At 43.4% G+C, this 72,089-nt stretch overlaps 1 protein-coding gene across 1 annotated transcript; it reads left to right on the top strand.

Annotated features, from left to right (window-relative positions):
* Positions 1 to 19,470: 19,470 nt before the first annotated feature.
* On the top strand, positions 19,471 to 52,415 carry LOC124654649. Its single transcript, XM_047193644.1, has 5 exons — positions 19,471 to 19,879; positions 19,971 to 20,041; positions 20,124 to 20,188; positions 20,685 to 20,736; positions 52,194 to 52,415. The coding sequence occupies exons 1-5, from the start codon at positions 19,492 to 19,494 to the stop codon at positions 52,413 to 52,415; spliced, it is 798 nt and encodes a 265-aa protein (XP_047049600.1). The 5' UTR covers positions 19,471 to 19,491.
* The last annotated feature ends 19,674 nt before the right edge of the window (positions 52,416 to 72,089 follow it).

The following is a 72,089-nucleotide window of genomic DNA, read 5'->3' as shown; positions in this document are numbered from 1 at the left end:
ATATGCAACGGCGGAGCGTGTCTCTCTCCCACACAAAGAATGCTAGGATCCATTTTATTCAAACAAAAACAAACCGACGCTCCAAGCAAAATGCATAAGATGTGATGGAATAAAAATATAGTTTCACTAGAGGAACCTGATAATGTTGTCGATGAAGAAGGGGATGCCTTGGGCATCCCCAAGCTTAGACGCTTGAGTCTTCTTGAAATATGCGAGGGGTGAACCACCGGGGCATCCCCAAGCTTAGAGCTTTCACTCTCCTTGATCATATTGTATCATCCTCCTCTCTTGATCCTTGAAAACTTCCTCCACACCAAACTCAAAACAACTCATTAGAGGGTTAGTGCACAATCAAAATTTATATGTTCAGAGGTGACATAATCATTCTTAACACTTCTGGACATTGCACAAAGCTACTGAAAGTTAATGGAATCGAAAAATCCATCAAGCATATCAAAACAGGCAATGCGAAATAAAAGGCAGAATCTGTCAAAACAGAACAGTTCGTAAATACGAATTTTATTGAGGAACCAGACTTGCTCAAATTTAATGAAAGTTGCGTACATATCTGAGGATCACTCACGTAAATTGGCATAATTTTCTGAGTTACCTACAGAGAATTAGACCGAAATTCGTGACAGCAAAGAAATCTGTTTCTGCGCAGTAATCCAAATCTAGTATGAACCTTACTATCAACGACTTTACTTGGCACAACTATGCAATAAAACTAAGATAAGGAGAGGTTGATACAGTAGTAACAACTTCCAAGACTCAAATATAAAATAAAAGTGCAGTAGTAAAATCATGGGTTGTCTCCCATAAGCGCTTTTCTTTAACGCCTTTCAGCTAGGCGTAGAAAGTGTGTATCAAGTGTTATCAAGAGATGATGCATTAACAGCGGGGGTTGGAGTTTTCTCAACTATGCATTGTATCTTATCTATGTAAGTTTCAGAGGCTCCCTTTTCATTAGTCTTAGGCTTGTTATTTTCGTCAAACAAATTTACGGGAACAAGCCAAGCATAATTATTTTCTAGTGCCTCGCACATTCCTAAGAGTTTGCACGGTATTGATGTTTTAATATCCCCCTCATAATTAACTTGATTAGTATACTTTTGTCTATCTTTTTCCATTTTTCAAGAGTGCTGGCAAAATTGGTATAAGAGCCTAGCATATTATATTTAGTGAAGACTTTTCTAGCTTCTCTTGCTATTCCCCCAAATTCTTTAAGAAGGGTTTCTAATACAAAATCTTTCTTTTCTCCTTCTTCCATATTACTAAGTGTAAGAAACATATGTTGAATTACGGGATTGAGATTAACAAATCTAGCTTCTAACGCGTGTACTAAAGAAACAACAGCAATTTCATAAGTAGGAGCAAGTTCTACCAAGTGTCTATCTTCAAAATCTTCAACCGTACTAATATGAGTGAAAAATCTTCTATATTATCTTTCCCAAGGATAGACCCTCGGCCTACCGGTACATCTTTAAGAATAAACTTAGGAGGAAACATGTTGAAATAAGTAAAGCAAATGCAAGTAACTAATTTTTTTATGTTTTTAATATAAAGTATGCAAACAAGATGGTAAATAAAGTAAAACTAGCAACTAATTTTTTTGTATTTTGATATAATGCAGCAAACAAGAAAGTAAATAAAATAAAAGCAAGACAAAACAAAGTAAAGAGATTGGATTGTGGAGACTCCCCTTGCAGCGTGTCTTGATCTCCTCGGCAACGGCGCCAGAAATTTACTTGCTGCGCGTAGTTGACGTATGTCTTTCCGTTCAACACGCGTCCGTTGGGAACCCCAAGAGGAAGGTGTGATGCGTACAGCAGTAAGTTTCCCTCAGTAAGAAACCAAGGTTTATCGAACCAGTAGGAGCCAAGAAGCACGTCGAAGGTTGATGGTGGCGGAGTGTAGTGCAGCGCAACACCAGGGATTTCGGCGCCAACGTGGAACCTGCACAACACAACCAAAGTACTTTGCCCCAACGAAACAGTGAGGTTGTCAATCTCACCGGCTTGCTGTAACAAAGGATTAGATGTACGGGAGAAGTAGGAGGAGGGGGCGGCTGGGGTCCGGGAGAGGGTCACCGGCCTGGGAGCCCTTGGGGGGTGTGGCTGGCTTTGGTGTGGCTGGCCCCTCCCTCTCCTCCTCTATATATAGGTGGAATCCCTAGGGTTTGCCCCAAAAGTTCGAATTAGACCCCAATTCAAAACCTTCCATATGGACGAAACCTATGGGGACAAGGACTTCTCCCTTTCCCCCTTTCTTGGCTGGCCAAGATGGTGGAGTCCACCATGGACACCACCTTCCCTCTTGGTTGGCTGGTTAGGGTTGGTGAAGTCCAACCGGGACTCCACCTTCCATGATGATTTCTTCCGGAAGGTTCTAGAACATTCTAGCGCCTTCCATAAATGCACCGGATCATTTCCAAACTTGGAAAGTGACTTCCTATATATTAATCTTATTCTCCGGACCATTCCGGACCTCCTCGTGATGTCATGGATCCCATCCGAGACTCCGAACAATATTCGAACTCCATTCCATATTCCATATCTACTTAAAATGACATCAAACCTTAAGTGTGTCACCCTACGGTTCATGAACTATGCAGACATGGTCGAGACTCCTTGCTGCGCGTAGTTGACGTATGTCTTTCCGTTCAACACGCGTCCGTTGGGAACTCCAAGAGGAAGGTGTGATGCGTACAACAGTAAGTTTCCCTCAGTAAGAAACCAAAGTTTATCGAACCAGTAGGAGCCAAGAAGCACGTCGAAGGTTGATGGCGGCGGAGTGTAGTGCGGCGCAACACCAGGGATTCCGGCGCCAACGTGGAACCTGCACAACACAACCAAAGTACTTTGCCCCAACGAAACGAGTGAGGTTGTCAATCTCACCGGCTTGTCTGTAACAAAGGATTAGATGTATAGTGTGGATGATGATTGTTTGCAAAAAACGAGTAGAACAAGTATTGCGATGGATTGTATTCGATTAAAAGAATGGACCGGGGTCCACAGTTCACTAGAGGTGTCTCTCCCATAAGATAAATAGCATGTTGGGTGAACAAATTACAGTTGGGCAATTGACAAATAGAGAGGTGATGTGGCCTAAGGCCACGTGGGTTGCCCGATCTCACGAATTGACCGAGGGAAAGGCGGGGGAGAGGAAGAACACGAAGAACACGGCGAAGAACACGATGAACACACGCGAACGCACGCAACACAACCCGATACAATTCGGTTTACTCCCGATAGCCCGAACCACTATCCCGGTAGAATCTCTCAAGGGAGAGACACGCGGTAGAATCCCCGAGAGGAAGATCGGTATACGATCGGTGGAATCACACGAGTGAGAGACCGGTGGTAGAATCACAAGTGTGAGAGACTAATCATATAAGGAGTGCCTTGTACAATAGATTTGGATAATCTAAGGAGGGGTTTCCCTAATCCCAAAGGGATGGTGGAGGCATGAGCCTAGGTTCTCTCAAGTTCATTCCTAACCTAATGAAGGGGGAGGTGGGAGCCTATATATAGGGAGCCACTAAGGAGGGGTAGTTTAGGCATACAAATAGCATAGAGGGAGGTTACATGGGCTAGGCCCAAGTGTTGGAAGTGCATGGGGAGGGCGGATTGTCCGGCCTTGATGGGGGTGGACAATCCGGCCCGGAGGTGAGGCTTCATGCGACTTCTTCTTCTTGGCGACCTCGGACGCATCTTCTTCCTTCTTCTCTTCCATGCCTCCGTGACCTCGGCCTTGAGTGTGGTTCTTGACGTTGACGCGCATGATGAAGCGTAGACCGTAGGTCGGGCTACATCATCTCCCCCCACTTGAAAAAGAGTCGTCCTCGACGATGAGTCTTCATGAACGTGTAGAGGAGGTAGATGACACCAACGCTTGAATGTTCCTTCACTTGTCGAGAGCCCTATCAATAGCACAAGAAAAGCAAAGGAGCAATCAAAGCGTAGCCAAAGTTCAATGTGTTTAGCAAGAGGCCGTAAGTAGAAGGAGGTCACCTTAGCAAGATGCCGGTGTGCTCTCATCGAGAGATCTTGGGTCGTTGAAGTATGTGGGCGGAACCACTCATTGACGCTCATCCACAAGTCACATGTACCTTCACACAACAAAGACCAAGCAAAGTATATGTGTGCGTGATAGAGGAGCATATCATCAACGACATGTCCATTCATGTTCACAACACCGTTAGCACAACACAAATATATCAAGAATAATGCATATGCAAGGTCAATGTGTAAGCACTCCGTATGGATATCTTCCAAATGCGGAAACACAAAATCTCCAAATTGTGAGACGACTATGATGTCCATCTCATGTAGAAACTCATGTGCATTATTGCACTCAAGGCATCGGAAAGAGAAATTGTTCAACATCCTTGAAGCAATAAGAGGAGAATTTGGCCAAAACACATAAGGGAGAGTGTCCAAAATATCATCAACATGTGTGCACACAAACCATCGGAAAGAGAAATTGGTCCTCATATTTGTGGCAACACCAACGGTAAGAATCACATCATCATGCTTGCAAATGAACCACAAGAAAGAGAAATTGTTCGGCATGTCCAATGCAAAGCATGAGAAAGGTATTAGAGCCGGGTTCGATCTTTTACTTACTTGTATTATGCTCTCAAGAGCTCTCTTTGTCAACTCGTGCTCAATCGAGGTTGACATTGGCATTCTTGTACCTACACACACAATAGGCAAAGCAAAGAACGTGTGTGCATGGTATAGGAACACATCATCCATCATGATGGTCCATTTCTTTTGCACATCACCATTAGCGTTAAGCAAAACATTATAATAGATATGGTGAATATGCGGGGTAAACACATGAACATGCTCATCATGGATATAGGCAAACTCTCCAAAATTTGAAAGAGCTATGGGGGCAATCTCATTTACAAGCATATGAACATTATGGCAAACCAAGCATTGGAAAGAGAAAGTATTCAACATTTTGGTTGCACTAATGGGAGAATATTGCAAGCATGTAGCACAAAACATGTTCAAGTTTGTATCATAGCATGGCATGGTCAAATTGTCACAAGCAACTATTTCCACATGATCAACAATGGTGGTATCACAAGTATCACAAGGGAAAGTGAAAGAAGCATATGACATAGCAATAGGATCATCCAACTCATGCAATCACTCACAAATCATCATGTCCACTAGTGGGATCATGGCATCATCAACACCCATATAGGTACCTTTGTAGTCCCACTCATTTGAGGTAGGTGTTGTGGAAGAGGTAGGCTCGATGTGGCCTCCATGTTCATCTTCAATCAAGCATGGTGTGATATCATCATCTTCATGCACCATGTACATCTTCTCCATGATCGGCGCCTCGTCATCCATGGGACCTAATAAGACACAAGGAAACACACTAGAGGTAGAGGGTAAGTTGTTAGAATTTGAAATGGCCTCACATGACCTATCAACTACCACTCTCATCTCACTTGGTGTATCGCTCATGCTCTCGAAGTGGAGGCACTCATCAAGCTCACATATAGTGGAGTCGCTCATCTCACATATAGTGGAGTCGCTCATCTCACATATAGTGGAGTCCCTCATCTCCATGGCAATGGCGTCGTCGATGTCCGAGCAACCTAGCAAAGAGGAAGACAACACAAGAGGAGTAGAGGTTAAGTTGTTAGAAATCAAAGTGTCCTCACTCAACTCATGGTATGTGTCACTCTTGCTCTCAAGGTATTTGAAGTATGCGTTGCACTCGGCTTTTTCTTGGGGTGTCATTTTGGCTTCTCGAGCATTTAGCTCGGCGAAGTATGCTCTCATCTCGGCTTGCTCTAGTGGGGTCATCATGTATATCTCACTAGGAAGGTGTATGTGTATGTGGTGGAAGGAAAGCTACACAAATATCTCACCTATCAAGAAAGTATCGGAAAAATGGTTCAAGTCAAGAGCAAAGTCGAAATGTATCGGGGTTACTCACACACACACTCAAAGCACACACAAAAGGCTAAGAACTCTATATGTGGTGGGTAAGGGGTGGATAGCAAACGAAAAAAGATCAACGGAAAAGTCTATTGTCAAATGTGGGTAAGATCCAAAGTCAAATGTCAAGAGTGGTGATCTATGTCAAGGAAACACGGAAACACACACAAAGGAGAACAATGGGGTTAGCGCGACCAAGGAAGTGAGCAAGTGACAAAGATGGTCCTAACGAAGACTATATGCTCGGTGTTACGCCAACACAAGAGAGACCGTAGCTTGGTTGCACAAGAAAGAAGCAACAAGATTTGCACAAATGCCACTCTTCTCTTTTCTCTCTTAGTGCTCACAAGTTTTGCACTCCTTTGTATCGGTGGACACACACTCTTTTTCTATTTTTTTTTCTCTTTTTTTTTTCTATGCTTAGAAGCTTTATTTTTCTCTATGTATATGTCACACTTTTTCTTCTTTTGTGTATCTTTCTCACCGAGCTTGCTTCGGAGCTTCGCTCAACACAACGCACACACACAAACCCTCTCACGGTCGTGACACTTGTGCAATGCTTCGCAACACTCGGAAAGCTACTCTCAATGGGATAGGTACACAAAGAAAGAAACGGGACTACAAGGGGTAAGGGGGCAAGTTATACCTAGTGAAAAGGTTAGGCGGTGTCAAGCACACGAACTTGCGATGGTGTCGACGATGGCGGTGTCGAAGTTGCGCCGGAATCCGGGGTGCCGAAGGTGTCACCGCGGTGTTGATGTAGACGCGGACGCTTGGTAGACAATCCTTGCACTCCAAAACAGAAACCGAGTAAATTAAGTCAATGTCCGAAAAGTTGGGTCGAAACGAGCGGTCAAAAAAATATGTTCCAAAAATCACGGAAAATTAGAAGTGGGCTATGTGGAGTCGTTGAAGGATGTTGTTAAAGTTTGGAGTCAAACGGGCGCCGGAAAGTTGTCAAAATTTGGGGCAAAAAGATGGGTCAGAATTGGGTGAAACTTGAACAGCACGTTTGTACAGGGCCGGCAGTTCCGGGGTGGGCTTGGCGGCACTGCCGTGGTGCGCTTGCCGGCACTGCCGGGGTCTTGTCAGCGGCACTGCCGGCTGAGGCTTTGCGCGCGTGTAGAACTGAAACTGAGCAGATTCGGCGCGTGAGGAGCTGGAGGAAAAGCGAGCGGAGGAGCGATTGGGCCGCTGCAGCTTGGAGTGGAGCGGAACCGTGTGGAGGCGCTGCTGCTTAGGCGTGCCGCGGCTGCAGGTCTCGCGGGAGCGGGCAGCTGCTGCTGGCCGGGCGGGCCGTGTGCGTGCGCGTGGTGGAGCTGCAGGCGGCGCGTGGAGGAAATGGAGGCGCGGGGCCAGGGCGATGGGCGCGCGCAGCGGCTTGGCTTGGGGATCGAGTGGGGTGCGGGGCCTGGCGGCCGGCCTGGAGGCGAAACGCGGAGCGGAGGCAGGCAGGCAGCGCAGCGGGAAGAAGGGGTGGTTGGCGTGCGGCCCGGCGCGAGAGTAGCGAGGCGGGTCCAGCTGGTGGCTAGGGGCGGCCGGTGCAAGGGGATCGCGAGGGCGAGGAGCAGATGCTGGGGCGGCGAGGCGCTGCACAACGCGGAGGGGATCGAGCGCGATGAACAGCCAAGAACACGGGCGGAAACGGAGATCCAAAATCGTCAGATTTGAAGGGAAATTGATGGAATTTGAGCACGAAAATTGCAGGAAGTGTAGATCAACACCAAAGACAATAGATCTGTGAACCAAAACCACAAAAAACGCAACAAATTCGTAGATCAAATTTCGAGCTATTTTTTGGGGCAATTTTTTTGGGAAATTTTTTTGGCGAAAATTGGAGAGATTCGAGGGTCAAATTCGTGGCAACCTTTGCTCTGATACCATATGATGCGGCCTAAGGCCACGTGGGTTGCCCGATCTCACGAATTGACCGAGGGAAAGGCGGGGGAGAGGAAGAACACGAAGAACACGGCGAAGAACACGATGAACACACGCGAACGCACGCAACACAACCCGATACAATTCGGTTTACTCCCGATAGCCCGAACCACTATCCCGGTAGAATCTCTCAAGGGAGAGACACGCGGTAGAATCCCCGAGAGGAAGATCGGTATACGATCGGTGGAATCACACGAGTGAGAGGCCGGTGGTAGAATCACGAAGTGTGAGAGACTAATCATATAAGGAGTGCCTTGTACAATAGATTTGGATAATCTAAGGAGGGGTTTCCTAATCCCAAAGGGATGGTGGAGGCATGAGCCTAGGTTCTCTCAAGTTCATTCCTAACCTAATGAAGGGGGAGGTGGAGCCTATATATAGGGAGCCACTAAGGAGGGGTAGTTTAGGCATACAAATAGCATAGAGGGAGGTTACATGGGCTAGGCCCAAGTGTTGGAAGTGCATGGGGAGGGCGGATTGTCCGGCCTTGATGGGGGTGGACAATCCGGCCCGGAGGTGAGGCTTCATGCGACTTCTTCTTCTTGGCGACCTCGGACGCATCTTCTTCCTTCTTCTCTTCCATGCCTCCGTGACCTCGGCCTTGAGCGTGGTTCTTGACGTTGACGCGCATGATGAAGCGTAGACCGTAGGTCGGGCTACATCAGAGGGCATGACCATGCACATACATGATATGATGAGTATAGTGAGATTTAATTGGGCATTACGACAAAGTACATAGACCGCTATCCAGCATGCATCTATGCCTAAAAAGTCCACTTTCAGGTTATCATCCGAACCCCTTCCGGTATTAAGTTGCAAACAACAGACAATTGCATTAAGTATGGTGCGTAATGTAATCAATAACTACATCCTTGGACATAGCATCGATGTTTTATCCCTAGTGGCAACAGCACATCCACAACCTTAGAACTTTCTGTCACTGTCCTAGATTTAATGGAGGCATGAACCCACTATCGAGCATAAATACTCCCTCTTGGAGTTAAGAGTAAAAACTTGGCCGAGCCTCTACTAATAACGGAGAGCATGCAAGATCATAAACAACACATAGATAATAGATTGATAATCAACATAACATAGTATTCTCTATCCATCGGATCCCAACAAACACAACATGTAGCATTACAGATAGATGATCTTGATCATGTTAGGAAGCTCACAAGACCCGACAATGAAGCACATAAGGAGAAGACGACCATCTAGCTACTGCTATGGACCCATAGTCCAGGGGTGAACTACTCATTCATCACTCCGGAGGTGACCATGGCGGTAAAGAGTCCTCCGGGAGATGATTCCCCTCTCGGCGGAGGTGCCGGAGGCGATCTCCCGAATCCCCGAGATGGGATTGGCGGCGGCGGCGTCTCGGAAGGTTTTCCGTATCGTGGCTCTCGGTGCGGGGGTTTCGCGACGAAGACTATATGTAGGCGGAAGGGCAGGTCGAGGGCCGCACGGGGCCCCACAACAGGCCGGCGCGGGCCCCCCTTGGGCCGCGCCGCCCTACTGTGGCAGCGCCCCGTGGCCCCACTTCGTCTCCTCTTCGGTCTTCTGGAAGCTTCGTGGCAAAATAGGCCCTTGGGCGTTGATTTCATCCAATTCCGAGAATATTTCCTTACTAGGATTTCTGAAACCAAAAATAGCAGAAAACAAGAATCGGCTCTTCGGCATCTCGTTAATAGGTTAGTGCCGGAAAATGCATAAATATGACATAAAGTATGCATAAAACATGTAGGTATCATCAATAATGTGGCATGGAACATAAGAAATTATCGATACGTCGGAGACGTATCACTCCTCTCCGACCAATAACCAATAGCGGGATCTGGAGATCCATAATGGCTCCCACACGTTCAACGATAACTTGTTCAAGGTTTGATCATCGGTATCTCCATACCTTGTTCAACCTCGTCACCGAAGAGTACTCTTTACTCGTACCGTGGTATGTCATCTCTTGTGACTTAGTCACATGATTGCAAGCCAATCAGACGACATTCCACCGAGAGGGCCCAAAGTATATCTATCCGTCATCGGGATGGACAAATCCCACTCTTGATCCATATGCCTCAACTCACACTTTCTGAATACTTAATCCCATCTTTATAACCACCCATTTACGCAGATGGCATTTGATGTAATCAAAGTACCCTTCCAGTATAAGTGATTTACATGATCTCATGGTCGAAGGACTAGGTAACTATGTATCGGAAGCTTATAGCAAATTGAACTTAATGACGTGATCTTATGCTACGCTTATTTGGGTGTGTGTCCATTATATCATTCATCCAATGACATAACCTTGTTATTAATAACATCCAATGTTCATGATCACGAAACCATGACCATCTATTAATCAACAAGCTAGTTATACAAGAGGCTTACTAGGGACTCCTTGTTGTTTACATAACACAAATGTATCAATGTTTCGGTTAATACAATTATAGCATGGTATGCAAACATTTATCATAAACACAAAGATATATTATAATAACCACTTTATTATTGCCTCTTGGGCATACTCCAACAGTCTCCCACTTGCACTAGAGTCAATAATCTAGATTACATTGTAAGGTACCTAACACCCATAGCATTTTGGTGTTGGTCATGCTTTGCCCTAGGGAGAGCTTTAGTCAACGGATCTGCCACATTCAGATCTATGTGTACTTTGGAAATCTTTACTTCACCATCTTCGATGTACTCGTGAATCGAATGAAAACACAGCTTGATATGCTTCAGCTTCTTGTGTGACCTTGGTTCTTGTGCATTGGCGATGGCACCCATGTTGTCGCAATAGATGACTAATGGGTCCAATGCACTAGGAACCACACCAAACTCAACAATGAACCTCTTCATCCATACTGCTTCCGATGAAGCCTCAGAAGCCGCTATGTATTCTGATTCAGTTGAATACTTCGCCACCGTGCACTGATTGGAACTCATCCAGCTTACTACAGCACCATTCAATATAAACACGTACCCAGACTGAGACTTAGAGTCATCAGGATCAGTGTTCCAACTTGCATCGGTGTAAGTGGTTACAACGAGCTCTTGGTCACCGCCATAACAAAGAAACATATCCTTAGTCCTTTTCAAGTACTTCAGGATATTCTTGACCGATGTCCAGTGTTCCATTCCTGGATCACTTTGATATCTACTGGTCAAACTGACAGCATGTGCGATATCCGGTCTAGTACACAACATGGCATACATGATAGAGCCTACTGCTGAGGCATAGGGGATCTTGTTCATCCTCTCTCTTTCTTCCGCCGCAGCCAGACCTTGAGTCTTACTCAAGACCTTACCTGGCAACATAGGCAAGAACCCTTTCTTGCTCTCATCCATTCTAAACTTTTTTAGAATCTTGTCCAGGTATGTACTCTGTGAAAGCCCTATTAGGCGTCTTGATCTATCTCTATAAATCTTTATGCCTAATATCTACGCTGCTTCACCAAGGTCTTTCATTGAAAAACACTTATTCAAATAACCTTTAACACTGCTTAGTAGTTCGATATCATTCCCAATCAATAATATGTCATCTACATATAATATCAGGAATGCTACAGAGCTCCCTGATACGTCTCCAACGTATCGATAATTTCTTATGTTCCATGCTTGTTTTATGATGATACACACATGTTTTATACATACTTTATGTCATATTTATGCCTTTTCCGGCACTAACCTATTAACGAGATGCCGAAGAGCCAGTTGCTATTTTCTGCTGTTTTTGGTTTCAGAAATCCTAGTAAGGAAATATTCTCGGAATTGGACGAAATCAACGCCCAGGATCTTATTTTTCCACGAAGCTTCCAGAAGTCCGAGAGGGAAACGAAGTGGGGCGACTGATGGCGTGTATTTCACACGTTCGTTGGGCAACCCCAAGAGGAAGGTATGATGCGCACAGCAGCAAGTTTTCCCTCAGAAAGAAACCAAGGTTTATCGAACCAGGAGGAGCCAAGAAGCACGTTGAAGGTTGATGGCGGCGGGATGTAGTGCGGCGCAACACCGGGGATTCCGGCGCCAACGTGGAACCTGCACAACACAACCAAAGTACTTTGCCCCAACGAAACGGTGAGGTTGTCAATCTCACCGGCTTGCTGTAACAAAGGATTAACCGTATTGTGTGGAAGATGATTGTTTGCAGAGAAAACGAGTAAAAACAAGTATTGCAGCGAGATTTGTATTTCGAGTATTAAAGAATGGACCGGGGTCCACGAGTTCACTAGAGGTGTCTCTCCCATGAGATAAAAGCATGTTGGGTGAACAAATTACGGTCGGGCAATTGACAAATAGAGAGGGCATAACAATGCACATACATGACATGATAAGTATAGTGAGATTTAATTGGGCATTACGACAAAGTACATAGACCGCCATCCAAGCTGCATCTATGCCTAAAAAGTCCACCTTCGAGGTTATCGTCCGAACCCCTTCCAGTATTAAGTTGCAAAGCAACGAGACAATTGCATTAAGTATGGTGCGTAATGTAATCAACAACTACATCCTCGGACATAGCGCCAATGTTTTATCCCTAGTGGCAACGAGCACAACACAACCTTAGAACTTTCACATCCTCTGTCCCGGTGTCAATGCGGGCATGAACCCACTATCGAGCATAAATACTCCCTCTTGGAGTTAAAAGCAAAAACTTGGCCGAGCCTCTACTAGTAACGGAGAGCATGCAAGATCATAAACAACACATATGTAATAACTTGATAATTAACATAACATGGTATTCTCTATCCATCGGATCCCGACAAACACAACATATAGAATTACAGATAGATGATCTTGATCATGTTAGGCAGCTCACAAGATCCAACAATGAAGCACAATGAGGAGAAGACAACCATCTAGCTACTGTTATGGACCCATAGTCCAGGGGTGAACTACTCACTCATCACTCCGGAGGCGACCATGGCGGTGTAGAGTCCTCCGGGAGATGAATCCCCTCTCCGGCGGGGTGCCGGAGGAGATCTCCAGAATCCCCCGAGATGGGATCGGCGGCGGCGGCGTCTCGGTAAGGTTTTCCGTATCGTGGTTTTTCGCATCGGGGGTTTCGCGACGGAGGCTTTAAGTAGGCGGAAGGGCGAGTCGGGGGCCCGACGAGGGGCCCACACCATAGGGCGGCGCGGGCCCCCTTGGCCGCGCCGCCATGTGGTGTCGCCACCTCGTGGCCCCACTTCGTATGCTCTTCGATCTTCCGGAAGCTCCGTGGAAAAATAGGCCCCGGGTCTTCGTTTCGTCCAATTCCGAGAATATTTCGTTACTAGGATTTCTGAAACCAAAAACAGCAGAAAACGAGAACCGGCACTTCGGCATCTTGTTAATAGGTTAGTTCCAGAAAATGCACGAATATGACATAAAGTGTGCATAAAACATGTAGGTATCATCAATAATATGGCATAGAACATAAGAAATTATCGATACGTCGGAGACGTATCAAGCATCCCCAAGCTTAGTTCTGCTCGTCCCGAGCAGGTAAAACAATAACAAAGATAATTTCTGAAGTGATATGCCATCATAACCTTGATCATACTATTTGTAAACATATGTAGTGGATGCAGCGATCAAAACAATGGTAATGACATGAGTAAACAAGTAAATCATAAAGCAAAGACTTTTCATGAATAGTACTTCAAGACAAGTATTAATAAGTCTTGCATAAGAGTTAACTCATAAAGCAATAAATCAAAGTAAAGGTATTGAAGCAACACAAAGGAAGATTAAGTTTCAGCGGTTGCTTTCAACTTGTAACATGTATATCTCATGGATAATTGTCAACATAGAGTAATATAACAAGTACAATATGCAAGTATGTAGGAATCAATGCACAGTTCACACAAGTGTTTGCTTCTTGAGGTGGAGAGAGATAGGTGAACTGACTCAACATAAAAGTAAAAAGAATGGTCCTTCAAAGTGGAAAGCATCTGTAACGGCCCCGGGTAGTATCCCATATTAGATTTGTTTGTGATTTCCTTTTATGCATCTGCATCGCATATGCATCATATCATCATGCATATTTTAAACCCCAAAATTATTTTTATTAAACTCTAGTATTATTGCAAAATTTATCTACTCTCTTTTATCCCAAAAGTAAACCCTATTTTTGTGCTTATTTTTCTAGTCTAAAAACTATTTTTAAAAGGTTTGGAAACAAACGAGAAAATAATAAAACAAAAAGTTTTAAAAAGAGGGAGAGAGACCCGACCAACCGAAACAGGCTCGGCAGCTGCCCAGCCCGAACCGAGGCCACCCTCCTTCCTTTTTCTTCCACCGACGCCCATCTTCCATCTCCTCCCTTTCTTCCTTGCTGGCCCAGCTCTGGCCCAACCCACCTTCCTCCACCGGCCCGTACCTCTTCGCGAGGAGGAGAGATTTCTCCTGTCGCTTTCTTCTTCACGCACGGTGGCGTGACCACCACCGCACATGGTGCCTCACCCACCTGCTCCTCCCCCCTTTAAATCCCTCTGCAGATCCCCACCAAACCCTAGCCCTAGTCTCCTCCTCTTGCCCCGCCGCCACTCTCTCCTTTTTTCCCCAAGTTTTCTGTGTTCTCTGTAAGTAAACAAAGGGGAAAACCCCACGGCATCCACCGACCTTGCCATGGCGCCGCCGCTGCGGCACCATCCGCCGTCGTTCACGAGGGTGCCGGGAGATGCGCCTCTTCCTCCTCTTCAACCCTGGTTCAAGGAATCGAGCCGGGCGCTCGAATCAAGCGCAAGGTCGCCGTTTCTCCTCCATGGCCGCCATGCTCCGGCGTCGATTCCGGCCGCCCTCGTCCTCCTCCGGCCAAACCGAGCACACCACCGGCTTCCTCATGTTCAGCCCGCACCTCCGACGCCATCTCGCTTCTTCCCGGTTCGCCCCGAGCCATCGAATCCTCCTCCGACCCGAGCTTTCCGCCATGGATGTGTATGTTCCGGATCTTCACTTCGTTTTGATTTAAAACGTGGTGTGCCTCGTCATAATCAACATCAGCTACAAGAGCCCGATGGTTGGTTCCTTGGCCCTTGAACTCGGAGATCCCGAGTTCGAATCCTCAAGATTTACGAGCTAAATCCAACCTTTTTCTTCTTTTGTGCCTCGGATCTCGTGGTCGGATATGCTTCGATTATGCGAGCCGTACCAAAATCAACAAGAGCAGACCCAAGACACAGTCGGTTCGTTCCTTCAATACGCAGCAGGAGGGCAAACCCTATACACCGACCGGGTCGGCGCGTACCGCGCGCGCGCACCTCCGCGCGCGGTACGGGCCGGCCCGATTAGGTGCGGGCTGCCTCCTTTTTCGATTTTTCTTTTCTTTTTTGTTTCTTATTTTCTGTTTCTTTTTTTTCTCGTTTTCTTTTTTTTCGTTTTCTGTTTTCGTTTTTCTTTCGTTTTTTCTGTTTCCTTTTTTTACTTTTATTTTTCGGATTCGAAAAATAGAAATATTTTAAAAAATTAAATTAAAAAATGTTCAAATATAAAAAACCGTTCAAAATCCGAAAACCGTTCAAATTTAAAAATCGTTCAAACATGAAAATTGTTCAAACATGAAAAATGTTCAAATTTAAAAACCGTTCAAATTTAAATATCGTTCAAACTTGAAAATTGTTCAAACATGAAAATGTTCAAATTTAAAAACCGTTCAAATTTAAAAATCGTTCAAACTTGAAAATTGTTCAAACATGAAAAATGTTCAACTTTAAAAACCGTTCAAATTAAAAAACCGTTCAAACGTGAAAAATGTTCAAATTTTGAAAAATATATTTTTTGAAAAATATTCAAAATATAAAATCGTTCAAATTTAAAAACTTTTGAATTTAAAAATATTCATATTTTGAAAAAAATCTTGAAAAATAATTTCATAAAAAATGTTAGATTTTGAAAAAGAAAAATATTAATAACAGAAAGAAAAAACAGAAGAAAGAGAAGAAGAAAAAAACGTACCTGAGCTAATGGGCCGCGGCCCAAACTACCCGACTCAGTCGGCGGGGGTGTGCGGCACCCGCACGCGCCGACCAGGTCGGCGTATAGCGGTTCCCCGACGAGGAGATCCTGTGTTCAAACTTCGACAGAGTCTAAATAATCCGGGCTTTTTGTTTCCCGGATCCGCCAACGGGCTTCGACCCGGATTGATCCGACCCGGCGAGCACCGGCTCGCCGGGCGCCGCAGGTAGCAGCCCAACACCCGTCCAGGACCCCCTCTCTTTTAATTTTGTTCAATTCTTTTTCAAAATGGTTAAAATCATATCTTCTAATCCGTGACTCGAAATTAAAAGTGTTATATATGAAAATTAATCAGAAAAATGTGCTGGACATGAATATGCCATCCACTCATCTGTTTGCATCTCGCATCATGTCGCGTCGTGATAGTTTTGCATATTCACCTCACATAATATGCGGAGTATTTCGGAATTCCACCTAAGGTTTCCCCGCTCCGTTTAATTTTGAAGTAGCGCACCCCTGCCATGTTGTACCATGCTAATCCACCCTTAAATTTGACGATAGAAAATGCAACTCCAACATAATTTGTGTGTTCGGGGTTCCGACTCCGATTAAATTGGATAAGATGCATTGCACCATCTATGCCATGTCATGCATATCATCTTGATCATGCTTGGATCTTCTTTATCCAGTAGTAGTAAGACTTGCATGCGTTGTGTGTTCCAAGCATTTGCTTCTTCCCGGATAGGATCGCGAAGTGGAGTTGTGAGATACAACGAGTTCTCCGGATGTTCCTCGACAAGCTTTAACAGGCAAGCATTTCCCCTATACTTCTGCCCCTGCAGAAGTCGCTCACCTATTTTATTTTGCCTTCTCCCTCATGCTATCCTTAAGTTGCGTTCTTGTCACGTGTCCTTTCCACTTGTTACCTCAAGCGGCCCATATTGCCACCACCACCTCCTACGGCTATTGTTTGGTTATCGAGTCTGCCTTGCGAGTCATAGTGCATGCTAGTGCTGTTTTATCTCGTTACCGTTATTATTATCTTATCGGGTTATATGTTGGGAAGAATCATGGTTACTTTAATTGTTGATAATTGTTTAGCGGATGCATCGGTGGGTCAACTGCTCGTTTTGTGACGGCTCACTTGTGTTTCCTAAATAACTTAGGACCCGAGTTCTTGTTATCTGTTCCGAGACTGAGCGCTCTAACCACACGTGGGTATGCTTACCGGGTCTCCCCTCGACCACTGCCGGAATCTACAGCTTTGTCCAGTGGCCACAACTAGTTTGGATGTTTGTTTTGTTTCTTCCGGGCGTGCAAGCTTGTTTCTTTGTGGTCGGATGATATGATGTTACTTTTGGGGAAGCTATATGCCTTGTAACCCCGTTGTCTCTTGCACGCTCATAGGATGCGGTGCCACTGCGAAGTGGTCATCCCGCTGGGCACTGTCCACCTAGCACGCAGTCGCAATAGCTGAGTCCGCGTCGGAGTTTCGATCGGGCTCCGAAACGGGTTAACTTAGTTAGGTGGCTTCCTAGACATTGTTGTAGTGAAGGAGAGTGCGTGTCGTGATATCCACCTGTCGTAAGTGGGTTGATCGTGCGTGTGGGCACATTTGGGCACCCCTGCAGGGTTAACAATCTTATCGATAAGCCGCGTCCGCGGTTATGGACGACTTGGAGCTGTATGACTCGACCATAGACAACTTACACCTGTTGTTTCAATATTAATAACTTGCATAGTAAGACAGAACAACTTAAATAATAACTGGTTAAAACTTGACAATCGTGTGAGTGCCTTTGCCAGTACCTCTTTGCGAAGGGGGAACACATCGGCTGTGTTATGTTTGCGAGTATAGAACTCGTTAGTTGTACGCTCTCTCCCCTTCTACGATTAGACGAATGTTGTAGAGTGTCTCTATAGGTTTTTAGTGCTTGCGCGTTGCCGCTTAACCCCACCATATTGCCTATGACGTTCCTCTTGCGTCCTCTAAGTCCCCGCGTGCCTCAAGTACAAAGGACGACCGGTTGACGAATGCTTATACGTCTTGAAGTCTTGTTAAGTACGAACCCGTACTTATTGCTGCTTCTACGGGATATAACCGGGCAGGTATGAAGATATGTTCGATGAAGACGACGTTAGCAAGGTTACCCTTCCGGCTTGGCCCGGGCAGGGTTATGGACGCCATCGGTTATCTTCGGGACTCTTAGTCCAATTTGTATCTTGTCCGTACTCGGACGTATTCGATCTTCTCGTATGATTCGGATCTTTGTATTGTATATTTGTATCTTGACTCGTTGGAGTCGTTGTTGTAATATATATGTTTCTTGTGGGCTCTATTGTAATCCTATTGTAATGTTACCGCTCGTGTTATTTCCTCTGGCATCACGTGTGTGATTTGTCGCGCACGTCGTGTCGGAGGGCGTGTCGGAATCGATATCGTGCGGATTTCGGCGGGTTCGCTGCGATCCTCATGGTACCGGTTTCGGGGCGTCACAAGTTGGTATCAGAGCTTCAGGTTGACGGTACCCCACTAGTCCAGCCTTTAGGATAACCTTGCCAATGGTCGTTGAGTTTAGAGAGTCCAAAGTATTTTCTAAAACTCGTTGGATAGATCTGATTAGCTCTATTTTTCTCCTTATCTATAATCCTTCTCCTCTTACCTTCGCGCGTTTTGAGTCTTCTCTCTTATCCGAGTTTTCTGAGTCTTAGGTTTCAACGTGGGTTGGACGATCTATGCCTTTCACCTAATAGGACCAATCTCTGAAGATTTCTGACAGAAGCGCATCATCAACAGCGGAACAACGACTTCTTGTTAGTGGTGTCGACCATTCTACATGGAGCAACAATTCTTGTTAGTGGTGTCGAGGAGATCGACACGCCGCCTGAAGACTCGCTAGTTCACCCCTCTCCCCCGTACCATGGCGTGGGATCTCGGGGCGCGATCCCTTGTTAGTGGTGTCGATTGTAACGGCCCCGGGTAGTATCCCATATTAGATTTGTTTGTGATTTCCTTTTATGCATCTGCATCGCATATGCATCATATCATCATGCATATTTTAAACCCCAAAATTATTTTTATTAAACTCTAGTATTATTGCAAAATTTATCTACTCTCTTTTATCCCAAAAGTAAACCCTATTTTTGTGCTTATTTTTCTAGTCTAAAAACTATTTTTAAAAGGTTTGGAAACAAACAGAAAATAATAAAACAAAAAGTTTTAAAAAGAGGGGAGAGAGACCCAGCCAACCGAAACAGGCCTGGCAGCAGCCCAGCCCGAACCAGGCCACCCTCCTTCCTTTTTCTTCCACCAGCGGCCCATCTTCCATCTCCTCCCTTTCTTCCTTGCTGGCCCAGCTCTGGCCCAACCCACCTTCCTCCACTGGCCCGTACCCCTTCGCGAGGAGGAGAGACTCCTCCTGTCGCTTTCTTCTTCACGCACGGTGGCGTGACCACCACCGCACATGGTTGCCTCACCCACCTGCTCCTCCCCCCTTTAAATCCCTCTGCAGATCCCCACCAAACCCTAGCCCTAGTCTCCTCCTCTTGCCCCGCCGCCACTCTCTCCTTTCTTCCCCAAGTTTCTCTGTCTCTGTAAGTAAACGAAGGGGAAAACCCCACAGCATCCACCGACCTTGCCATGGCGCCGCCGCTACAGACCATCCGCCGTCGTTCTGAGGGTACCGGGAGATGCGCCTCTTCCTCCTCTTCAACCTGGTTCAAGGAATCGAGCCGGGGCGCTCTGAATCAAGCGCAAGGTCGCCGTTTCTCCTCCATGGCCGCCATGCTCCGGCGTCGATTCCGGCCGCCCTCGTCCTCCTCCGGCCAAACCGAGCACACCACCGGCTTCCTCATGTTCAGCCGCACCTCCGACGCCATCTCGCTTCTTCTGGTTCGCCCCGAGCCATCGAATCCTCCTCCGACCAGAGCTTTCCGCCATGGATGTGTATGTTCCAGATCTTCACTTCGTTTTGATTTAAAACGTGGTGTGCCTCGTCATAATCAACATCAGCTACAGCAGCCCAGTGGTTGGTTCCTTGGCCCTTGAACTGGAGATCCTGAGTTCGAATCCTCAAGATTTACAGCTAAATCCAACCTTTTTCTTCTTTTGTGCCTCAGATCTCGTGGCTGGATATGCTTCAGTTATGCAGAGCCGTACCAAAATCAACAAGAGCAGCCCAGCACAGCTGGTTCGTTCCTTCAATACGCAGCAGGAGATCCTGTGTTCAAACTTCAGCAGAGTCTAAATAATCCAGGCTTTTTGTTTCCCAGATCCGCCAACGGGCTTCGACCCAGATTGATCCGGCCCAGCAGCACCAGCTCGCCAGGCGCTGCAGGTAGCAGCCCAACACCCCGTCCGGACCCCCCTCTCTTTTAATTTTGTTCAATTCTTTTTCAAAATGGTTAAAATCATATCTTCTAATCCGTGACTCGAAATTAAAAGTGTTATATATGAAAATTAATCAGAAAAATGTGCTGGACATGAATATGCCATCCACTCATCTGTTTGCATCTCGCATCATGTCGCGTCGTGATAGTTTTGCATATTCACCTCACATAATATGCGGAGTATTTCGGAATTCCACCTAAGGTTTCCCCGCTCCGTTTAATTTTGAAGTAGCGCACCCCTGCCATGTTGTACCATGCTAATCCACCCTTAAATTTGACGATAGAAAATGCAACTCCAACATAATTTGTGTGTTCGGGGTTCCGACTCCGATTAAATTGGATAAGATGCATTGCACCATCTATGCCATGTCATGCATATCATCTTGATCATGCTGGATCTTCTTTATCCGTAGTAGTAAGACTTGCATGCGTTGTGTGTTCCAGCATTTGCTTCTTCCCGGATAGGATCGCGAAGTGGAGTTGTGAGATACAACGAGTTCTCCGGATGTTCCTCGACAAGCTTTAACAGGCAAGCATTTCCCCTATACTTCTGCCCCTGCAGAAGTCGCTCACCTATTTTATTTTGCCTTCTCCCTCATGCTATCCTTAAGTTGCGTTCTTGTCACGTGTCCTTTCCACTTGTTACCTCAAGCAGCCCATATTGCCACCACCACCTCCTACGGCTATTGTTTGGTTATCGAGTCTGCCTTGCGAGTCATAGTGCATGCTAGTGCTGTTTTATCTCGTTACCGTTGTTGTTATCTTATCGGGTTATATGTTGGGAAGAATCATGGTTACTTTAGTTGTTGATAATTGTTTAGCGGAGGCATCGGTGGGTCACTCGCTCGTTTTGTGACGGCTCACTTGTGTTTCCTAAATAACTTAGGACCCGAGTTCCGTTATACGTTCCGAGACCGAGCGCTCTAACCACACGTGGGTATGCTTACACGGTCTCCCTCGACCATCGTCGGAATCTACAGTTTTGTCCAGTGGCCACAACTAGTTTGGATGTTTGTTTTGTTTCTTCCGGGCGTGCAAGCTTGTTTCTTTGTGGTCAGATGATATGATGTTACTTTTGGGGAAGCTATATGCCTTGTAACCCCGTTGTCTCTTGCACGCTCGTAGGATGCGGTGCCACTGCGAAGTGGTCATCCCGCTGGGCACTGTCCACCTAGCACGCAGTCGCAATAGCTGAGTCCGCGTCGGAGTTTCGATCGGGCTCCGAAACGGGTTAACTTAGTTAGGTGGCTTCCTGGACATTGTTGTAGTGAAGGAGAGTGCGTGTCGTGATATCCACTCGTCGTAAGTGGGTTGATCGTGCGTGTGGGCACATTTGGGCACCCCTGCAGGGTTAACAATCTTATCGATAAGCCGCGTCCGCGGTTATGGACGACACGGAGTCGTATGACTCGACCATAGACAACTTACACTCGTTGTTTCAATATTAATAACTTGCATAGTAAGACAGAACAACTTAAATAATAACTGGTTAAAACTTGACAATCGTGTGAGTGCCTTTGCCAGTACCTCTTTGCGAAGGGGGAACACATCGGCTGTGTTATGTTTGCAGAGTATAGAACTGTTAGTTGTACGCTCTCTCCCCTTCTCTGATTAGACGAATGTTGTAGAGTGTCTCTATAGGTTTTTAGTGCTTGCGCGTTGCCGCTTAACCCCACCATATTGCCTATGACGTTCCTCTTGCGTCCTCTAAGTCCCCTGCGTGCCTCAAGTACAAAGGACGACTGGTTGACGAATGCTTATACGTCTTGAAGTCTTGTTAAGTACGAACCCGTACTTATTGTCGCTTTTACGGGATATAACCAAGGCGGTATGAAGATATGTTCGATGAAGACGACGTTAGCAAGGTTACCCTTCCGGCTTGGCTCGGGCGGGGTTATGGACGCCATCGGTTATCTTCGGGACTCTTAGTCCAATTTGTATCTTGTCCGTACTCGGACGTATTCGATCTTCTGTATGATTCGGATCTTTGTATTGTATATTTGTATCTTGACTCGTTGGAGTCGTTGTTGTAATATATATGTTTCTTGTGGGCTCTATTGTAATCCTATTGTAATGTTACCGCTCGTGTTATTTCCTCTGGCATCACGTGTGTGATTTGTCGCGCACATCGTGTCGGAGGGCGTGTCGGAATCGATATCGTGCGGATTTCGGCGGGTTCGCTGCGATCCTCATGGTACCGGTTTCGGGGCGTCACAGCATCGATTGCTATATTTGTGCTAGAGCTTTTATTTTGAAAACATGAAACAATTTTGTCAACGGTAGTAATAAAGCATATGAGTTATGTACATTATATCTTACAAGTTGCAAGTCTCATGCATAGTATACTAATAGTGCCCGCACCTTGTCCTAATTAGCTTGGACTACCGGATCTTTGCAATGCACATGTTTTGACCAAGTGTCACAATGGGGTACCTCCATGCCGCTCGTACAAAGGTCTAAGGAGAAAGCTCGCATTTTGGATTTCTCGCTTTTGATTATTCTCAACTTAGACATCCATACGGGATAACATGGACAACGAGATAATGGACTCCTCTTTAATGCATAAGCATGTGGCAACAATTATTATTCTCATATGAGATTGAGGATATATGTCCAAACCGAAACTTCCACCATGAATCATGGCTTTAGTTAGCGGCCCAATGTTCTTCTCTAACAATATGCATGCTCCAACCATGAAGGTGGTAGATCTCTCTTACTTCAGACAAGACGGACATGCATAGCAACTCACATGATATTCAACAAAAAATAGTTGATGGCGTCCCCAGAAGCATGGTTATCGCACAACAAGCAACTTAATATGAGATAAAGTGCATAAGTACATATTCAATACCACAATAGTTTTTAAGCTATTTGTCAAATGAGCTATATATTGCAAAGGTGAATGATGGAATTTTAAAGGTAGCACTCAAGCAATTTACTTTGGAATGGCGGATAAATACCATGTAGTAGGTAGGTATGGTGGACACAAATGGCATAGTGGTTGGCTCAAGTATTTGGGATGCATGAGAAGTATTCCCTCTCGATACAAGGTTTAGGCTAGCAAGGTTATTTGAAACAAACACAAGGATGAACGGTACAGCAAAACTCACATAAAAGACATATGGTAAACATTATAAGACTCCATACCGTCTTCCTTGTTGTTCAAAACTCAATACTAGATGTTATCTAGACTCTAGAGAAACCAAATATGCAAACCAAATTAGCAAGCTCTAAGTATTTCTTCATTAATGGGTGCAAAGTATATGATGCAAGAGCTTAAACATGAGCACAACAATTGCCAAGTATCAAATTATCCAAGACATTTTAGAGTTACTACATGTATCATTTTCCAATTCCAACCATATAACAATTTAACGAAGAAGAAACTTCGCCATGAATACTATGAGTAGAGCCTAAGGACATATTTGTCCATATGCTACAGCGGAGCGTGTCTCTCTCCCATAAAGTGAATGCTAGGATCCATTTTATTCAAACAAAACAAAAAACAAAAACAAACCGACGCTCCAAGCAAAGTGCATAAGATGTGACGGATTCAGGGGAGGAACCTGATAATGTTGTCGATGAAGAAGGGGATGCCTTGGGCATCCCCACGCTTAGACGCTTGAGTCTTCTTAGAATATGCAGGGGTGAACCACCGGGGCATCCCCAAGCTTAGAGCTTTCACTCTCCTTGATCATATTGCATCATACTCCTCTCTTGATCCTTGAAAACTTCCTCCACACCAAACTCGAAACAACTCATTAGAGGGTTAGTGCATAATAAAAATTCACATGTTCGGAGGTGACACAATCATTCTTAACACTTCCGGACATTGCATAAAGCTACTGGACATTAGTGGATCAAAGAAATTCATCCAACATAGCAAAAGAGGCAATGCGAAATAAAAGACAGAATCTGTCAAAACGAACGATCCGTAAAGATGGATTTTATTAGGCCACCGGACTTGGGTCAAACGAAAATGCTCAAATTGAATGAAAGTTGCGTACATATCCGAGGATCATGCTCGTAAATTTGCTTAATTTTCCGAGCTACCTACAGGGAGATAGACCCAGATTCGTGACAACGAAAGAAATCCGGAACTCGCGCAAGTAATCCAAATCTAGTACTTACTTTTCTATCAAAGACTTTACTTGGCACAACAAAACTTAAAACTAAGATAAGGAGAGGTTGCTACAGTAGTAAACAACTTCCAAGACACAAATATAAAACAAAAATGCTGTAGTAAAAACATGGGTTGTCTCCCATAAGCGCTTTTTTTAACGCCTTTCAGCTAGGCGCGGAAAGTGTATCTCAAGTAACATCGAAGGGTGGTGCACCTACAGCGGGGTTTGGAGTTTTCTCAACCATGCATAGTATATTAGATACATAAGTTTCAGCGTCTCCCTTTTCATTAGTCTTGGGCTTGCTACTCTCATCAAACAAATTTTCGGGAACAAGCCAAGCATAGTTATTTTCTAGTGCATCATTCATAGCTAGGAGTTTACATGGTATTGGTGCTTTGATCTCCCCACCATCATTAGCATTATTAGTGTACCTTATCCTATCCATATCCATTTTTTCAAGGAGACCAACAAAATTAGTATGAGAACCAAGCATATTAAATTTAGCGAAGACCTTTCTAGCCTCTCTTGCTAGACCACCAAATTCTCTAAGAAGGGTTTCTAAAACAAAATCTTTCTTTTCCCCCTCTTACATATCACCAAGTGTAAGAAACATGTGTTGGATTATAGGATTGAGATTAACAAATTTAGTTTCCAACAAGCGAACTAAAGCAGCAGCAGCAATTTCAATAGTAGGAACAAGTTCTACCAAGTGTCTATCTTCAAAATCTTCAACGGTACTAACATGGGTAAAAAATTCTTCTATATTGTTCCTCCCAATTATAGACCCTTGTCCTACCGGTATGTTCTTTGCGGTAAAATTAAAAGGAAACATGATGAATCAAGTAAAGTAAATGCAAGTAACTAATTTTTTTTGTATTTTCGATATAGCAAACAAGATAGCAATTAAAGTAAAGCTAGCAACTAATTTTTTTGTGTTTTGATATAATGCAGCAAACAAAGTAGTAAATAAAATAAAGCAAGACAAAAACAAAGTAAAGAGATTGAGAAGTGGAGACTCCCCTTGCAGCGTGTCTTGATCTCCCCGGCAACGGCGCCGTAAAAAGAGCTTGATGGCGTGTATTTCACACGTTCGTTGGGCAACCCCAAGAGGAAGGTATGATGCGCACGACCGCAAGTTTTCCCTCGAAAAGAAACCAAGGTTTATCGAACCAGGGAGGAGCCAAGAAGCACGTTGAAGGTTGATGGCGGCGGGATGTAGTGCGGCGCAACACCGGGGATTCCGGCGCCAACGTGGAACCTCGCACAACACAACCAAAGTACTTTGCCCCAACGAAACAGATGAGGTTGTCAATCTCACCGGCTTGCCGTAACAAAGGATTAACCGTATTGTGTGGAAGATGATTGTTTGCGAGAGAAAACGAGTAAAAACAAGTATTGCGACAGATTTGTATTTCAGTATTAAAGAATGGACCGGGGTCCACGAGTTCACTAGAGGTGTCTCTCCCATGAGATAAAAGCATGTTGGGTGAACAAATTACGGTCGGGCAATTGACAAATAGAGAGGGCATAACAATGCACATACATGACATGATAAGTATAGTGAGATTTAATTGGGCATTACGACAAAGTACATAGACCGCCATCCAAGCTGCATCTATGCCTAAAAAGTCCACCTTCGGGTTATCGTCCGAACCCCTTCCAGGTATTAAGTTGCAAAGCAACGAGACAATTGCATTAAGTATGGTGCGTAATGTAATCAACAACTACATCCTCGGACATAGCGCCAATGTTTTATCCCTAGTGGCAACAAGCACAACACAACCTTAGAACTTTCGTCACTCGTCCCAGGTGTCAATGCAGGCATGAACCCACTATCGAGCATAAATACTCCCTCTTGGAGTTAAAAGCAAAAACTTGGCCGGAGCCTCTACTAGTAACGGAGAGCATGCAAGATCATAAACAACACATATGTAATAACTTGATAATTAACATAACATGGTATTCTCTATCCATCGGATCCCGACAAACACAACATATAGAATTACGGATAGATGATCTTGATCATGTTAGGCAGCTCACAAGATCCAACAATGAAGCACAATGAGGAGAAGACAACCATCTAGCTACTGTTATGGACCCATAGTCCAGGGGTGAACTACTCACTCATCACTCCGGAGGCGACCATGGCGGTGTAGAGTCCTCCGGGAGATGAATCCCCTCTCCGGCAGGGTGCCGGAGGAGATCTCCGGAATCCCCCGAGATGGGATCGGCGGCGGCGGCGTCTCGGTAAGGTTTTCCGTATCGTGGTTTTTCGCATCGGGGGTTTCGCGACGGAGGCTTTAAGTAGGCGGAAGGGCGAGTCGGGGCCCGACGAGGGGCCCACACCATAGGCGGCGCGGGCCCCCCTTGGCCGCGCCGCCATGTGGTGTCGCCACCTCGTGGCCCCACTTCGTATGCTCTTCGGTCTTCCGGAAGCTCCGTGGAAAAATAGGCCCCCGGGTCTTCGTTTCGTCCAATTCCGAGAATATTTCGTTACTAGGATTTCCGAAACCAAAAACAGCGAGAAAACGAGAACCGGCACTTCGGCATCTTGTTAATAGGTTAGTTCCAGAAAATGCACGAATATGACATAAAGTGTGCATAAAACATGTAGGTATCATCAATAATATGGCATAGAACATAAGAAATTATCGATACGTCGGAGACGTATCAGCGACGAGGCGCCGACACAACAGGGCGGCGCGGCCAAGGCTTGGGCCGCGTGGCCCTGGCGTGTGGGGCCCTCGCGTCGCCCCTAAACCTACACTTCCTCCTATAAGAAGCCTTCGTCGATAATAACTCCAGTACCGAGAGCCACGATACGGAAAACCTTCCAGAGACGCCGCCGCCGCCAATCCCATCTCGGGGATTCGGGAGATCGCCTCCGCGCACCTGCCGGAGAGGGGAATCATCTCCCGGAGGACTCTTCACCGCCATGGTCGCCTCCGGAGTGATGTGTGAGTAGTTCACCCCTGGATTATGGGTCCATAGCAGTAGCTAGATGGTTGTCTTCTCCTCATTGTGCTATCATTGTCGGATCTTGTGAGCTGCCTAACATGATCAAGATCATCTATTTGTAATGCTACATGTTGCGTTTGTTGGGATCCGATGAATATGGAATACTATGTTATGTTGATTATCAATCTATTGTCTATGTGTTGTTTATGATCTTGCATGCTCTCCGTTATTAGTAGAGGCTCGGCCAAGTCGTTACTTGTAACTCCAAGAGGGAGTATTTATGCTCGATAGTGGGTTCATGCCTCCATTAAATCTGGGTCAGTGACAGAAAGTTCTAAGGTTGTGGATGTGATGTTGCCACTAGGGATAAAACATCAATGCCATGTCTAAGGATATTTGTGTTGATTACATTACGCACCATACTTAATGCAATTGTCTGTTGTTTGCAACTTAATATTGGAAGGGGTTCGGATGATAACCTGAAGGTGGACTTTTTAGGCATAGATGCATGCTGGATAGCGGTCTATGTACTTTGTCGTAATGCCCAATTAAATCTCACACTACTCATCATAATATGTATGTGCATTGTCATGCCATCTTTATTTGTCAATTGCCCAACTGTAATTTGTTCACCCAACATGCTATTTCTTATTGGAGAGACACCACTAGTGAACTGTGGACCCCGGTCCATTCTTTTACATCAAATACAATCTACTGCAATACTTGTTCTACTGTTCTCTGCAAACATCATCATCCACACTATACATCTAATCCTTTGTTACAGCAAGCCGGTGAGATTGACAACCTCACTGTCACGTTGGGGCAAAGTATCTTGGTTGTGTTGTGCAGGTTCCACGTTGGTGCCGGAATCCCTGGTGTTGCGCCGCACTACACTCCGCCGCCATCAACCTTCAACGTGCTTCTTGGCTCCTACTGTTCGATAAACATTGGTTTCTTACTGAGGGAAACTTGCCGCTGTACGCATCACACCTTCCTCTTGGGGTTCCCAACGGAAGAGTAAGAATAAGAGTAAGAAGGGTAGGCGCAAATCCCATGGTAAGAATGCCAATGTTTCATCTTTTGATAATACTTGATACACACTTTCTGCGCCTAGCTGAAAGGCGTTAAAGAAAAGCGCTTATGGGAGACAACCCATGATTTTACTACAGTACTTTTGTTTTATATTTGAGTCTTGGAAGTTGTTACTACTGTAGCAACCTCTTCTTATCTTTATTTTATTGCATTGTTGTGCCAAGTAAAGTCTTTGATAGTAAGGTTCATACTAGATTTGGATTACTGCGCAGAAACAGATTTCTTGCTGTCACGAATTTGAGCAGTAATCTCTGTAGATAACTCAGAAAAATCTACCAATTTACGTGAGTAATCCTTAGATATGTACGCAACTTTCATTCAATTTGAGCATTTTCATCTGAGCAAGTTAAGTGCACCTAAAAAATTCGTCTTTACGGACTGTTCTGTTTTGACAAATTCTGCCTTTTATTTTGCATTGCCTGTTTTGCTATGTTTGATGGATTTCTTTATTCCATTAACTTTCAGTAGCTCTGTGCAATATCCAGAAGTGTTAAGAATGATTATGTCACCTCTTAACATGTGAATTTTGATTATGCACTAACCCTCTAATGAGTTGTTTTGAGTTTGGTGTGGAGGAAGTTTTCAAGGATCAAGAGAGGAGGATGATACAATATGATCAAGGAGAGTGAAAGCTCTAAGATTGGGGATGCCCCCGTGGTTCATCCCTGCATATTTCAAGAAGACTCAAGCATCTAAGCTTGGGAATTCCCAAGGCATCCCCTTCTTCATCGACAACATTATCAGGTTCCTCTAGTGAAACTATATTTTTATTCTGTCACATCTTATGTGCTTTACTTGGAGCGTCTGTTTTTTTATTTTTGTTTTTGTTTGAATAAAATTGGATCCTAGTATTTATTGTGTGGGAGAAAGACACGCTCCACTGTTGCATATGAACATATATGTTCTTGGCTTTACTCATAATGTTCATGGCGAAGGTTGAAACTGCTTTCGTTAATTGTTATATGGTTGGAAACGGGAAATGTTACATGTGGTAATTGGTATAATGTCTTGAATAATGTGATACTTGGCAATTGTTGTGCTCATGTTTAAGCTCTTGCATCATATACTTTGCACCTATTAGTGAAGAAATACATAGAGCTTGCTAAAATTTGGTTTGCATGATTGGTCTCTCTAAGGTCTAGATATTTTCTAGTAAGGGTTTGAACAACAAGGAGGACGGTGTAGAGTCTTATAATGCTTGCAATATGTTCTTATGTGAGTTTTGTTGTACCGGTTCATACGTGTGTTTGCTTCAAATAACCTTGCTAGCCTAAGCCTTGTATTGAGAGGGATTACTTCTCGTGCATCCAAAATCCTTGAGCCAAAAACTATGCCACTTGTGTCCACCATACCTACCTACTACATGGTATTTCTCTGCCATTCCAAAGTAAATTGCTTGAGTGCTACCTTTAAAATTCCATTCTTTGTCTTTTCAATGTATAGCTCATGGGACAAATAGCCTAAAAACTATTGTGGTATTGAATATGTGCTTATGTATCTTATTTCTTATTAAGTTGCTTGTTGAGTGATAACCATGTTCCTGGGGACGCCATCAACTATCTTTGTTGAACAATATGTGAGTTGCTATGCATGTTCGTCTTGTCTGAAGTAAGGGAGATTTATCATGATCATATGGTTTGAGTATGCATATTGTTAGAGAAGAACATTGGGCCGTTGACTAAAGCCATGATCCATGGTGGAAGTTTCAGTTTTGGACAATAATCCTCAATCTCTTATGAGAATATTATTTGTTGTTGAATGCTTATGCATTAAAGAGGAGTCCACTATCTGTTGTCTATGTTGTCCCGGTATGGATGTCTAAGTTGAGAATAATCAAAAGCGAGAAATCCAATGCGAGCTTTCTCCTTGGACCTTTGTACAGGCGGCATAGAGGTACCCCTTTGTGACACTTGGTTAAAACATATGCTATGCAATGATAATTCATGTAAATCCGAGCTAATTAGGACAAGGTGCAGGCACTATTGGTATACTATGCATGAGGCTTGCAACTTGTAGGATATATTATACATAACACATATGCTTTATTACTACCGTTGACAAAATTGTTTCTTGTTTTCAAAATAAAAGCTCTAGCACAAATATAGCAATCAATGCTTCCCTCTACGAAGGGCCTTTCTTCTACTTTTATGTTGAGTCAGTTTACCTACTTCCTTCCATCTTAGAAGCAAACATTTGTGTTAACTGTGCATTGATTCTTACATGTTTACCTATTGCACTTGTTATATTACTTTATGTTGACAACTATCCATGAGATATACATGTTACAAGTTGAAAGCAACCGCTGAAACTTAATCTTCCTTTGTGTTGCTTCAATGCCTTTACTATGAATTTATTGCTTTATGAGTTAACTCTTATGCAAGACTTATTGATGCTTGTCTTGAAAGTGCTATTCATGAAAAGTCTTTGCTTTATGTTTCAGTTGTTTACTCATGTCATTACCATTGTTTTGATCGCTGCATTCATTACATATGCTTACAATAGTATGATCGATGTTATGATGGCATGTCACTCCAGAAATTATCTTTGTTATCGTTTACCTGCTCGGGACGAGCAGAAACTAAGCTTGGGGATGCTGATACGTCTCCGACGTATCGATAATTTCTTATGTTCCATGCTTGTTTTATGATGATACACACATGTTTTATACATACTTTATGTCATATTTATGCATTTTCCGGCACTAACCTATTAACGAGATGCCGAAGAACCAGTCTGTTTTCTAGTCTGTTCTTGTTTCAGAAATCCTAGTAAGGAAATATTCTCGGAATTGGACGAAATCAACGCCCAGGATCTTATTTTTCCACGAAGCTTCCAGAAGTCCGAGAGGGAAACGAAGTGGGGCGACGAGGCGCCGACACAACAGGGCGGCGCGGCCAGGGCTTGGGCCGCGCGGCCCTGGCGTGTGGGGCCCTCGCGTCACCCCTAAACCTACCCTTTTGCCTATAAGAAGCCTTCGTCGATAATAACTCTAGTACCGAGAGCCACGATACGGAAAACCTTCCAGAGACACCGCCGCCGCCAATCCCATCTCGGGGGATTCAGGAGATCGCCTCCGGCACCCTGCCGGAGAGGGGAATCATCTCCCGGAGGACTCTTCACCGCCATGGTCGCCTCCGGAGTGATGTGTGAGTAGTTCACCCCTGGACTATGGGTCCATAGCAGTAGCTAGATGCTTGTCTTCTCCTCATTGTGCTATCATTGTCGGATCTTGTGAGCTGCCTAACACGATCAAGATCATCTATTTGTAATGCTACATGTTGCGTTTGTTGGGATCCGATGAATATGGAATACTATGTTATGTTGATTATCAATCTATTGTCTATGTGTTGTTTATGATCTTGCATGCTCTCCGTTATTAGTAGAGGCTCTGGCCAAGTCGTTACTTGTAACTCCAAGAGGGAGTATTTATGCTCGATAGTGGGTTCATGCCTCCATTAAATCTGGGACAGTGACGTGAAAGTTCTAAGGTTGTGGATGTGCTCGTTGCCACTAGGGATAAAACATCAATGCTATGTCTAAGGATATTTGTGTTGATTACATTACGCACCATACTTAATGCAATTATCTGTTGTTTGCAACTTAATACTGGAAGGGGTTCGAATGATAACCTGAAGGTGGAGTTTTTAGGCATAGATGCATGCTGGATAGCGGTCTATGTACTTTGTCGTAATGCCCAATTAAATCTCACACTACTCATCATAATATGTATGTGCATTGTTATGCCATCTTTATTTGTCAATTGCCCAACTGTAATTTGTTCACCCAACATGCTATTTCTTATTGGAGAGACACCACTAGTGAACTGTGGACCCCGGTCCATTCTTTTACATCGAATACAATCTATCGCAATACTTGTTCTATCGTTCTCTCGCAAACATCATCATCCACACTATACTTCTAATCCGTTGTTACGACAATGCCGGTGAGATTGACAACCTCACTGTCACGTTGGGGCAAAGTATCTTGGTTGTGTTGTGCAGGTTCCACGTTGGCGCCGGAATCCCTGGTGTTGCGCCGCACTACACTCCGCCGCCATCAACCTTCGACGTGCTTCTTGGCTCCTACTGGTTCGATAAACCTTGGTTTCTTACTGAGGGAAACTTGCCGCTGTACGCATCACACCTTCCTCTTGGGGTTCCCAATGGACGCGTGTTGTACGCGTATCACTCCCACTCACTTTCTTGTAAATACAGGCCTCACCATGTGTCTGTATAAACCCGAAGTCTTTGATCACCTTATCAAAGCGTCGGTTCCAACTCCGGGATGCTTGCTTCAGTCCATAAATGGAACGCTGAAGTTTGCATACCTTGTCAGCATTTTTAGGATCGACAAAACCTTTGGGTTGTACCATATACAACTCTTCCTCAATGTCACTATTAAGGAATATCGTTTGGATATCCATCTGCCAAATCTCATAATCGAAAAATGCAGCTATTGCTAACAAAATCCTCACAGACTTTAGCTTCGCTACAGGTGAGAAAGTCTCATCGTAGTCAACTCCTTGAATTTGTCGGAAACCCTTTGCGACAAGTCGAGCTTTATAGACAGTAATATTACCATCAACATCTGTTTTTCTCTTGAAGATCCATTTATTCTCAATAGCCTTGCGGCTATCAGGTAAGTCTACCAAAGTCCATACTTAGTTAACATACATGGATCCCATTTCAGATTTCATGGCTTCTTGCCATTTGTTGGAATCTAGGCTCCTCATTGCTTCCTCATACGTCGCAGGGTCTTCATCACTGTTATCCACAATCATGACATTTAGACAGGGATCATACCAATCAGGAGTGGTACGCTCCCTCGTCGATCTGCGAGGTTCAGTAGCTTCCTCGTTCGAAGTTTCATGATCATTATCATCTGCTTCCTCTCCTATCGGTGCAGGCTGCACAGGAATATCTTCCGGTACTGCGCTACTCTGATCTACAAGAGAAGGTTCATTAACCTCGTCGAGTTCTACTTTCCTTCCAGTCACTTCTTTAGTGAGAAACTCCTTCTCAAGAAAGGATCCGTTCTTGGCAACAAATATTTTGCCTTCGGATTTGTGATAGAAAGTGGACCCAATTGTTTCTTTAGGGTATCCTATGAAGACACATTTCTCCACTTTGGGTTCTAGCTTGTCAGGTTGTAACTTTTCTACATAAGCTTCACAACCCCAAACTTTAAGGAACGACAGCTTAGGTTTCTTCCAAAACCATAATTCATACGGTGTCGTTTCAACGGATTTAGATGGTGCCCTATTTAAAGTGAATGCGGCTGTCTCTAACGCATAACCCCAAAACGATAACGGCAAATCGGTAAGAGACATCATAGATCGAACCATATCCAAGAGAGTTCGCTTACGACGTTCAGACACACCATTGCGCTGTGGTGTTCCCGGCGGTGTCAACTGTGAAAGTATTCTGCATTTCTTTAAATGCATGCCAAACTCATAACTCAGATATTCGCCTCCGCGATCAAAACGCAGAAACTTAATCTTCTTGTTACATTGATTTTCTACTTCACTTTGGAATTCCTTAAACTTCTCGAAAGTTTCGGACTTATGTTTCATAAAGTAAATATTCCCATATCTACTCAGATCATCCGTGAAGGTTAGAACATAACGATAACCACCGCGCGATGCTACACTCATTGGTTCGCACACATCGGTATGTATGATTTCCAACAAGTCTGTAGCTTGCTCCATTGTACCAGAGAATGGAGTCTTAGTCATTTTTTCCATTAGACATGCTTCGCATCTATCAAGTGACTCAAAGTCAAGTGACTCAAGAAGTCCATCGGAATGGAGTTTCTTCATGCGCTTCACTCCAATATGACCAAGACGACAGTGCCACATATAAGTAGAATTATCATTCAATTTAATTCGCTTAGCATCAATGTTATGAACATGTGTATCACTACTATTGAGCTTTAACAAGAATAAACCATTCATCTCAGGCGCATGACCATAAAATATATTATTCATATAAATAGAACAACCATTATTCTCTGACTTAAATGAATAACCGTCTTGCATTAAACAAGATCCAGATATAATGTTCATGTTCAATGCAGGCACCAGATAACAATTATTAAGATTTAAAACTAATCCCGAAGGTAGATGTAGAGGGAGTGTGCCGATGGCGATCACATCAACCTCGGATCCATTTCCAACGCGCATCGTCACCTCGTCCCTCGCTAGGCTTCGTTTATTCCTAGTTCCTTTTTCGAGTTACAAATGTGAGCAACCGAACCAGTATCAAATACCCATGCACTACTATGAGAACCAGTAAGATAGACATCAATAACATGTATATCAAATATACCTTTCTTCTTGACAAGGCCACTCTTCAGATCAGCCATGTACTTGGGGCAATTACGCTTCCAGTGCCCCTTCTCCTTGAAGTAATAGCACACAGTATCAGGTTTAGGGCCATCCTTAGGCTTCTCAGGAGGCGCAGCAACTTTCTTGCCGCCCTTCTTGAAGTTGCCCTTCTTAGGTTTGCCTTGCTTCTTGAAACTGGTGGTGTTGTTGACCATCAACACTTGGTTCTCTTTTCGTATCTCTACCTCAGCAGATTTCAGCATGGAGAAGAGTTCAGGTAGCTCTTTGTTCATGTTCTGCATGTTGTAGTTCATCACAAAGTTCTTGTAACTAGGTGGCAGTGATTGGAGTACACAATGAATACCCAGCTGGTTAGGAATCACTATCCCCAAGTCACTGAGCTTCTTCGCATGCCCGGACATAGCGAGCACGTGCTCACTAACGGAGCTACCCTCTTCCATCATACAACCAAAGAAGTGTTTCGAGGCCTCATAGATTTCCATGGCCGCATGAGTTTCAAATATAGTTTTTAGCTCATGGACCCGCTCATAAGGATCGTGGTGCTCAAAACGCTTTTGGAGCTCCGCCTCTAGGCTGCACAGGATGGCACACTGAACTTGAGAGTACCGAGTTACCCGAGTCTCGTAAACATTCTTTACATCCTCAGATACTGCAGGTGGTGGTGGGGGACCTAGCGGTGCTTCGAGCACATACTGCAGATTTCCACCATTGAGGAAAATCCTCACATGACGGAACCAGTCGGTGAAGTTGCTACCATTTCTTTTAAGCTTTTATTTCTCTAGGAACTGGTTAAAATTGATGGAGGGGGACGCCATGATCTACAACATATTTGCAAAGAGTTTAGACTAAGTTTATGATAAATTGAGTTCAAATTTTAATTCTTAAACTAACTAGGTGAACTCCCACTCAAAACAACATCCCTCGCATTGTCTTAGTGATCACACGAACCAAATCCACTACACTAATTCCATCATCACGAGAAAAGACGTAGCTTCAAAGGCTAACACTCAAAGTGTTCATCATACCATTCATATGACTCATGCTCTACCTTTTGGTATCCCGTGTTCCGAGACCATGTCTATACATGCTAGGCTCGTCAAGGCAACCTTAGTATCCGCGTGTGCAAAACTGGCTTGCACCTGTTGTATGCACATGTAGAATCTATCACACCCGATCATCACGTGATGCTTCTAAACGACAAGTCTTAGCAACGGTGCATACTAAGGATGAACACTTTATTATCTTGATATTTAGTGAGAGGGATCATCTTATAATGCTACCATCGCGATCTAAGCAATACAAGATGCATAAAAGGGTTAACATCACACGCAATTCATATGTGATATGATATGGCCCTTTTGTTTGCGCCTTTGATCTTCATCTCCAAAGCACGGACATGATCTCCATCATCAACGGGCATGATCTCCATCATCGTCGGCATAGCGGCAAGGTCAATGGCGCCGTCTTCATGGTTGTTCTCCCATGTAGCAACTATTACAACTACTTTGAAATAATACATCAACATGAAATATAAAGACAACCATAAGGCTCCTTCCGGTTGCCACAATACAATATTGATCATCTCATACATATTCATCATCATATCATGGCCATATCAGATCACCAAACCTGCAAAAACAAGTTAGACGCCTCTAATTTGGTTTGCATATTTTACGTGGTTTAGGGTTTTCGAGTAAGATCCAATCTACCTACGAACATGAACCACAACGGTGATACTAGTGTTGTCAATAGAAAGAGTAGATTGAATCTTCACTATGGTGGGAGAGACAGACACTGATACGCGTACAGCACGCGTCCGTTGGGAACCCCAAGAGGAAGGTGTGATGCGTACTGCAGCAAGTTTTCCCTCAGTAAGAAACCAAGGTTTATCAAACCAGTAGGAGCAAAGAAGCACGTTGAAGGTTGATGGCGGCGGAGTGTAGTGCGGCGCAACACCAGGGATTCCGGCGCCAACGTGGAACCTGCACAACACAACCAAAGTACTTTGTCCCAACGTAACGAGTGAGGTTGTCAATCTCACCGGCTTGTCCGTAACAAAGGATTAGATGTATAGTGTGGATGATAATTGTTTGCGAGAGAACAAGTAGAACGAGTATTGCGATTGATTGTATTCGATGTAAAAGAATGGACCGGGGTCCACAGTTCACTAGAGGTGTCTCTCCCATAAGAATAAGCATGTTGGGTGAACAAATTACAGTTGGGCAATTGATAAATAAAGAGGGCATGACCATGCACATACATGTTATGATGAGTAGTGTGAGATTTAATTGGGCATTACGACAAAGTACATAGACCGCTATCCAAGCATGCATCTATGCCTAAAAAGTCCACCTTCGGGTTATCATCCGAACCCCTCCGAGTATTAAGTTGCAAACAACAGACAATTGCATTAAGTATGGTGCGTAATGTAATCAACAAATATATCCTTAGACATAGCATTGATGTTTTATCCCTAGTGGCAACAAGACATCCACAACCTTAGAGGTTTCTGTCACTCCCCCAGATTTAATGGAGACATGAACCCACTATCGAGCATAAATACTCCCTCTTGGAGTTTCAAGCAAAAACTTGGCTGAGCCTCTACTAGCAACGGAGAGCATGCAAGATCATAAACAACACATAGATAATAGATTGATAATCAACATAACATAGCATTCCATATTCGTCAGATCCCAACAAACGCAACATGTAGCATTACAGATAGATGATCTTGATCATGTTAGGCAGCTCACAAGATCCAACAATGATAGCACAATTAGGAGAAGAAGACCATCTAGCTACTGCTATGGACCCATAGTCCAGGGGTGAACTACTCACACATCACTCCGGAGGCGACCATGGCGGTGAAGAGTCCTCCGGGAGATGATTCCCTCTCCGGCAGGGTGCCCGAGGCGATCTCCTGAATCCCCCGAGATGGGATTGGCGGCGGCGACGTCTCTGGAAGGTTTTCCGTATCGTGGCTCTCGGTACTGGAGTTATTATCGACGAAGGCTTCTTATAGTCGGAGAGGTAGGTTTAGGGGAGACGTGAGGGGCCCACACAGTAGGCCGGCGCGGCCAGGGCTTGGGCCGCGCAGCCCTGGTGTGTGGCCGCCTCGTCGCCCCACTTCGTATCTCCCCCGGTGTTCTGGAAGCTTCGTGGAAAAATAAGATCCTGGGCGTTGATTTCGTCCAATTCCGAGAATATTTCCTTACTAGGATTTCTGAAACCAAAACAGCAACTGGCTCTTCGGCATCTCGTTAATAGGTTAGTGCCGGAAAATGCATAAATATGACATAAAGTATGCATAAAACATGTAGGTATCATCAATAAAGTAGCATGGAACATAAGAAATTATCGATACGTTGGAGACGTATCAGCATCCCCAAGCATAGTTCCTACTCGTCCCGAGTAGGTAAACGATAACAAAGATAATTTCTGAAGCGACATGCCATCATAATCTTGATCATACTATTGTAAGCACATGTAATGAATGCAGCGATTCGAAGCAATGTAAATGCAATGAGTAAACAATTGAATCATATAGCAAAGACTTTTCATGAATAGTACTTTCAAGACAAGCATCAATAAGTCTTGCATAAGAGTTAACTCATAAAGCAATAAATTCATAGTAGAGGCATTGAAGCAACACAAAGGAAGATTAAGTTTCAGCGGTTGCTTTCAACTTATAACATGTATATCTCATGGATATTGTCAACATAAAGTAATATAATAAGTGCAATATGCAAGTATGTAGGAATCAATGCACAGTTCACACAAGTGTTTGCTTCTTGAGATGGAGAGAAATAGGTGAACTGACTCAATATAAAAGTAGAAGAAAGGCCCTTCGCAGAGGGAAGCATTGATTGCTATGTTTGTGCTAGAGCTTTTATTTTGAAAACAAGAAACAATTTTGTCAACGGTAGTAATAAAGCATATGTGTTATGTAAATTATATCCTACAAGTTGCAAGCCTCATGCATAGTATGCCAATAGTGCCCGCACCTTGTCCTAATTAGCTCGGATTACCTGGATTATCATCACAATACATATGTTTTAACCAAGTGTCACAAAGGGGTACCTCTATGCCGCCTGTACAAAGGTCTAAGGAGAAAGCTCGCATTGGATTTCTCGCTTTTGATTATTCTCAACTTAGACATCCATACCGGGACAACATAGACAACAAATAATGGACTCCTCTTTAATGCATAAGCATTTAGCAACAATTAATATTCTCATAAGAGATTGAGGATATTTGTCCAAAACTGAAACTTCCACCATGAATCATGGCTTTAGTTAGCGGCCCAATGTTCTTCTCTAACAATATGCATGCTCTAACCATTCATCTCATGGTAAATCGCCCTTACTTCAGACAAGACGAACATGCATAGCAACTCACATGATATTCAACAAAGAGTAGTTGATGGCGTCCCCAGGAACATGGTTATCGCTCAACAAGCAACTTAATAAGAGATAAAGTGCATAAGTACATATTCAATACCACAATAGTTTTTAGGCTATTTGTCCCATGAGCTATATATTGCAAAGATAAAGGATAGAAATTTTAAAGGTAGCACTCAAGCAATTTACTTTGGAATGGCGGAGAAATACCATGTAGTAGGTAGGTATGGTGGACACAAGTGGCATAGTGTTTGGCTCAAGGATTTTGGATGCATGAGAAGTATTCCCTCTCGATACAAGGTTTAGGCTAGCAAGGTTATTTGAAACAAACACACGTATGAACCGGTACAGCAAAACTCACATAAAAGACATATTGTAAGCATTATAAGACTCTACACCGTCTTCCTTGTTTTTCGACCCTTACTAGAAATTATCTAGAACTTAGAGAGACCAATTATGCAAACCAAATTTTAGCAAGCTCTATGTATTTCTTCATTAATAGGTGCAAAGTATATGATGCAAGAGCTTAAACATGAGCACAACAATTTCCAAGTATCACATTATCCAAAACATTTTACCAATTACCACATGTAGCATTTCCCGTTTCCAACAATATAACAATTTAACGAAGCAGATTCAACCTTCGCCATGAATATTATGAGTAAAGCCTAAGGACATATTTGTCCATATGCAACAGCGGAGCGTGTCTCTCTCCCACACAATGAATGCTAGGATCCAACTTTATTCAAACAAAACAAAAACAAAAACATACAGACGCTCCAAGCAAAGTACATAAGATGAGACGGAATAAAAATATAGTTTCACTAGAGGAACCTGATAATGTTGTCGATGAAGAAGGGGATGCCTTGGACATCCCCAAGCTTAGACGCTTGAGTCTTCTTGAAATATGCAGGGATGAACCACCGGGGCATCCCCAAGCTTAGAGCTTTCACTCTCCTTGATCATATTGTATCATCCTCCTCTCTTGATCCTTGAAAACTTCCTCCACACCAAACTCAAAACAACTCATTAGAGGGTTAGTGCATAATAAAAATTCACATGTTCAGAGGTGACATAATAATTCTTAACACTTCTGGACATTGCACAAAGCTACTGAAAGTTAATGGAATAGAAAAATCCATCAAGCATAGCAAAACAGGCAATGCAAAATAAAAGGCAGAATCTGTCAAAATAGAACAGTCCGTAAAGATGAATTTCTAAGAGGCACCAGACTTGCTCAAATGAAAATGCTCAAATTGAATGAAAGTTTCTTACATATCTGAGGATCACTCACGTAAATTTTCAGAATTTTCTGAGTTACCTACAGAGAATTCTGCCCAAATTCGTGACAGCAAGAAATCTGTTTCTGCGCAGTAATCCAAATCTAGTATGAACCTTACTCTCAAAGACTTTACTTGGCACAACAATGCAACAAAACTAAGATAAGGAGAGGTTGCTACAGTAGTAACAACTTCCAAGACTCAAATATAAAATAAAAGTGAAGTAGTAAAATCATGGGTCGTCTCCCATAAGCGCTTTTCTTTAACGCCTTTCAGCTAGGCGCAGAAAGTATGTATCAAGTATTGTCAAGAGACGAAGCATCAACATCATAATTTATTCTAATGATAGAATCAAAAGGTAACTTCATTCTCTTTCTAGGGAAGTGTTTCATACCTTTCTTGAGAGGAAATTGATATTTAATATTACCTTCCTTCATGTCAATAATAGCACCAACAGTTCGAAGAAAAGGTCTTCCCAATATAATGAGACAAGATGCATTTCATTCAATATCCAAGACAAAAAAATCAACAGGGACAAGGTTATTGTTAACGGTAACGCGAACATTATCAACTCTCCCCAAAGGTTTCTTTGTAGAATTATCAGCAAGATTAACATCCAAATAACAATTTTTCAATGGTGGCAAGTCAAGCGTATTATAGATTTGTCTAGGCATAACGGAAATACTTGCACCAAGATCACATAAAGCATTACAATCAAAGTTATTGACCTTCATATTAATGATGGGCTCCCAAACATCCTCTAACTTCCTAGGAATAGAAACTTCGCGATTTAATTTCTCTTCTCTAGTTTTTATGAGAGCATTTGTAACATGTTTTGTAAAGGCCAAATTTATAGCACTAGCATTAGGACTCTTAGCAAGTTTTTGTAAGAGCTTGATAACTTCAGAGATGTGGCAATCATCAAAATCCAAACCATTATGATCTAAAGAAATGGGATCATTGTCCCCAATGTTGGAAAAAATTTCAGCAGTTTTATCAGTTTCAGGCAGTTTTTCACGCTTTGCATTAGAAGTAGAAACATTGCCAACACCAATTCTTTTACCATTAATAGTAGGAGGTGCAGCAACATGTGGAGCATTAGCATTACTAGTGGTGGTAATAGTCCAAACTTTAGCTATATTATCTTCTTTAGCATTTTCTTCTTTCTCCCACCTAGCACGCAATTCGGCCATCAATCTTATATTCTCATTAATTCTAACTTGGATGGCGTTCGCTGTAGTAACAATTTTATTATCAATATCCTCAGGTTTAGAAGCCATTTTATTAATTAAGGAATATTGTGATGCAGACATGTATGAGATTCGGTTTTCAGCGTTTGCAAGTTTAGTTTGCAACCCAGAGATCTCCATATTTAGATTTTCAAGTTGATTTCCTATATTTTTCAACAAGGTGGATTGTTCATTCATAGTTTTAGTAAACAATTTATTTTGCTCATATTGGGATTGCATAAAGCTCTTAGTAGATCTTTCAATTTCTAACATCTTTTCCTCATTAGGTGAAACATATCTATCATAAGAGTTACCATTAGCAGGATATGGCCTAGAATTATTGTAATTGTTATTTTTAATGAAATTAACATCAACATGTTCTTCTTGAGCAACCAATGAAGCTAACGGAACATTATTAGGATCAACATTAGTCCTACCATTCACAAGCATAGACATAATAGCATCAATCTTATCACTCAAGGAAGAGGTTTCTTCGACGTAATTTACCTTCTTACCTTGTGGAGCTCTTTCCGTGTGCCATTCAGAGTAATTAATCATCATATTATCAAGAAGCTTTGTTGCGTCGTCTAGAGTGATGGACATAAAGGTACCTCCAGCAGCTGAATCCAATAGGTTCCGCGAAGAAAAATTCAGTCCTGCATAAAAGGTTTGGATGATCATCCAAGTAGTCGATCCATGGGTTGGGCAGTTTTTAACCAAAGATTTCATCCTTTCCCATGCTTGGGCAACATGCTCATTATCCAATTGTTTAAAATTCATTATGCTACTTCTCAAAGATATAATTTTAGCAGGAGGATAATATCTACCAATAAAAGCATCCTTGCATTTAGTCCATGAATCAATACTATTCTTAGGCGAGAGATAGCAACCAATCTTTAGCTCTTCCTCTTAATGAGAAAGGAAACAATTTTAATTTTATAATGTCACCATATACATCCTTATACTTTTGCATTTCACATAGTTCAACAAAATTATTAAGATGGGCAGCAACATCATCAGAACTAACACCAGAAAATTGCTCTCTCATAACAAGATTCAGTAAAGCAGGTTTAATTTCAAAGAATTCTGCTGTAGTAACAGGTGGAGCAATAGGTGTGCATAAGAAATCATTATTATTTGCAGTTGTGAAATCACACAACTTAGTATTTTCAGGAGTACCCATTTTAGCAACAGTAAATAAAGAAAACTAGATAAAGTAAATGCAAGTAGCTCATTTTTTTGTGTTTTTAATATGGAGAATGCAAACAAGACAGTAAATAAAGTAAAGCTAGCAACTAATTTTTTTGTGTTTTTGATATAATGCAACAAACAAAGTAGTACTAGTAAATAAAATAAAGCAAGACAAAATCAAAGTAAAGAGATTGGAGGTGGAGACTCCCCTTGCAGCGTGTCTTGATCTCCCCGGCAACGGCGCCAGAAAACAGTCTTGATACGCGTACAGCACGCGTCCGTTGGGAACCCCAAGAGGAAGGTGTGATGCGTACATGCAGAAAGTTTTCCCTCGGTAAGAAACCAAGGTTTATCGAACCAGTAGGAGCCAAGAAGCACGTTGAAGGTTGATGGCGGCGGAGTGTAGTGCGGCGCAACACCGGAGATTCCGGCGTCAACGTGGAAACCTGCACAACACAACCAAAGTACTTTGTCCCAACGTAACAGTGAGGTTGTCAATCTCACCGGCTTGCTGTAACAAAGGATTAGATGTATAGTGTGGATGATGATTGTTTGCAGAGAACAGTAGAACGAGTATTGCAGTTGATTGTATTCGATGTAAAAGAATGGACCGGGGTCCACAGTTCACTAGAGGTGTCTCTCCCATAAGAATAAGCATGTTGGGTGAACAAATTACAGTTGGGCAATTGACAAATAAAGAGGGCATGACCATGCACATACATGTTATGATGAGTAGTGTGAGATTTAATTGGGCATTACGACAAAGTACATAGACCGCTACCCAAGCATGCATCTATGCCTAAAAAGTCCACCTTCAGGTTATCATCCGAACCCCCTCCAGTATTAAGTTGCAAACAACAGACAATTGCATTAAGTATGGTGCGTAATGTAATCAACAAATATATCCTTAGACATATCATTTATGTTTTATCCCTAGTGACAACAGCACATCCACAACCTTAGAGGTTTCTGTCACCCCCCAGATTTAATGGAGACATGAACCCACTATCGAGCATAAATACTCCCTCTTGGAGTTACAAGCAAAAACTTGGCCAGAGCCTCTACTAGCAACGGAGAGCATGCAAGATCATAAACAACACATAGATAATAGATTGATAATCAACATAACATAGCATTCCATATTCATCAGATCCCAACAAACGCAACATGTAGCATTAAAGATAGATGATCTTGATCATGTTAGGCAGCGCACAAGATCCAACAATGATAGCACAATTAGGAGAAGACGACCATCTAGCTACTGCTATGGACCCATAGTCCAGGGCTGAACTACTCACACATCACTCCGGAGGCGACCATGGCGGTGAAGAGTCCTCCGGGAGATGATTCCCCTCTCCGAGCAGGTGCCGGAGGCGATCTCCTGAATCCCCCGAGATGGGATTGGCGGAGGCGGCGTCTCTGGAAGGTTTTCCGTATCGTGGCTCTCGGTACTGGAGTTATTATCGATGAAGGCTTCTTATAGTCGGAGAGGTAGGTTTAGGGGCGACGCGAGGGGCCCACACTATAGGCCGGCGCGGCCAGGGCTTGGGCCGCGCCGCCCTAGTGTGTGGCCGCCTCGTCGCCCCACTTCGTATCTCCCCCGGTGTTCTGGAAGCTTCGTGGAAAAATAAGATCCTGGGCGTTGATTTCGTCCAATTCCGAGAATATTTCCTTACTAGGATTTCTAAACCAAAAACAGCGAGAAAACAACGAACTGGCTCTTCGGCATCTCGTTAATAGGTTAGTGCCGAAAAATGCATAAATATGACATAAAGTATGCATAAAACATGTAGGTATCATCAATAAAGTAGCATGGAACATAAGAAATTATCGATACGTTGGAGACGTATCAGACACCCGCAAAGCCACTTATGCAATGCAAGATGCATGTCAAGCGTGGAGCAAATCTCATGAACGCGGTCATGTAAAGTTAGCCCGAGCCGTTTCATCCCACCATCCCGCAAGATGCAAAGTACACTAACTAAAGACAACAAAAGCATCAACACCCACAAAACCATTGTGTTCTACTCGTGCAACCAATCTATGCATAGACACGGCTCTGATACCACTGATGGGATTCGTAGCATAGAAAAAAAATTCCTACCGCAAGAACGAATAACAAGCCAAGATCCAATCTAGAAGATGGTAGCAATGAGAAGATCATGAGACTAACCCTCGAAGATTTCCAAAGCGTATGAGATTAGATCTCGTTGTTGTTGTAGTTGATCACTTTCCGCTTTCAAAAGCGCGTAGAAGATCTTGACGGTGCCACAGTCGGGAAGCACCTCCGTACTCGGTCACACGTTCGGTGTTGATGATGACGTCCTTCTCCCCGTTCCAGCGGGCAGCATAAGTAGTAGATCCTCCACGGAATCCTGACAGCACGACGGCGTGGTGTCGGTGGCGGTGGAGATCTCCGGCAGAGCTTCGCCTAAGCTCTACGGGAGAAGTGGGAGGAGGGGGCGGCTGGGGTTTGGGAGAGGGGGCGCCGGCCTGGGAGCCCTTGGGGGGTGCGGCTGGCTTTGGTGTGGCCGGGCCCCTCCCTCTCCTCCTCTATATATAGTTGGAATCCCTAGGGTTTGCCCCAAAAGTTCGAATTAGACCCCAATTCAAAACCTTCCATATGGACGAAACCTAGGGGGACAAGGACTTCTCCCTTTCCCCCTTTCTTGGCCGGCCAAGATGGTGGAGTCCACCATGGACTCCACCTTCCCTCTTGGTTGGCTGGTTAGGGTTGGTGAAGTCCAACCGGGACTCCACCTTCCATGGTGATTTCTTCCGGAAGGTTTTAGAACATTCTAGCGCCTTCCATAAATGCACCGGATCATTTCCAAACTTGGAAAGTGACTTCCTATATATGAATCTTATTCTCTGGACCATTCTGGACCTCCTCGTGATGTCCTGGATCCCATCCGAGACTCCGAACAATATTCGAATCCCATTCCATATTCCATATCTACTTAAAACGACATCAAACCTTAAGTGTGTCACCCTACGGTTCGTGAACTATGCAGACATGGTCGAGACTCCTCTCCGACCAATAACCAATAGCGGGATCTGGAGATCCATAATGGCTCCCACACATTCAACGATAACTTTTCGAGGATTGATCATCGGTATCTCCATACCTTGTTCAACCTCGTCACCGACAAGTACTCTTTACTCGTACCGTGGTATGTCATCTCTTGTGACCTAGTCACATGCTTGCAAGCAAATCAGACGACATTCCACCGAGAGGGCCCAGAGTATATCTATCCGTCATCGGGATGGACAAATCCCACTCTTGATCCATATGCCTCAACTCACATTTTCCGAATACTTAATCCCATCTTTATAACCACCCATTTACGCAGTGGCGTTTGATGTAATCAAAGTACCCTTCCGGTATAAGTGATTTACATGATCTCATGGTCGAAGGACTAGGTAAGTATGTATCGAAAGCTTATAGCAAATTGAACTTAATGACGTGATCTTATGCTATGCTTATTTGGGTGTGTGTCCATTATATCATTCATCCAATGACATAACCTTGTTATTAATAACATCCAATGTTCATGATCACGAAACCATGATCATCTATTAATCAACAAGCTAGTTATACAAGAGGCTTAATAGGGACTCCTTGTTGTTTACATAACACACATGTATCAATGTTTCGGTTAATACAATTATAGCATGGTATGCAAACATTTATCATAAACACAAAGATATATTATAATAACCACTTTATTATTGCCTCTTGGGCATATCTCCAACAGTCTCCCACTTGCACTAGAGTCAATAATCTAGATTACATTGTAAGGTACCTAACACCCATAGCATTCTTGTGTTGTTCATGCTTTGCCCTAGGGAGAGATTTAGTCAACGGATCTGCCACATTCAGATCTATGTGTACTTTGCAAATCTTTACTTCACCATCTTCGATGTACTCGCGAATCGAATGAAAACGCAGCTTGATATGCTTCAGCTTCTTGTGTGACCTTGGTTCTTGTGCATTGGCGATGGCACCATATTGTCACAATAGATGAATAATGGGTCCAATGCACTAGGAATCACACCAAGCTCAACAATGAACCTTGTCAACACCCAGATTTTTAAGTCATGATGCCTATTATGCCATACATCGCAATCCCAGGAAGATTGTTTTTGCGAGACATAACAGTTGATATCACAGAGTCGTCATTCATTACAAACCATAGTCTTCTTACAACAATAGATCACATGATCCACACTTACAATAATAGTTGATCTAATGATCAATAAACACAACACATAGTGGAAGAGAGTAGTAGTAGTCCATCAAATCCACAGGCAACGCTTGACGTTAGGTGATGATCCTAATTATCGTAGACGTCCTGCTGTCCATCGTCCTGATACTGTTGCTCCTCTTCATAGTCTGGCCATTTGAATAGCCAGGGACACAACCATGAGTACTTTAAAGTACTCACAAACTAAAACTAGTGTAAGTACTATCAATTTTATTAAGGGGTGCTAAGCTATAGGTTTATTTGCATAAAGCCAATTTTATTTCATAAACCTTATAATAGAAAGACGCCTTATTTGCCTAACTTAACTCAAGTGGGAACATTAGTGTCATTCCCACAGCCATGTTGTGTTCAAGTCAAAATCACCATTCAATTCACCATTCATTTTTAGAAACATCTGACAACGGAACAGTATGGCATTTCCAATCGTCCGTAACCGTGGACACGGCTATTCGAATAGATTTACACTCTGCAGAGGTTGCACACTTGTGCCACAACTTTTGATTACATCCGTCAGGGATAACCCTGAATAATCATAACTCAGTATGCGGATCATCAACCATAACCTTTCACTTATAAACTCTAGTATAGGCACCTCTCCCCATAAGTTTGGCCTCCCGGTGATAGCCAACTGTTATCCCGGGAACTGCACAGGGCTGGGGTCGTACATTCACCTCATTTCACGTCATATCACTTTCAACGGAGGCAGCCTCGGCATAACCTCTATGACGATTGTTTAGAGGGAACCCATACTAAAGCGCATAAGTTTCTAGTTAAGCCTTACCCATAATCAGGTATTGTGGGGGTACTCAATAATTAGAATGGTATCGCATCCGAACCTAATCATCAGTTTTTGTCAAAGTCACCAAGTCATTCATGTCATATTCAACTTCAAAAATCTTTCAATAGAATGACTCATCATTCCAAGGTTTTCAAAGTCATTGGTTTTCACAATGTTCCCATCTATAGTAGTCATTTTTAGTTTAGCACTAGCAACTAGTCAATAGGGGTGCTAATCTAGCTTGTATTTCTCTAGGCTACTTTTGAGGTTCTTGTAACACTTAATACTTAGACCAAAGTTAACTATAAAGTAAGCTTTGATAAATAAAGTAAAAGCTTGCAATAATAAAAATTTGGATTGGATCCTTAATGAAAAATAGAAGTGTAATGGTGCCTTGCTCAAATAGAGCTTTGCATTTGGGAACTTGCAAGACTATAGCTTGCCTTGAGTGGTGTATTGATCAAAGTTTTCTTCTTCCTCCTCGTAGACCTCCTCCTCCTGGTATTCCTTGGTACCAGCGTCTATAAACGGATACGAGGTATACTATCACCAAACAATTCTTAAGGGCTAGACTAAACACACAAATGGTTCACCCAAACTATTTTAGCATCACAACCTTAATCATAAGGGGGGGGTTGACTTGTGTTTTTAAGAAATTTGTAAGAGAAATAATTTCCTCTCATTGAATCTTCTTAAGATTTAATTTTCTCAAATAATAAAGTATGATCATATGTTGACCAAGGTCAACACTTCATAAATATCATTTGGGGAAAAGATTTAAATGAGATACTTTATCTCATGCAATTTAAAACTACTACGGAACAATTTAATATCATTAAGTAATTAAATATGAGGTGCTATAGACTATGGTCATTACCTCATATAGGATTACTTAAGACAATGATTTAAATTAGAGATTAACTCTCATACTATTTACATAAATTAATTTAGATAATTTAAATGGACTAGAAATAGCCACATAGCCATTATTTTGCTCTAGCCCATAATCATGCAAACAACTATGTTATCTTTTTACATAAACATGTAGAGTATGTTAAATGTGATTTATGAGAGTTGGAATCAACTCAAAATCAATTATGGTTGAATTTTAAAGTTTGAAGTTTGAAAAGGCCCTACCTTGTTATTTTTACTACTTTAATTGTACAACACATCTAGGGTTGGAACCAGTGTAGTTATTTAGATAATTTCCTAATCTTTCCAAATATATAAAATTCATCAAATTTGGTTTAGTAGATTTTATTCTATTCAAGTTTGAACATTGCATCTTCAAGGAATTTCAAATAAACCAAAATTCCGAGTTTGAATTGATGGGCTTAGGCGGGAAACGAGGCTGGGCCAAAGGGAGAAAATGAATTGGGCCAGCCCATCTGCGCGTCTCGCGCGAGTGGGCTGCTTGACAGTTGGGCCCGCTGTCAGCGAGACTTAAACGCGAAACAATAAGTTTTAACGAGGGCCAGAGGATTAGAGTGGGATCGGACGACTGGCGATCATCGTCGTCTCCGACGAGATCCCGCGGTACTGGCGGCGAGGCTAGGGGGTCGGAGGGCCTACCGGTGCTCCGGCGATCGTCGGCGAGGTGCGCAGCAACGTTGTCGTGGACGGCGAGTCTCCTGGTACCGGCGGCGTCGCTCGAGGTGGCGCCAATCGACGGCGAGGGGCTGCAGGTACTGGCGGTGCTCCGGTGTGGGGACCCCGGGGGTTCGTAGGCTAGACAAACCTAGATCTCCATCTGGCATACGCCTAACCTAGATCTCTAGGGCCTACAGGGTGAGAATAGGTAACACAACAGTGACTCTGCGACTCAAAGAGTAATACAAGCTCATAACTGAGCAAAAGAACCAAAGTATTACAAGCAGAGGTCACTGACCTGACATTTCATCAATCAACGGAAGCGAAGTTATGCTATTCTAAATAGCAAGATAGCAAAAGGCCTAAGAGGCCAGGAGCATAACGGCGACGTCCCAGCCCATAGATTCCAGTGCCGCCACCGGGAATCCCAAGCTACTCGTCGATGTCGACCTAGAAACCTTCATTTGTTGGAGCGACTTCGTCCGAAACAAAGCATGCAAAGCTGAGTACAGGGACTCAAGCAAGACTTAGTACAACCTTTTAGCAAAGTCTGGTATGCGAGGCTTTATGTGGAGCTTATTTTGCGGAAAGCCAGTTTTAATTTATAAACAAGAGGGAGCAGAAGCTCGTCTATTCAGATCATTTTCAAAAGGGGATAAGAGAGCGATATCACTAGCTCTACTGATCCACCGAATCTTCATCATCAGCTGAACCTATCAACTAGGAGCACCCCCTCGATACCCTGAGGAGGGATCCTTATCACACATTGATTCCAAGTTTTACGATTAGGTTAAAGTTGTCTATGATCAACACGTCCTTCCCCAAGTCGTCCATAACCGTGAACACGGCTTTTCAAAAAGATTTACCCTGCAGGGGTGTACAACTTTACCCACACGCGCCGACCGACTCTTAGCGCCGTACGTTACACACTTCCTTGGTGTGCCTGCAGAGGTGGTCGACCAAAACCTTTCCCTTGCTTCGCCTATTCCATGAGTCAATCTAACCGGGAACTCCGTCATCGTAGGTAGCCATTCTCCGAGGCGGTCCCGGTCATTGTGCGCAGGGGATCCAGCTTCAATGCCTCCGAGCATCCTTCACCCCGGCCACGTCCCCGTATGATGCACCTTTGAAAACCTTTTCCACGCCTTCGCCATGCAGAATGCCAAATGGAACTCGCAAACTAATTGACTCATGGGTAAGCTAGGCAAGTTCGGGCCAAGGGGTTCCCATGGGCCCCGTGTGGTTGTACGCTTAGTCTTGGTTCCGAAGGCGAGAACCTCAGGTCCTAGTATCGGCGAGAACGAGTCAAATCACCACATCCCCATGTGGCGGCCCATCCAAGCCTTTAAGCATGTTTAATTAGCATCACTGATCTTACCACGTCATCCTGCCATACTAGGTTCATTCGCAGCTCTGATTCATCAACCGGATGGATCAGGATTCGTCAACTAAGCATGGCTAAGCATATTCGATATAACAGCTCTAGCGAGGCACACGAGCTCAAACCTAGTCTTGCTGGGAGCAGTGGATTAGAGTATTTAGGCTACAAGGATGATAAATGCAACACACATAGGATAACTATCCTTGCCGATAAAACATATTGGAAACGAATGCAATATGTAGGAATCAGAAGTAAAAGCATTTCGAAATCATAATATGAACCAGGCTAGGGCTTGCCTTTGTCCCTGACAAACCAATATGGATCCTCGGAGATCCCATGCTTGACTTGTTCGTCGATGGACAATTATTGATTTGCGTCATTGTTGACCTTCATCGTCTCGGGCACTTGCTCTATCGATCGCGAAGAGGCAAACACCGGAAAGGTAAAAGAACAATCAACACATGGCATCGATGCAATGCGCATACAAGAATGATGACATGATATGTTAATTAGGTACTGAACTAACCCTAAGACATCATCAATTTAATTGAGGTTCGACGGGACTAGGGTTAGTAGTTCCGGAACCGCAGAGGGGTTGATTATGTTCTTCTAAAACAACTAGGGTTCAAAGTTGTTTATCAATGCATGATTGTGTAACCAAAATGTAGATCTCATTTTTCTGAAAATTTTGATATATTATACATACTTTTCTGATCTAAAATGAATTAGTTATGATTTTTACAAGGGCCGGTATTTTCTGAAAACGGAAAAACAGAATACGAATTTGATCTTTTAAATTCTCTGAAAAGGTCTGAACTAAGTTCTTAGGCAGCACTTGGTTTAAATATTATGTCTTGCCAGTACACTGGACACACGTACAGAGTAACTGGTTTCGACATATCAGGCTAAGTTGTGGCTTCCTGGTTTCTAGTTCTTTTCCTAGAAAATTTGAACATAGCCACTGAGCTACAACTAAATCCGCTAGTGCTCTCATCTTTCTGCGCGCTACTGAATTTCGAATTGAAATGGTTCAGTTAAGCAGGCGTTTGCACAATATGGAGAGAATTTTCAGTGGAGATAATAAACATGTCAGTAGTGGATGTCTTCAGAATATACCCAGGAATGAGAATGGTTCTTGGCTTCCAGGAACGAGAACTTCAGTGTAACCTCAGTTCAGAAAACGTGCATGTACTAGGTGTAGGGATCACGTAGAAGCTAGCTTCAGCCATTTGGAAGTAGTATGAAACACGTTATCAAACTGAACGAGCTGATGCTATTCTGCTATCGGTAGATTCAAACCAAACTCTATACTGTAGCTTCCTGGACGCGCACGAACACAGTTGAGCCAGCGGAGCAGTTCGCGCGGGGCAGCGCTAGAGAACGCGTTCGACGCGAACGGCCGCGTGGAGAAGTTTGGTGGCGGCGCTGCTTGCATTTGGTCGCCGGAGCGACGCCCGGGACAATGTCTGACGGTGGCGCACGGTGGTCCTCGATGGGATGACAAACCAGAGCGAGAGGAAGGAAGGGGCGAGTTCTAGGAGAACCAGAAGCTCACCAGGACCACGCAGGTGGCGAAGGGGAGGCCCGGGGCGGCCGGAATCGATGGCGGCGACGGTCACTGGAGTTGGGGAAGACGAGGACGACCGCGTCGATTTCGGGCACGGCGGCTCGATTCCTTCGGCTAGGAAGGTCATGGCGGCGAGGCTGATCTCCAGGGACGCTCGGCCGGGCTCGGGGATGGCCGAAGCTGCGGGGCAAGGTGGTGGCCGGCGGGCTCTGGTTAGGGTTTTCGCGTGTGTCTCGCGTGAGAGAGAGAGAGGGCGAGTTGGGGAGAGTGAGGAGGAGGTCGTGGCGAGCGCGAGGGAACGCCAGGACGTCTCCCAGCCTCGAGGCGGCAAGCAGGAGGTGGCCGGACGGGGCACCAGGTGCTGCCAGGCAGCTACCTGCCTGTCCAAGGTAGAAGACAAGGGGAAATTTTCCCACAAGCCCCCTGCACTTGAGGGATTTCTCAGGAAGAATTAAAATATGGGCAAAATCAATTGTATTTTTCTATTTTGCAACCTTTTGGAGTTAGGAAATAACTCTTAACTTTAGGAAGAAAATTTTGTGGCCCTTCCTAGTATTATTTGGGAGTCCATTTTTTTTTGGTTTTGAGAGTTTGAACATTTTGGGAGAATTTTAAGCACAGGAGAAATTGCACACATTAGGGTTTTCCAAATTTAACTTCAATGCATTTTTCTTAGGAAAAATAAACATGATGCTCATGATGCACAAACAATTCCTAATTAGGGTTTAGCGAAAAGAGGGGTGTTACAGATCTATCCCCCTTAAAAGAATCTCGACCCGAGATTCCAAGGTAGGAATAGAGCAAGTAACAAGGACTACACCGGTCTGCAACGATATTGTCGATACCACGACAATCTTTCTTCTTGAAGAGGTTGATTCACGACATCATGAAGAAATTGGTCCACAACACCATAAAGAGGTTGATCTCTAACAGTATGAAGAGGTCTTCATTTTGCTTTCTTCACCCTAAAGGAAAGAGGGAATGACACTGGACGATGGATCTTCACAAAGATCGAGTATCTCATGGTCAACTCATAGAATGAGTGTTTTAAAACAACTCTTGTGCTGATAAACATGAAACACATCAAGGTAACGGATGAGACGTGAGAAGTTTCAAATTTTGGTAGGCAATTGCTCCACGCTTGACAAGAATACGAAGGGACAAAGTAGCGAGGAGTTAAGCTGCCTTTGATACCATAATGAGGCACTCTTAGATAGGGTGACTCGTAGAAGCGCGAATGATTATCCAACGAGAGCAACTTTGAATTTCAAAATTATAGTCACTCTTCAGGTAGGATACATGAAACGATTGTTGTCTACTCAAAAGGCTGAGGCCTAGATGACTGACGAATTCACACAACGTGTGAATTGATTAGAACTTCAGGTACAAATCAAAGGAAGGGGAGAACATTGGCTACTGAAGTGCCAAGGTTCATGATATAACTTAATGTTACTTGAACGAAGAGAAAACGGAGATTTGACATCCTAAGAAAAGATACTTCTCCCAGGATTTCAACTTTGGATATGACAAGAGAATTTTCATTCGGTTAAAGCTTGCTCAAAAGTACTGGGGTCACATATGGCTGACTAATTCACACAACGTGTGAACTTAAGAGAGCTTCAAGTAAAAACCAAAGGAAGGGGGAAAGCATTGTCGAACGACATAGTAAGAATCACCGGGAAGTGAATTTTCTCCTGATGGAGTTGTTGTCACAGGAGAAATGGTTTCGAAGGATTGACCGAGAGACACTTAGAAACTAGGCTTCTAATGTTCTCCTTGATGTTCTAGACGCCAATATCAGGATTCTGACTAGCCTTCAATAGATCATTAAGTGAAGGACGGACTTCGGGATTGAAAAGACATCGTAAGGGCAACTCCTAGAATAAGTTGCACAATATTCTTATGGAGAGTGGTTATTCTTGTTGTTTCAAGAGATTATGGCATTGGACCTTCCGACTAATTGTGTTAACCACGACATCAATCTTGCCGGATTTACAAAGGGACCTATGTCATGAATCCTTGAGAAACACTAACCATCATTGCCGCTTGAGATTCAGCTTAGGTTAGGTGTAAAGATATTTCAGACTTGGCAAGTCCAAATAGAAATTTGCAACATCTACCACCAAGGTAAAGCTACTATATTCTCAAGATATAGACTACAATGTCAAGCTCCAAAATATTGAGCTAGATTACGTAAAACCATGTGGCTGCGACTGCCAAAGGCAATTGCGTGCACATGAACTTCTTGCAATGTAACACAATTGAGTCCTGGTGGGGACATCAAAGAAAATATCAAATAGATTAAGCTTCTTCTCTTTCTTGAACAAACCAGTCAGTGGCTTAGTGTGCGTGGATGAAAGTTTCAAGGAAGGGAGGTAACAACCTTCCATCTCAAGAATATTCCGCACATGCATGACCAACTTGCGATGATTCCCGAGGAAAAACAAAGGAAACTTTACTCGGATCCACGGCGACATCTTTCAGCAAATGCACGTGAACCAGAGAAGATCACTTCCAGCATCCAGAACACATACTTCGTGACAACACAAAGATGGTTCTTAAAAGTTTCCAATATTAGTGCCAACTGTTCAATGTGAACCTCTTTAGACATGAAGACAATAAGAATGTCATCGATGGGCTAGACAACAAATTTACCAAGATACTCCAATTAGAGACTCACATGTTGCACGAACAAGGCAAGAGTATTGGTCTGGCCAAAGGACATGAAGATGTACTCAAGTGAAACACCATGAGTATAAACACCATCAAGATAGTCCTTGGAACTGAGTATGATTTGACGATAGCCCAAGCTCAAATCAAACATGGGGAAGATAGCATATCCATAAAGGAGATACTTCCTGACTTCAACACGAACAAAACTAGACACCCCTTTAAGAAGGACCAAAGTTAGATAGAGCATTTGTCTTTCAACTCTCCAAGTTGTTGTTTAAGCTCAACCAACTAGTCTAGGATATCCAGTATGCTTTCTTGGAGAAGGAGGGATTCAGAGAACCCACTTACTCACGAACCTAACAACATGGTCATGTGGAAACATGACGATACTTCTAGAAAGACATCCAGAATATCACGTACCATCGATATATCACTGAGTTCGAGGGGGAAGCTTGCTTTACAAAGCAACTGATGTGGTCTTGAGAGCTTTGGTATGAACCTAACTCTTTGATCTAAGAAGGTGTGCCTAGATATCAGACTAGGGAACACAGTCAAACTTCGCTTAGTGATCGGCTAACCAATCGGGTTAAGAATGACACAAACGTCCTTAGATTTCGAAGAAATGAGAATTTCTAAGAATCTCGGATGGACACATCAATACATACACACCAACATTCCCAAGCACGGACAGCTTGGAGGAAGGGCGAGTAAAGATATGTAAGAGCATCACTTCATCGATAAAGCCATGAGACTTAGCACGACCTATAGATATAAAAGAGTGTGATACTCGAAGGTAGAAGAGAACATAAGGTGCATAAACCTTATATATTGCGGATTACAACACTTTGACCAAGTCCTAGAAATGGACGAGGTACTAGAGTTTGTGTCTCCTGACATCTCGAAGTGAAATGTCTTGACGGGACAAAAGAGTAAGATGCACTCGAAGACTCCAATGCACAATTACAACTTGGCTGCTAATTAGCAGACAAAGGTTAGAAAGTAACTAAGAGGAGGAACATGATCAGCATTAGTACTCCTGAGATGTAGATGCACAAGATAACACTCTTGTAAAACTCGTGCTAAAAAGAGAAGTGTGGCAGAGTCACAAACATAGATGTGAGACTCACAAAGAGCACTCTTGTCGTGATCCATCTGGTTCTAGGGAAGAACCTGTGCCATACCTAATGGTAGGGAAATAATTTCTATTGTCGCAATTCAATCACGACTATAACCAAAAGTTTGAAGGCTAGATGGATTTCGAAGTTAACCATCATGATGTATGGTTTGACCATGAACAATAGGGGTCAACGGAATGGATCTTGGGTTAAAGGTCAGCATCATGTACTGAGGTTCAAAAGAATCCAACACAATCCGGGACCTTCGGTTCAAGTCCAAGGTTTAGAACATAAAGAAAGGTGTAACTACTATCTGAGTGACACGAAGGACACTACGAGGTAGTGATCACAAGGTAACTTTCAAGAAGCCATACATAGCTTCATAAGTATCCAAAAAAAAGAGAGGCATTCCAGGTGAAAGGAAACCTCGAAGCCTAGAACAAAATGATGTGGAACCCACAAAATAGAGAGATTATGATGGAAGAAAATCTCTCGATTGAAACAAAACAAAGAGAGAACAAAGAACACACAAGACTTTAGAAAACTCAACACTAGGTCAACTGGTTAAGAAACGACCTGCCCTTCAAGCACCTAAGTTTCGAAAGACCAGAAGAGATGGTAAAACTTTTTCAAATCAACACAAGGTAAGGTGTGACTCTGAATTAGAGCGATACAAGATAAGGAGTAAAAAGAATCCTAATCAGATTTTCGCAAATACTTTTAGCTTTCAAATAGTTTTCACAACCACTAGACTCAACATCGACCAGTGGAAAGGGTTTCCTACAGGTAGTCCTGCTCTGATACCAAAACCTGTGGGGACCCCGGGGGTTCGTAGGCTAGACAAACCCAGATCTCCATCTGGCATACGCCTAACCTAGATCTCTAGGGCCTACAGGGTGAGAATAGGTAACACAACAGGTGACTCGCGACTCAAAGAGTAATACAAGCTCATAACCGAGCAAAAGAACCAAAGTATTACAAGCGAGAGGTCACCGACCCGACATTTCATCAATCAACGAAGCGAAGTTATGCTATTCTAAATAGCAAGATAGCAAAAGGCCTAAGAGGCCAGGAGCATAACGGCGACGTCCCGGCCCATAGATTCCGGCCGCCACCCGGGAATCGCAAGCTACTCGTCGATGTCGACCTAGAAACCTTCATTTGTTGGAGCGACTTCGTCCGAAACAAAGCATGCAAAGCCGAGTACGAGGGACTCGGCAAGACTTAGTACAACCTTTTAGCAAAGCTGGTATGCGAGGCTTTATGTGGAGCTTATTTTGCGGAAAGCCAGTTTTCATTTATAAACAAGAGGGAGCAGAAGCTCGTCTATTCAGATCATTTTCAAAAGGGGATAAGAGAGCGATATCACTAGCTCTACTGATCCACCGAATCTTCATCATCAGCTGAACCTATCAACTAGGAGCACCCCCTCGATACCCTGAGGAGGAGGATCCTTATCACACATTGATTCCAAGTTTTACGATTAGGTTAAAGTTGTCTATGATCAACACGTCCTTCCCCAAGTCGTCCATAACCGTGGACACGGCTTTTCGAAAAGATTTACCCCTGCAGGGGTGTACAACTTTACCCACACGCGCCGACCGACTCTTAGCGCCGTACGTTACACACTTCCTTGGTGTGCCTGCAGAGGGTGGTCGACCAAAACCTTTCCCTTGCTTCGCCTATTCCATGAGTCAATCTAACCGGGAACTCCGTCATCGTAGGTAGCCATTCTCCGAGGCGGTCCCGGTCATTGTGCGCGGGGATCCAGGTTCAATGCCTCCGAGCATCCTTCACCCCGGCCACGTCCCCGTATGATGCACCTTTGAAAACCTTTTCCACGTCTTCGCCATGCGGAATGCCAAATGGAACTCGCAAACTAATTGACTCATGGGTAAGCTAGGCAAGTTCGGGCCAAGGGGTTCCCATGGGCCCCGTGTGGTTGTACGCTCAGTCTTGGTTCCGAAGGCGAGAACCTCAGGTCCTAGTATCGGCGAGAACGAGTCAAATCACCACATCCCCATGTGGCGGCCCATCCAAGCCTTTAAGCATGTTTAATTAGCATCACTGATCTTACCACGTCATCCTGCCATACTAGGTTCATTCGCAGCTCTGATTCATCAACCGGATGGATCAGGATTCGTCAACTAAGCATGGCTAAGCATATTCGATATAACAGCTCTAGCGAGGCACACGAGCTCAAACCTAGTCTTGCTGGGAGCAGTGGATTAGAGTATTTAGGCTACAAGGATGATAAATGCAACACACATAGGATAACTATCCCTGCCGATAAAACATATTGGAAACGAATGCAATATGTAGGAATCAGAAGTAAAAGCATTTCGAAATCATAAAATGAACCAGGCTAGGGCTTGCCTTTGTCCCTGACAAACCAATATGGATCCTCGGAGATCCCATGCTTGACTTGTTCGTCGATGGACAATTATTGATTTGCGTCATTGTTGACCTTCATCGTCTCGGGCACTTGCTCTATCGATCGCGAAGAGGCAAACACCGGAAAAGTAAAAGAACAATCAACACATGGCATCGATGCAATGCGCATACAAGAATGATGACATGATATGTTAATTAGGTACTGAACTAACCCTAAGACATCATCAATTTAATTGAGGTTCGACGGGACTAGGGTTAGTAGTTCCGAAACCGCAGAGGGGTTGATTATGTTCTTCTAAAACAACTAGGGTTCAAAGTTGTTTATGAATGCATGATTGTGTAACCAAAATGTAGATCTCATTTTTCTGAAAATTTTGATATATTATACATACTTTTCTGATCTAAAATGAATTAGTTATGATTTTTACAAGGGCCGGTATTTTCTGAAAACGGAAAAACAGAATACGAATTTGATCTTTTAAATTCTCTGAAAAGGTCTGAACTAAGTTCTTAGGCAGCACTTGGTTTAAATATTATGTCTTGCCAGTACACTGGACACACGTACAGAGTAACTGGTTTCGACATATCAGGCTAAGTTGTGGCTTCCTGGTTTCTAGTTCTTTTCCTAGAAAATTTGAACATAGCCACTGAGCTACAACTAAATCCGCTAGCGCTCTCATCTTTCTGCGCGCTACTGAATTTCGAATTGAAATGGTTCAGTTAATCAGGCGTTTGCACAATATGGAGAGAATTTTCAGTGGAGATAATAAACATGTCAGTAGTGGATGTCTTCAGAATATACCCAGGAATGAGAATGGTTCTTGGCTTCCAGGAAGAGAACTTCAGTGTAACCTCAGTTCAGAAAACGTGCATGTACTAGGTGTAGGGATCACGTAGAAGCTAGCTTCAGCCATTTGGAAGTAGTATGAAACACGTTATCAAACTGAACGAGCTGATGCTATTCTGCTATCGGTAGATTCAAACCAAACTCTATACTGTAGCTTCCTGGACGCGCACGAACACAGTTGAGCCAGCGGAGCAGTTCGCGCGGGGCAGCGCTAGAGAACGCGTTCGACGCGAACGGCCGCGTGGAGAAGTTTGGTGGCGGCGCTGCTTGCATTTGGTCGCCGGAGCGACGCCCGGGACAATGTCTGACGGTGGCGCACGGTGGTCCTCGATGGGATGACAAACCAGAGCGAGAGGAAGGAAGGGGCGAGTTCTAGGAGAACCAGAAGCTCACCAGGACCACGCAGGTGGCGAAGGGGAGGCCCGGGGCGGCCGGAATCGATGGCGGCGACGGTCACTGGAGTTGGGGAAGACGAGGACGACCGCGTCGATTTCGGGCACGGCGGCTCGATTCCTTCGGCTAGGAAGGTCATGGCGGCGAGGCTGATCTCCAGGGACGCTCGGCCGGGCTCGGGGATGGCCGAAGCTGCGGGGCAAGGTGGTGGCCGGCGGGCTCTGGTTAGGGTTTTCGCGTGTGTCTCGCGTGAGAGAGAGAGAGGGCGAGTTGGGGAGAGTGAGGAGGAGGTCGTGGCGAGCGCGAGGGAACGCCAGGACGTCTCCCAGCCTCGAGGCGGCAAGCAGGAGGTGGCCGGACGGGGCACCAGGTGCTGCCAGGCAGCTACCTGCCTGTCCAAGGTAGAAGACAAGGGGAAATTTTCCCACAAGCCCCCTGCACTTGAGGGATTTCTCAGGAAGAATTAAAATATGGGCAAAATCAATTGTATTTTTCTATTTTGCAACCTTTTGGAGTTAGGAAATAACTCTTAACTTTAGGAAGAAAATTTTGTGGCCCTTCCTAGTATTATTTGGGAGTCCATTTTTTTTTGGTTTTGAGAGTTTGAACATTTTGGGAGAATTTTAAGCACAGGAGAAATTGCACACATTAGGGTTTTCCAAATTTAACTTCAATGCATTTTTCTTAGGAAAAATAAACATGATGCTCATGATGCACAAACAATTCCTAATTAGGGTTTAGCGAAAAGAGGGGTGTTACAACCGGCGTCAAATTGGGGCTGCTCCGGCTACAATGTGATGGGGAATGTGGTCTAGAAGAAGCAGAGATGGGAGGAGAGCTGGATGGTGTGAAGAATCGAGGAGCGGGTGGCGTCTATTTATAGCGGCGCGAGGGTGCTGCGGGTACCCGTGGAGGTCGTCCATGGCGCGGTCGTTCTGGTGCACGAAAGGGCAAGGCGAGGACGGCACGGGGTAGCTGGCATCATGGCGAGGCTCGCGTGCTAGCTGGCGCGGCGAAAGCAAGATGGGATGGTGCATGAGAGGGCAGCGTCTGCTGCAGGTATGGCGACAACTTTATGCGCGGGCGGCGGCGACAGGGCGCGCGCAGGCGCTTGAGCATGTCTACTGCATAGCCGTTGGCGTGGAGATGCTGTGCGCAGAGACGGAGGGGTAGGGAAGGACGGAGGCGACGGGGCGTGCTGTCGGTCTGGCGCGTCCAGAGCGCAGTGAGCGCGCATGCTGGCATGCCTGGGATGCTCTGGGCGCGTACGGGGTTGGCCAATTCCGACCTCTCGCGTGCCAGGGGTTGGCATGGGCTGGTTCAGGGTTGCCTGGAGATGCTCTGGGACAAGGTTAAAGGGAGAGAGAGGATCAGAGATGGGAGATGGCATGGAGGTGTGCAAAGGGCACGACATGGGGTGGTTCTGATCATGTCCATGCTTTAATCATCAAAGCAATGGCTTGGTTTGGACCAGGACACATAGGAGTACAAGATTGATCAGGGATTGTCTCAGGTTTAGGCCAAAAACCAGTGGGTAATAGAGTGTGTGTGAAAAGCAGATTCTAGCCTGCCATGTGTTTGATGAAATGGCCGCGAGAACATTTGGTTTGAATTTTGCAACGATTTTTGGTGGAGTTGATTCAATTAATGTTTGGCACACAATGGTGGTGGTGGTGTGCAAAATTGAGTTGGTTTGTGAAAATCCAAAATGTGTAAGATCTAGTTTTTGTTTCAAAGTTGCCACTTGTCATTCTTATATTAAGCAAGTGAGGCAGAGTCAACCATGTTGGTCAACACAAAAATTGTTCACCTTGATGTGCTCTTGGATTAGGTGTAAAGAGTTGGGATGGCTAGGTTTAAGATTTGCTTAATACAAGGGCTCAAAGTGGGTAACATATTAATAGTGACAGATTTGACCATTATCATATGTCACTTGAATTTGATTTTTTCCTTTGCTTTGATTTGTGTTTCTTTGATTCAAAAGTTTTTGTTATTGGTCTAGGGATGTTTCCCAAGCATTGGCACAAGTCATTATGGCCTTGGTTGAAGATTTGCAAAAATGGCCATTTGCTCTCATATGGCTTTTTATTTTGTTTTCATATTCTCTTATTTGATTTATTTTGGACCTCAATTGGCAAGTGTTAGGGTTTTAGAGGTAATGGTAACATTCAAGAAAACAATAATGGCACAACTCAACCAAACATGCATGATCACTATGCACACTATGCAACATATTTAAAGTTTTTGTTAGTTCCAAAATTTGAATTTTGGAAACTCCTTTTTTTATTGATTTGAAATTTGGGATGTTACAAACCCTTCCCCCTTACAAAAGATCTCGTCCCGAGATCTTAAAGAAAACTAGGCACTAAAGAGATCTGGGAATTCCTTCTTCATATCTTCTTCTCGCTCCCAAGTGGCTTCTTCTTCGGTATGGTTACTCCATTGAATCTTCAGGAACTTTATACTTCTGGTGCGGGTGGTTCGGAATGCTTCCTCCAAGATACGAATGTGTACTTCACGATAGGTCAAGTCCTTGTTGATATCCACCGATCTGTGATCGATGTTCTTGAACACTTCCGTCTTCTCCGGAACTTCTAACACTTCCGTAGTAAGGATATGTGAAACACATTATGCACCGCGGACATTTCCTCCGGTAGTTCCAGTTGATAAGATACTTCCCCTCGGTGACTCAGAACTTTGAAGGGTCCAACATATCTGGGTGCAAGCTTTCCTCTAAGCTAGAATCCCTGCATTCCTTTAAGGGGTGATACTTTTAGATACACAAAGTCTCCGATATTGAAAGTCATTTCTCAGCGTCTCTTGTCAGCATAACTCTTCTGTCGAGGTTGGGCAGTCTTGTGGTATTCACGGATCTTGTGAACCTTCTCTTCAGCTTCTCGGAGGATATCAGGTCCAAATATTTGACTATCTCCGACTTCTGACCAGTTCAGAGGGGTACGTCACTTCCTTCCGTACAAAGATTCAAAGGGGGCCATTTGCAAACTAGCTTGATAACTGTTGTTGTATGAGAATTCTGCATAAGGCAAGCAGTCTTCCCATTTAGATCCATATTCGAACACACAGGCTCTCAACATATCTTCCAGTATCTGGTTGACTCTTTCGGTCTGTCCGTCAGTCTGCGGGTGATAAGCTATGCTGAAATTCAGACGGGTTCCTAGTCCTTCATGTACTTTCTGCCAGAATCTTGAGGTGAATTGAGATCCTCTATCTAACACGATTGACTTTGGGGTTCCATGCAGGCTGACTATTCTTGAGATGTATAACTCAGCTAGCTTAGGGCCTTGATAGGTGGTCTTGACTGGGATGAAATGTGCTACCTTGGTTAATCTATCAACCACTACCCAAATGGAATCATTTCCTCTACTTGATTTGGGCAATCCGGTGATGAAGTCCATTCCTATAGAATCCCACTTCCATTCGGGAATCTGTAATGGCTGTAGTAATCCTGCGGGTCGCTGATACGCGTACAGCACGCGTCCGTTGGGAACCCCACTTCGTTTCCCTTTCGGACTTCTGGAAGCTCCGTGGAAAAATAAGATCCTGGACGTTGATTTCGTCCAATTCCGAGAATATTTCCTTACTAGGATTTCCGAAACCGAAAATAGCAGAAAACAACAACTGGCTCTTCGACATCTCGTTAATAGGTTAGTGCTGGAAAATGCATAAATATGACATAAAGTATGTATAAAACATGTGAGTATCATCATAAAAGTAGCATGGAACATAAGAAATTATCGATACGTTGGAGACGTATCAGCATCCCCAAGCTTAGTTCCTACTCGTCCCGAGTAGGTAAACGATAACAAAGATGATTTCTGAAGTGACATGCTATCATAATCTTGATCAATACTATTGTAAGCACATGTAATGAATGCAGCGATTCGAAGCAATGGTAAATACAATGAGTAAACAATTGAACCATATAGCAAAGACTTTTCATGAATAGTACTTTCAAGACAAGCATCAATAAGTCTTGCATAAGAGTTAACTCATAAAGCAATAAATTCAAAGTAAAGGTATTGAAGCAACACAGAGGAAGATTAAGTTTCAGCGGTTGCTTTCAACTTGTAACATGTATATCTCATGGATATTGTCAACATAAAGTAATATAATAAGTGCAATATGCAAGTATGTAGGAATCAATGTACAGTTAACACAAGTGTTTGCTTCTTGAGATAGAAGGAAATGGGTAAACTGACTCAACATAAAAGTAGAAGAATGGCCCTTCGCAGAGGGAAGCATTGATTGCTGTGTTTGTGCTAGAGCTTTTATTTTGTAAACAAGAAACAATTTTGTCAACGGTAGAAATAAAGCATATGTATTATGTAAATTATATCCTACAAGTTGCAAGCCTCATGCATAGTATACCAATAGTGCCCGCACCTTGTCCTAATTAGCTCGGATTACCTGGATTATCATCGCAATACATATGTTTTAACCAAGTATCACAAAGGGGTACCTCTATGCCGCCTGTACAAAGGTCTAAGGAGAAAGCTCGCATCGGATTTCTCACTTTTGATTATTCTCAACTTAGACATCCATACCGGGACAACATAGACAACAGATAATGGACTCCTCTTTGATGCATAAGCATTTAGCAACAAATAATATTCTCATATGAGATTGAGGATAGTTGTCCAAAACTGAAACTTCCACCATGGATCATGGCTTTAGTTAGCGGCCCAATGTTCTTCTCTAACAATATGCATACTCAAACCATTCAACTCATGGTAAATCACCCTTACTTCAGACAAGACGAACATGCATAGAAACTCACATGATATTCAACAAAGTGTTGATGGCATCTCCAAGAACATGGTTGTCGCTGAACAAGCAACTTAATTATAAGAGATAAGATGCATAAGTACATATTCAATACCACAATAGTTTTTAGGCTATTTGTCCCATGAGCTATATATTGCAAAGGCGAAGAATGGAAATTTAAAGGTAGCACTCAAGCAATTTACTTTGGAATGGCGGAGAAATACCATGTAGTAGGTAGGTATGGTGGACACAAGTGGCATAGTGTTTGGCTCAAGGATTTTGGATGCATGAGAAGTATTCCCTCTCAATACAAGGCTTAGGCTAGCAAGGTTATTTAAAGCAAACACAAGTATGAACCGGTACAACAAAACTCACATAAAAGACATATTGTAAGCATTATAAGACTCTACACCGTCTTCCTTGTTGTTCGACCCTTACTAGAAAATATCTAGACCTTAGAGAGACCAATCATGCAAACCAAATTTTAGCAAGCTCTATGTATTTCTTCACTAATTAGTGCAAAGTATATGATGCAAGAGCTTAAACATGAGCACAACAATTGCCAAGTATCACATTATTCAAGATATTATACCAATTACCACATATAGCATTTACCGTTTCCAACCATATAACAATTGAACGAAGCAGTTCAACCTTCGCCATGAACATTATGAGTAAAGCCTAAGGACATATTTGTCCATATGCAACAGCGGAGCGTGTCTCTCTCCCACACAATGAATGGTAGGATCCAACTTTATTCAAACAAAAACAAAAATAAAAACATACAGACGCTCCAAGTAAAGCGTATAAGATGTGACGGAATAAAAATCTAGTTTCACTAGAGGAACCTGATAATGTTGTCGATGAAGAAGGGGATGCCTTGGGCATCCCCAAGCTTAGATGCTTGAGTCTTCTTGAAATATGCAGGGATGAACCACCGGGGCGTCCCCAAGCTTAGAGCTTTCACTCTCCTTGATCATATTGTATCATCCTCCTCTCTTGATCCTTGAAAACTTCCTCCACACCAAACTCGAAACAACTCATTAGAGGGTTAGTGCATAATCAAAATTCACATGTTTAGAGGTGACATAATCATTCTTTAACACTTCTGGACATCGCATAAAGCTACTGAAAGTTAATGGAATAAAGAAATCCATCAAACATAGCAAAACAGGCAATGCGAGATAAAAGGCAGAATCTGTCAAAACAGAACAGTCCGTAAAGACGAATTGTTTAGGTGCACCAGACTAGCTCAGATGAAAATGCTCAAATTTAATGAAAGTTGCGTATATATCTGAGGATCACTCACGTAAATTGGCAGAATTTTCTGAGTTACCTACAGAGCCTACTGCTCAAATTCGTGACAGCAAGAAATCTGTTTCTGCGCAGCAATCCAAATCTAGTATGAACCTTACTATCAAAGACTTTACTTGGCACAACAATGCAGTAAAATTAAGATAAGGAGAGGTTGCTACAGTAGTAACAACTTCCAAGACTCAAATATAAAACAAAAGTACTGTAGTAAAATGATGGGTTGTCTTCTATAAGCGCTTTTCTTTAACGCCTTTCAGCTAGGCGCAGAAAGTGTGTATCAAGTAACATCAAGAGATGAAGCATCAACATCATAATTTGTCACTTTAGGTATCTTAGATGCTCCGTTATCTGTAGTGGTATTAATAGCTTTATTAATTTTAGGCCTATAATAGTTTTTTGGTTTAGGCACCTTAGAGACATACATGAACTTTTGCTCCTTACCCACATACGCTTTCTCCTTAAACTTATGAGAAGAAAAAGTTGAACCCAAGGTTCCCATAGCTTCTTCAAGTTCACTAATCCTTTGGATTTGATTATCATGAATATCACAAGCTTCTAAGATGGCAATTCTCTCATTAATTCCACCTAGAGATTTATCAAGTTTATCAGTGCTATTAAGTAATACTCCCAAATTAGTCTCGATACTTGGAAGATTTTGCTCTATGGTCTCCAACTTTTTCATGACATCTTCAAGAGAGATTTCAATTTTAACTTTATTAATAGGTGGTATTCCGAATAGACTCTCAATAATGCAACTAGCTTCTAAAGCGGGAGTGCCTAGGAAATTACCTCCCGCAAGACAATCAAGAACATACCTATTCCAGCTAGAGATACCAACATAAAAATTCCCGAGTAGGATAGTGGTGGAGTGTTTCTTACTGCATCTATTATGAGCATCACTAATTCTATACCAAGCATCTTTTAAACATTCTCCCCCTTGTCACTTAAACGAACGAACTTCAACTTCAGGATTACTCATTTTAGCAATAGTAAATAAAGCAAACTAGATAAAGTAAATGCAAGTAACTAATTTTTTGTGTGTTTTTAATATGGAGAACAAGACAGTAAATAAAGTAAAACTAGCAACTAATTTTTTTGTGTTTTGTTTTAGTGCAGCAAACAAAGTAGTAAATAAAATAAAGCAAGACAAAAACAAAATAAAGAGATTGGAAGTGGAGACTCCCCTTGCAGCGTGTCTTGATCTCCCCGGCAACGGCGCCAGAAAAAGTGCTTGATACGCGTACATCACGCGTCCGTTGGGAACCCCACTTCGTTTCCCTTTCGGACTTCTGGAAGCTTCGTGGAAAAATAAGATCCTGGGCATTGATTTCGTCCAATTCCGAGAATATTTCCTTACTAGGATTTCTGAAACCAAAAACAGCAGAAAACAAGAATCGGCTCTTCGGCATCTCGTTAATAGGTTAGTGCCGGAAAATGCATAAATATGACATAAAGTATGTATAAAACATGTGAGTATCATCATAAAAGTAGCATGGAACATAAGAAATTATCGATACCGTTGGAGACGTATCAGTCGCTGATGCTCGGCCTTGACTCTCTGACAGATATCACATTTGGCGATGTAACTTCCGATTTCTCTCTTCATTCCATGCCACCAAAATTGTTCCTTCAAGTCTTGGTACATCTTGGTTCCTCCGGGATGAATGGAGTAAAGGGTGTCATGGGCTTCCTTCAAAATGACTTGATTCAACTCTGAATCTGATGGCACACATAGACGTTCGTTGTACCAAAGAACTCCTTCTTCATCTTCGGTAAATCCCGGTGCCTTTCCTGCAGCTATTTGGCTCTTGATTCCATCAATGCTAGCATTTCCCTTTTGTGCTTCCTTTATCTGACTAATCAAGGTAGGCTGGAGTTCAATGCTTGCTAGGAATCCTTCACTAACTAGCTCCAGTCTAAACTGCTCAAATTCTTGATGCAAACTAGGTTGCTTCTGCGATCATGGAGTTCAGTTGACACGGCAGTCTACTCAGGGCATCCGCTACCACATTGGCCTTGCTGGGGTGGTAGTGAATTTCCATTTCATAATCCTTGATTAAATCTATCCATCTTCTCTGCCTCATATTCAGCTCCTTCTGTGTGAAAATATACTTCAGGCTCTTGTGATCCGAATAGATCTCGCGTTGATTACCCATGAGGTAATGACGCCATACTTTCAGGGCTAAAACTACTGCTGCCAATTCTAAGTCATGAGTTGGATAATTCTGCGCATGTTGCTTAAGTTGCCTAGACATGTAAGATATGACCTTGCCTTCTTGCATCAACACACATCCAAGACCAATCTTGGAGGCGTCACAGTAGACGTCAAATGGCTTGGTGATGTCCGGCATGATCAATATTGGGGCTGAGGTCAATCTGCTCTTGAGCTGCTGGAAACTTTCTTCACATTTATCATTCCATTCAAACTTCTTATCCTTCTTCAACAATTGAGTCATTGGTCTTGCTATGCTGGAGAATCCCTCAAGAAAAAATGCGATAATATCCCGCCAATCCAAGAAATGCACGGACTTCAGTATGAGTGGTTGGGGCTTTCCATTCTGCAACGGTCTTGATCTTTGCGGGGTCAACGGCAATTCCTCCCGCAGACAAGATATGTCCCAGGAATCCTACTTCCTTTAACCAAAACTCATATTTGCTGAACTTGGCATATAACTGATGCTCCCTAAGGGTATCCAAGACAACTTCCAAATGTTGCTCATGTTCGTCTTCTGACTTGGAGTAGATTAGAATGTCGTCGATGAAGATAACGACAAACTTATCCAAAAAGTTCATAAAGATCTTATTCATGGATTCATGAAATGAGCTAGGGCATTGGTCAATCCAAATGACATGACATTGTACTCATACAATCCATATCTGGTGGTGAAGGCAGTTTTGGGGATATCCGTTGCACGAATCTTCAGTTGATGGTAACCAGTCCTAAAATCAATCTTAGAGAACACTTTGGCATCGGTCAACTGGTTAAACAGGTCTTCTATTTTTCGCAAGGGATATTTGTTCTTGATGGTGACATCGTTAAGCTTACGGTAATCCGTACATAAACGAGTGGCACCATCCTTCTTATCCTCAAACAAAACTGGGGATCTCCAAGGCGACGCACTTGGTCGAATCAGACCTTTGTATAGCATATCATCCAGTTGTTTCTTCAGTTCTACTAACTCTGCTGGGTTCATACTATAGGCTCTCTGGGCTATGGGTCCTGTTCCAGGGATTAACTCAATGATAAACTCGATATCCCGATCTGGGGGCATACCGGGTAGATCATCAGGAAACACATCGGGGTATCGACAGACGACCCTGATCTGATCCAAGGTTGGTTTGGATAAACTCTGGTTGCGGGTGAACTTTCTGGGCAGCCTTTCAGACACGTGTTCTACTAATACTCCGGTGCTACTAGTCATGGTGATGGCCTTCTTGGCACAGTCAATCAATCCATGATGTTTCGACATCCAATCCATACCCAGTACTACTTCCAAACCTTTTGTTCCGAACACAATCAAATTTGCATAAAAAACTATTGCATGAATCCTGATGGGTACATCTTTGCAAATTTTTATAGCTTTTGTAGTTGAACCAGGTATTTGAACTATCATGACATGCTTCAAACTGATGGGTTGAATCTTACTAGTGCATGCAAAATCTTTAGTAACAAACGAATGCGATGCTCCATAATCAAACAACACTCTTGCGGGTACCGAGTTAACAGAAAACATACCCAGCACGACATCTGGCGCTTCCTGGGCTTCTTTGGCACTCATGTGAAAGAGGCGGCCACTGCGGTTGTTCGGGGCAAACTTTCTGTCGGTGGAGACACGGCGTTGCTGCTGAGCAGGTGCAGCGGTATTGGGGGCTGTCTTGGCTAACCTTTTGGGGCACTCATTGGACTAGTGACCCACCACTCCACATTCATAACAAGTGATTGTGGACTTGTCCTTGGGGGTGATGGGAACAACATTGCTCCCAGTCCTTGGAGCAGTGTTGGAGTTGTTGTGGTTGCCAGGGGCTCTCATAGGAGCACGGTTGAAGTTGTTGGTGTTGGCATGGTGGTTGTTGTTGTTGTTGTTTTTGTTGTGGCCTCCTGGCCTTCGGTGTCTGATGTCTACGCATGCTTCTATTCCTGTAGACAGTGTTGGGCCTCCAAGAGCAGAGGTTTGTAGAACAGCAGCAAGTTTCCCTTAAGTGGATCACCCAAGGTTTATCGAACTCAGGGAGGTAGAGGTCAAAGATATCCCTCTCAAGCAACCCTGCAATTAAGATACAAGAAGTCTCTTGTGTCCCCAACACACCTAATACACTTTTCAAATGTATAGGTGCACTAGTTCGGCGAAGAGATAGTGAAATACAAGTAATATGGATGATTGTAAGTAGTAATTGCAATCTGAAATAAAAATTTCAGCAAGCGAACATGTAGCAGAACTTGTTTGAAACAGTGTTTCAATGCTTAGAAACAAGGCCTAGGGATCATACTTTCACTAGTGGACACTCTCAACAATGATCACATAACTGAATAAATAAATGCTACTCTTAAACACTCTCTTGTTGGATAACAAACACCATTCATTGTGTAGGGCTACAAAAGCACACCTCAAGCCGGAGTAAACAAGCTCCACAACTTCCGGAGTTCATATTAAAGTAACCTCTAGAGTGCATAATAGACCGTTGCAATTTAGACCGAGTACTAACATAGCATACACACTGTCACCAATAGCTATGAAAGGGGGAATAGATCACATCAATACTATCATAGTAATAGTTAACTTCATAATCTACAAGAGATTACAATCATAACCTACGCCAAGTACTACATGATGCACACACTGTCAACTTTACATCATGGAGGAGGAATAGACTACTTTAATAACATCACTAGAGTAGCACATAGATTAATAGTGATACAAAGCTCATGATCACATAAAGATCATACCATGGGAGAGAGAGATGAACCACATAGCTACCGGTAGAGCCCTCAGCCCTCGGGGAGAACTACTCCCTCCTCATCATGGGAGTCCAGCAACGGCGATGAAGATGGCGGTGGTGTCGATGGAGATGACTCCGGGGGCAATTCCTCGTCCCGGCGGCGTGCCGGAACAGAGATTCTGTCCCCCGAAACTTGTCTTCGCGATGGCGGCGGCTACGGAACTCTTCGTGGAATATCGTCGATTGTGGTAGGGTTTTCGCATCTGGGAGCATATATAGGCGAAGGGGCGATGTCGGTGGAGTCCCGAGGTGGGCTCCCCACCTGCTGGCGCGGCCAAGGGGTGGCCCGCGCCCCCTATGGTGTGGGCTCATCGTGGCCCCCTTCGTCTCTCCTTCGGACTCCGTGAAGCCCCTGGAAAAATAAGAACGTGGCCTTTTGTTTCATCCAATTCCGAGAATATTTCCTGTGTAAGATTTCTGAAACCAAAAACAGCAGAAAACAGGAACTGGCGCTTCGGCATCTTGTTAACAGGTTAGTTCCGGAAAATGCATCAAAATGATATAAAGTATGAATAAAACATGTAGGTATTGTCATAAAACTAGCATGGAACATAAGAAATTATAGATACGTTTGAGACGTATCAAGCATCCCCAAGCTTAGTTCCTACTCGCCCTCGAGTAGGTAAACGATAACAAGGATAATTTCTGAAGTGACATGCTACTATCATAATTTTGATCAATACTATTGTAAAGAATATGAGATGAATGAAGTGATTCAAAGCAATGGTAAAGATAATGACTAAACAACTGAATCATATAGCAAAGACTTTTCATGAATAGTACTTTCAAGACAAGCATCAATAAGTCTTGCATAAGAGTTAACTCATAAAGAAATAAATTCTTAATAGAAGTTTTGAAGCAACACAAAGGAAGATATAAGTTTCAGCAGTTTCTTTCAACTTCAACATGTATATCTCATGGATAATTGTCAACACAAAGTAATATGATGAGTGCAATAAGCAAGCATGTAAGAATCAACGGACACAGTTGACACAAGTGTTTGCTTCTAAGATAGAAAGAAGTAGGTAAACCGACTCAACATAAAGTAAAAGAAAGGCCCTTCGCAGAGCGAAGCAGGGATTAAATCATGTGCTAGAGATTTTCAAGTTTTGAAATCATATAGAGA

Source organism: Lolium rigidum, chromosome 1 (genome assembly GCF_022539505.1).
Source record: "Lolium rigidum isolate FL_2022 chromosome 1, APGP_CSIRO_Lrig_0.1, whole genome shotgun sequence".
Classification (NCBI taxonomy): Eukaryota; Viridiplantae; Streptophyta; class Magnoliopsida; order Poales; family Poaceae; genus Lolium; species Lolium rigidum.
This window is presented reverse-complemented; position numbering and strand designations above follow the sequence as displayed.

What these genes read in the sequence shown, in the direction of transcription:
- LOC124654649 (XM_047193644.1), top strand. Translation starts at nt 19,492, where the DNA reads ATGGCGCCGCCGCTACAGACCATCCGCCGTCGTTCTGAGGGTACCGGG. An exon ending in TCAGCTACAGCAGCCCAGTG is followed by an intron (nt 19,880 to 19,970) that starts GTTGGTTCCTTG and finishes TTTGTGCCTCAG; the next exon opens with ATCTCGTGGCTGGATATGCT. An exon ending in CAGCTCGCCAGGCGCTGCAG is followed by an intron (nt 20,189 to 20,684) that starts GTAGCAGCCCAA and finishes TGTGTGTTCCAG; the next exon opens with CATTTGCTTCTTCCCGGATA.